Here is a 60,948-nt window from a genome sequence, read left to right as displayed (position 1 = left end):
GAAACATTCAATTGAGGCACTCAAACACCCTTAACTCTGCCCTTTAGTGACGCGGGGAGGGGAATGTGAGCGAAAAACAAATATGCTCCATCTAATCTGGGACCACAAACTCTAAAATGCATTAATCATTATTACATAAACATAAAAAATAGCCATTCTAGTTCAATCGTCCAATTAGCCCAGCTTCCTGTCTCTGACAGGTGCTAGTGTCAGATGCTTTAGAGGGAATGAACAGAGCAGGACAATTTCATATGATCCATCCCCTGTTGTCCAGTCCCAGCTTCTGGCATTTGGACATTTAGGGACACCCAAAGCATGGGGTTACATCCCTGACTATCTTGACTGATAGTCATTGATGGACCTATCCTCCATGAATATAGCTCATTCTTTTTTGAACCCAGTTATAATGGCATCACTTGTAGGGCACAGTTAAGGTTGATTGGGCACTTTAACTATATTAACATTTTTTAATTTCATTTAAGTTTCACCTTAACTCTGAATTTCCTAGGTTTATAATGCTTACTTTTGGAATAATTACAAAATATCAGTAATGTCTGTACTCTAAATTACTGGTATTTATTCTCAGTCCTATCTCCATGTTAATGTAGTTTTTATCTGGGTGTGTTTGTGTGTGGTTTTATGTATCAATGCCTTTTTAACCCCAAATTATGACGAAATTAAAGAAAAAGTTAAGTAACCAAGGGTAAATTTTTTAAAATGGTGATTTTTTTTCTGGCTTTTTTCCCCCCAGGAAGAATTTGAGCAGGCACTCTTGCAAATGGCATAGAAAATTGTCACCTGAAGACGTCACATATTAAATTATGAGTCCAAAATGCATTTTGTAATTGTAAAATAGTAGGATGACCCTCCTGCAGTAAGTGCCCTTCTCAGTGCAAACTTAATTTTAGAGTTGCCACTGACACTTCTGTGATATATATTTGAATGACTGTGTCCATAACCGAAGTGTGGCTGCCCCTTGATTGATTGCTGCAACTATTTAACAGTGCAAAGCAATATTTTACCACGGTTTAAGATGTATAGAGCCTGATTTCTTATTTACACTAAGGTCCTTTTACTCCACTCTGGCAGTATGAAGATGACTTAAAAAGTCAGTGTAAACAGAGTTAGGCTCAAAATGGATATTACTGTATCTAGCTGAAACAAGAGATGTAACAGAAATATGAAGAATATAATTAAGCAAGCTGGAATTTGGACAGGACACCAAGGCTAATATTCCTCTTGTAAAAAATATTGGATTTTTTTAATTGACCAAAAGTGATTATAATTTCAATTTTACAGCTCTGACAAAACACAGTACCTTCTGTAGTACTCCAGTTGTGCTGGATGGCACTGTGACTGTGCTACTGGAGTATTAGTCTAACACAGAAGAATGGGGACAAGCAGCAATTCAGCTACTGAACCTGTCCAATGCTACTTAGTAGGATATCTGACAAGATCACAGTTTGGGGTATTGTGAATGCAGACACTTTTGTTTGTTTTCTCTATTACAATATACATAGACATGAGATATGCTAATACACATGGTTGACAGAAGTGTTTTAAATGAACAACAATAACTGTGTGGAAGATAGATGAAATAATTTTTCAGTGTGTAACTGTCATAGATCTGTCAAATGATTTTCTACTATGCCTGTGGACCGAATGCTAATGAATTTTGCAAATGAAAAGTAATCTTAACTACAAAAGATTCAGTTATTTTCCATTAGTTTTAAAGTACAATTGAATATAAACTTGTTTTCTGTACAAGTTATGATTGCCAGATATTGTACAAAAAAGAAAAAGAAAAATCTCTCTTGTATAATAATTTGTATTTCTCTCATGCCGTCTAAGGATCTCAAAGTACTTTGCAAACATTAATGGATTAAGCCTGAACAACCCTGTGGGGTAGGTATGTACTATGATCCCCATTTTACATCTTGAGAAATTGAAGCACAGAACAATTAAGTAATTTGCCTAAGAGCCAGGAACAGAATAGAAATCTCTTGATTTTGAATAGACACCCTTTATGTGCTTTACCAAGTCACCATGTTTCTTCTCTTGCCCAGTGTGGCATTTCTCTGATTTTCAAATAATGATGGTAAAAATTGTACCGTAACAACATTACATAAAGTTTGTCTTCTCTCTTATAGAATATGGGGTGCAGGAATCTTGCCTGTTTCACTCAAGGGTGGCAGTGATCCTAGAAAGGGCAGCGACTGTGTTAAAACATAAGAAATACAATTTGCCCAAACCAAAAAAGTACAGCAAACTCTTCTCTACAAAGCTGGTATAAGCAGCACTGGCCATCATGAAACTATCAAATTTGCTGTGTCTGGCTCCGAGTGAGCCCACATTATTATGAGGTAATGCAATATCCTCCACTTTGACAACTTTTAAAAAGCAAGTACAAGATGAGAGGGTGAGTGAAGTGAGATTACATGACACTACAGACAGAGGCAATCAACTGAAAGAATTAGAGAACTACAGATAGGGAAACATTACACCTATATATGGGTATATACTTGTTCTCAATATGTCAGACATACATTCATATAACCTTTTATTCACCAGATAAGGAATGCTCCCACTAAGAGTTAGATTGACACTAACTTCTACCTGATGTGAAGGTGACAAGTTTGAGGAGAAAAAGAGTAGCAATAAAGATGATCTACAGACCACAAAACACAAACACCACTGGTGCTAATTGAACCTTTTGTCAGATTTTGTGAAGATACCAAAGTATCAGGAGACACGGAAGCATAACTAACTTCTCACCCTGTGAGGTGATGAAGATCATTGTCAAGGCTCATTGAAAGAACAGCATGATGGAACATATAGTGTTTGTTGCTTTTGCTGTACCATTTCTGTCGAGAGCTGGAGAACCTCTGTTTTCCAAGGATAGCATGCTGGCACTCTTGACTATGAGAGTGATGGCTGAGCAGTGTATCCCACCCAGACAGAAGAGCTCTATTGATTTCTTTGACCTATTCCCTAGATAGATAGATTGTAAGACAAGGTAAAACATTTCCCTGCCTACACAGCCTTTCTGTATTAAAGTTGGGACTTTTCCAAAGGGTAGCAGGAGAGAAAGGAGGTTGGAGTGGAGGTATGTCATTCACATCTATGACATATCCATTCTGTATCTAGGTACCCTACTAAATTTCTGGACATCATGTACCGTCTAGATTCACTGAGATTTCAACCATACCCCATCAGTAAGCCAAGGAAATCTTTCCAATTTCCCCACTTTAAGAGTGATTAACAGTGCCAACATTCTCACTGCGGCACCTGCAGATAATGAAGAGATGTATTCATAACAGAAAGCAATTTCACAGCATGTACACTCAGAGGCATTATTTATTACTAATGCTCTAGCTAAAAATTCTGGGGCTGCATAAGATCTCATCACCCATCCATAATCTACATTTTTCTTAGATACCAAGCGGGTTGGCTAATTGGGAATTCCTTTGGTTTGGAACTTAAATAATTTTTCTGGGATGAATTCAATATTAATATGATATTGTGTGCTTACACTTATTGGAGTGGATAGCATTTTTTAACTTCTCACTCCTAGTTTCAAATATTTGCATATCAGCATAAAGGATTAGTTCATCTAGTTCAGTATACTTTCGCCAGCAGTGACCAATAGCTAGGCTTTGGGGGAAGGCAACATGCAATCCTGGTAATGCTGCTAACCAATGATGCAACGTTATATTTATGGGTGGTGGCACATGGAGTGAAGGGATATTCCTCTCTGATCAATGCAGGTGATCAGTTTTGCAATGAAACAAATGGCAAGGCTCTCTTTTTTTTAACCTTTACGTTAGCATATACAACTACAAATGCTATGTGTACCTTTAAAAAATCCCCATAGCGCAGACAGCAGGGAAAGAGACATGAAGGCTATACCTGAAGATTGATCATTTGACACTATCTTCCACTCTTTCCCCAAGCTACTTTTACTGGATGTCTTCTTCCAGTGATGCTCAGACAGGTTCCTTTTTTTTCTTTTTTGTTCATAACTCAATGAAGAGTTGGCTTTTTAATAAGGGGAACAGAAATGTAAGTCTGAGACAAAGCTGCTGGTTGAAGAAATCCTTGTGAGCGTGAAATACAATCCAAAACACAGCTGCAGACTCTCAGCTGATGTTAGGGAGACTGCATCTCCAAGGCTAATACCAAATGGGGAGTTGAACTAATGTCGTCTCCCCTTGAGGCTGACTTGCTTGGTGGAGAGTGTCCATAAGCAGTGACAGAAATATCTGAAATAATCTAGAGAGACAAGGTGAGTAAGATAATATCCTTTACTGGACCAACTTCTGTTGATGAGAAAGACAAGCTTTTGAGCTTACACAGAGCTCTTCTCCAGGTCTGCGTAAGTTCTGTGTAAATATGAAAGTGTGTCTCTCTCACCAACAGAATTTGGTCCAATAAAAGATATTACCTCACTCACCTTGCCTGTCTAGTATCTTGGGATCAACACGGCTGCAACAACACTGCATACTGAAATACTTCATAATGCATAACTAAGAGGATTTTATGATCCTAGAAGTTACAAGCAAATTTAAGAAACACAATTAAAAAATCTATACAATTTTTGTTATCTCCAGATATTGTATCACAGAATAAGTATATGTAATCCAAATACCAAACACTTATAAAAATATGATCTGGCACAATTCCTCAAGATTTGGCACTCTCTTCACAGGCAAAGTCTAGGAGAGAGATAGTAAGGTGACACCTGCTCAGGCCTAATATACAGAGAAAGAAATGTTTGTCCACATGCCCGTACCATATGTATCCCTCACTTTCCTTTGCATCACTCACCCAGATATAGAAAAAAAAATAAAAGTAATACTATAACTGTAGACTGTAGAATGAAAACTCAAAGATATCCTCCAGTTACCTTGGAGGCATGAAAATGTTCTCCTAATTAGTTCTATGAAATCGATACATGTGTGGTTGAGTTCTCGAGTGTCGATCTAGCAATACCTAAGGGCTTTGCAGTCAGAAACAGGCCTGTTCCATAACTCTTGTTCTTTTGACAAGATCTCTTCTTAGCCATCCAGATCACCCCAGGAGGCTGTGCTCAGGACCCTCTGCACCAGCAGTTGAGTTTCTTGCAGGAAAAATATTCGGTTCACCTTATATTTTTTGGTGATATTTTATCGCTTGCAATAAATATACACAAAACAAAAGGGCCACTGGGACAGGTTCTACATAAAGTTAACTAATCCTGAAAATAGACTGAGACGGAAATATATATTGAACAAGGATCAAGATAGCTATCACTGTCTCTCACAATAAGGAAATAAAAATAGCTAGACCTTGAATGCAGATGAACTGACAAATCTTGGAAATTGTGCCCTGTTGTCACACTGACAATTTATATTGAGCCTGGTGTTGGGAGCAGTGTGGAGACTGCAGCACTCAGTCAGAACTTTGTGGGATGTAATCCTGGCTCCATTAAAGTCAATGGCAAAACTCCTATTGATGTAAATCATGCCAGGATTTCACTCACTCTCTATCCTGGGACACAAGGACTGCACTTGTGACTGATTCCCAGGAGTGGGTGCAAGGTGAACATGGAAGGCAAGGAAGGTTGTGCCTCTCGCCTTGTGCACTTTCACAAGGGCTGGTCACAAGTTAGCCTGATATTTGAAAGTTTTAGAGCCAGCCTCATTGGGAAAAATCCTGCAAATCATAGATAAAGGTAGTATAAATGAAGATATGGGGCTTAACTTAGCCCCATGCTAAATTGGCTTCTGCCTGAATAATCCATTTCACAGGACTTCCAGAGCAGAAAGACTCTAGAGATAGGGACTGTAGCGATGCATGATACCTGCATCCCTCAGTTCACTTGGAGAATACAATCCAGTACACTTCTGAAAGTGGATGGTGCTAGCAAAGGATTGGATGCACCCAGGAATCACAAGTACATTTCCTGTCAGTCTCCTTCTGAAGGGCTCTTTTGGAGCTCAAATTGGAAGATTGAGCCATGTTAACTTCTGTTTATGTAATGAAAAATCAGGCTGCAGTAAATAAATGTCTGTAAAAATATTATTCCTTGCAGTTACTGGGTCTGCAGGTAGTGCATTTAACAAATACCAATCAACCAGATGTGTTGGGGTTAGATATGTAATGTAGGATCCTGCTGTGACCCCTCATCTTATGCCACTTTCTGGCCCAGTGGGATTCAAATCCAGCAGTCATTCCAGGACCTTACAGCACACATCTGCCTCCTCAAGCAAATCTGGCTGATTGGTATTTTTAAATGTATCATATGCACTGGGGAGAACAAGATGCAATGTTTGTGGAAGCACCCACAGTACGATGATGAAGAGATACCTGTGTAAGAGGAGAAAAGTTAGAGGTGTTTACTCACCTTTTAGTTTTTTAAATCTTAATCAGCAAAGTTTAATTCTTTTCATTGAAAAAAAGAATTTATTGAAAAATGAGAATACTGTTTGTAAATCAACACAGGCCTAAGATACATAGATACTATCTAACACAAGTCACAATAACAAAAACGGAGTGCCCTCTTGTGGATATCAAAACTACTACCTAGCCTAGGATATTTGTTGTCATGGGGATGTTTTGCAGTTAGAATCACATACAAAGAAAGTGATTTCTGTTTAGAGTTCATTTTCAAAAAAGAATTATATGAATTATTTCTGTAAACACAATAGACAATTTGATTTTAAACATCTACTTCAAACACATTTTTCTTTTCGTTCAGGCGCTATAGTATTGTGTGTTATTTTCCATTAGTTTTAGAGTTGTATTTCAGTACTGGTAGTAGTATTAATGCTGTTAATCTTCTCTGGTTGCATACCATTACAATCTTTATAAAATTTTCATTTAAAAAATCTTAATAGCATAGGTATAGTTTTGCCGACAGCTGCTTATAGCAATAGAAAATTGTTAAGTAACATGTTTCAAAGAAGTGTAAATCAGCATTAATAAATGTTGTTAATTTACAAAAACACTTCAGTGTTTCCTTTTACCATTTCTTGTATCTTTTCCTTTTTTTTTTCATTTTCATAAAAGCATGTATGAGATGTTTAAATTCACAGCTGAAAATGCTGTAATCTATGGAGCTGACAAAAGCAAGATTATATGCAAAAACGATATGATGAATGTACATAAAAAGATTATATATTATCACCTTCTCAATTTAATAAAACATCAGTTTCATGAATACATGTTTTAATTATAGCATTAGAAAAAAATCCTATCTGGAGAATAAATATAAAGCAAGTATGGGCAAAGATCCTTAAATAACTGAGTTTCTGTTTTTTTCTTCTTTAAATTCCAAGCTGCTGAATTAACATTATAAATTTATATCAGAAAATAAATGTTACAAAATTATCACATTGTTTATACTTGCCAGCACCTTAATGATGATTTGGGATGTTTCCAGTATTTATGTTTTTATGATTAATTTTGTATTTCTGAAGGCACAGACCTTCAGCACAGAGCTTGTTTCTAAGCAGAATTCTGCAACACTTGCTATATCCAGGCCATAAAATAATATAAAGAAATCAAGCTACATGATATCTTTTATTTTTCCATTCTTTTGTCATTTAAAAAGGACTCTAAAATAGAAAATGTATCTTTCTCTACCACAAAACAGAACAGAACAATTACTTCTAGGGATAGGTAAACTGTATGCAACTCTAAAGATGCAAACTAAGTTATTTATTCAAGTTTCTTAAACAATCGAGGGTTTATTTTTTGTTTTTTTTTAAATTTATATCCATTCTGGCATTAACATTTCAACAACAATGTAAAGGAAAACATGTATTTATTCTACAGGAAATGTTTTATGCAGATTAATAATTTTCAGTGTTGGTATCATAAATCAGCTAACATATGAAACAACTTTAAAGGGTGAAGATGCTTTTTTTAACTCAGCCTACAAACTAAAGAGAGACTAAAAAAAGGAAAAAGGCTGAACAAACTGTGAGATGTACTCACCCTTCCATGAATCACTGCTCAAAAATTGCAATGAAATTTACTGTTTTATCAAGGCTCACTGGAACTTATTTGAAAGATATACCAGCAAACCAGGCCATCAATTTTTCCATGTCATACAAAGACAACACAGGAGCTAAAAGCGGCACTCAGCTGTTTTGCTTTTTCCTGAGCCTGAGAGGAGTAGGTAATCATCAATATACAAAACAGTTTTTGTTACTAGTTGGGTTCTGCAACATTTACACTATAGCTCATATCAATTATTCTACATATTGTTTAAATATATTATTTCACATTATATTAATTAATGCATAAGATACACACACACATATATACGGAAAGAAGTCACCTCACTTAGCATCTCAAGGTATGTACTTACCCAATCAGTATTATGTGCATGGATGTATAAACACAATATATCAAGGCATTTGTGTTCAGCCTTTTGTTATTTTATACATTCTATATCCAAATAGCATACATTTATTTTCATTTTTGCAAGAGTTGCTTTGTTTTTTGTTACTGATGTTTAGAAAAACTGAAGCTGTTAAGATTTGGTGGCCAAAGGCTTTAATATGCATGAAGGAATATGTGCAGCATTTTTGATCAACAGAGGGCACTCTATGGTTTTCAAAGGTGTTTAGCAGCAGTTTTTATGGGTTGAGTGTGTGTTTCACAGAATAAGGTTTTAGAAGAGCATACTCCAACAACAGACAGAAGCTCTTAGGACTGGTCAGTGTATAATTTATTGAAAATGTTACTGATCTCTACAATAGCATACAATACACGAATTAAAGAGAAACCCATGATTTGAGAGAGTCAGATATTAGAGATTGTTAAATCTGTGGAGTACACAGTGTTAGTTGGTAGCTATCCTTTAAACACTGTAAAGTGGAACATACTTTTAATTCAAAGTTCACATATACAGCAAAGAGAAGTTGTCTGTTTGTTTGCTGCCTTAACATTATAACACAAAATGCTTTACAACTGGACAATTCAGTGCAAAAAACCTGCTCAATATAGAATTCAAAAAATGCAAAATATTGCCTAAGCTGGTGTTTCCTTCAGATACAATTTAACATGCTAGTTTACAGAACATTTCAGTTCCACTGTTATTAGTTCTTGTCAAATCAAAATTACAAAATTCAAATCTAAAATTTGAAGAAAAAAGAGCAAATTAGATGTTTCTGGATTATTTGTACAGGATAGACTGAAATGCAATTTATTGTGTGGAATAATCTAACTATGTATTCATAGGATTAGCTTTACTTGTTACAGTGTAAAACTTTACAGTATACCAGCACACACTTATCTGTGAGAAATTCAAACAGATGCCAGATTTCACATACTTGACAGAACTATATATATCATCATCATCCATTATTTTAAATGAATGTGTTCTGTGTAAAGTAGAATGTACCACAAATAACACAGTAAATGAAAATGACCAAGCAAGACAGCATAATGGCTCTGATTCAGCAAAGCATTTAAGCATGTGCTTAATTTTAAGCACATAATTAAATCCATCTCTGTTCAGCAAAATATATAAGCATGCAGTTAGCTTTAAACAGAGTTTTAAGTGCTTTGCTGAAACATGACCAAAATGGATTACTTCAACTATGAAATTAAACGGAAAGAGTTAAGGCAGAGAAATGTATAGTAAATCCTCATTTAATAAAATATTCTCTCAATCCCACAGGAAATTGCTGTTATATATGTTCATATTTACAGACAATATCAAGGATGATGAAACAACTATTCAAAGATTTGGGACCAAAGTCTGATATCGCTTACACTCCCACAAATTCAGAGTAAATAGACTGATTTCAGAAAAGTTGCTTTGAATTTACAGTGGTGTAGATAAGCTCAGAATCTGGCCCTAAGGTATTAAATAAGGAAGAGTAGTTTATTGCTAACTTGACTAATAGGTGTGAAAAGCTGTTTTCCTTGCTTTTGCACATACATTTGCCAACAGCTGTTTCAACATTTATAAACACTATTCCCAGTGATTGCCAAATAACCATAAATTCATTTATGCATATTTTTGAGTTGGAGGCATAAAAATAATTACATGTCTGATTAAACCCATTTATGCCTTCATGTCTATAATAGATATGAATTGTTGCAATGTATTACATCTACAGGCATAAATATTACAACAAGTGCAATACAGGTTATCGTTAGCAGTTGTGAAGCAATAACTTACTCAGATGCAGTTGGGCTATTATATTTCAAATAGTTTCTTTTCAATTATGTACAGAATGTCTTCCACATAATGGTATAACTCTGAGTACCATGCTAAAAGAGCCTTGGGGCTGGCTATTTCTCCATTTTCCTATAAGTGAATTATTGTAAAGCTGTAGATTGGAGGCACACAATAAACTGCAACAACAAAAAGAGACCGAGAGAGCTTTAATATGAGATTCCAGTGCAGGCAAACCTATTTATAAACTGCTTCTTCATCTGGACCCTGATAATTAAAATGCTGACAGTGTTCTTAAAGGGCTGTAACACAGTACATTTGTTTAAAGTTAAAACCTGTGAGGCCAGCACACATCTTGCTTGATTCCACTTTTAAATCTGTGCCATAGAGACTGAATTTTGCTTTCTTCTTACTGAGATTCTTAGCTTACAGTGTTTTTACTTACATAATAATTAACCATATGCGTCATATCACAAACATTGGTAATTCTTCATTTTAAGTGTTCCAGCATTATTAATTCATTTGGCATTCATTGTAATAACATTGATCAGAATGAACTCATTTTGCATTCTTATAAATGTCATAAGTACTTACATTGGAAATCTACTGCAATTCAGGATTAATTAACGTACCACCTAATTTTCTTAGCAAACAAGAATGTGTGATCTGTGTCATGAATAAACATTCTTAACATCTCATAATTGTCCAAATATTGTGTTGGTGGTGTGTGTGTTTGTACGCACACCCACCCCGATATATGTTTCCATAATGCAAATACAGAATTATGACTAAAATATACCAACACATCTCTCTATATAATATGTCCTTAAGCAGATTATCACAAAGACTGCATTGGACCTAATATTGACAGTTATGTTTCATTCTACTTTTAGAAACATCTTAAGCGTATTTCTAATGTATAAAAGCAAAGAGATATAGAATGCATCTTGAAAAACCTAATAAGGCAAGAATTTAACTAGATACAGATGTTTGCTTTAAGATTTTAAAACTATTTTAAAAAACATTTTAACATACTATCGCTTACGTAACCTTTTGTACATTTTGTACATTTGTCATTTTTGCACACATAAATTTAAGTTTAAGTACCGTGTGATGTGATGTGATGTCATTAATGGGTTAGTAAAAAACAAACAAACCCAAACCAATTATTTGTATAAACAAAAGTGTTTTTTTTAAAGTGTCTTGTTCTTGAAAATGAGTAAGATCTTAAAGATAAATAGATATTCATTGTATAACAGCTTCATGAAGTGCTGGAACAGCTAAATGGTGTCAGTGTGTCCATCAAACTCATTTCTTCAGGAATTCATAACTTTGTCTGGAAAATTTATTTCTGGCAGAAAATGGACAGACAAGGTCTCAGCCTGCAAGCTAATTTTTGTACCAAAGTTTTTTTTAAAAGCCATTTTCGCTCAGTTTGAAGTGAGATGTGTGATTATTTCTCTAAAGATAAATATACATTTATGGATGTGTGCTTACCCAACACACCTTACCAGGTCAAAATGTCGTTTGCTGTTTGTATTGTGCTATATAAAGAAATCCTACATTTTAAAATGGAAATTTGGCAACTTAAAGTGGCAGCACATGATTTGGTCTGTTACCTAAAAATATATCTTAATCACATTATATAAACTATCAATCAGAAAGTCCATGAAGGATTTGTGGCATTCAGTTGTGTCTGGTCCCATACATTGCTATGGGAGAATTTGTCTTGGTCTTTACTTTTTATTTGAAAATAAAAGTAAAGTAATGTAATAAATATCTTCAAATAATAGTTTCATTTACAGTCAGAAGTCTTTGGTGAAATCCTGTCCCCACTGAAGTCATTGGCAACACTCTTTAGTGGGGCCAGGATTTCACCCAGGAAATTTAAGGTTAAGACTAGCCCTACATTTTTAACCCACTGCATTGTAGAAATTGCAGAACATAAAGGGGTCTACTCTCCTCTTCAAGAGCATTCCTAACTTCCATTAACATTAACTGCAGTTACATACCACAGGAAAGAAGAGTCCAAGTATATAGCAATATTAACTGGCCAGAGACATCTGAGACACTTAGAACAGGAACAGGTTGACTATTACGTTTTCTTTGAACTTCTTGGTCTTTGTTGATTTCAGTATGCAAGGCAGATCTTTCACAGTTGTCTATGGACAAAAAATAAAATAATAAAGTGTGATTCTACTCTGAAAAAAATCTATATAAAATTAGTACCATCTCAGTCGGCAGACTGGTTGCAGCAAGTAGTGTAGTCGAGGAACCCATTTCTCATTTGGGGAATATGCAATTTAATTTAGGTTAGTTTACCCACTTCTTTTTTTGCCACTACACCACTGGTTACCACAATATATTCACAGATGGATCAGCTTACTTTTAGGGACCAAGGGCCTGTTCTTAAAGGTATCTAGTTGCTTAAAGATGCAGATAGGCCCTTAGAAGGATTTTTTACCAAAAGAGCCTTAGTGCCTAACTCCCACAATGGAATTTAGGTGTTTAAGCACTTTTGAAAATCCCATTGCAACCTATCTGCATCTCTAGGTACCTAAATATCTTTAAAAATATGGACCAAAGGTAAGGTCCCAAATCCTACAAACTGATCAGAATGGACAGATCTTTAGTCCTGTGGTTTTCCCTCATGGAGCCACTTGCAGGATTGACACTTATGGCTTCTACTGATGAGCACTTAAGTGTAAGCCTAAAAAGCTTATTGAATTGCAGCCTAAAATCCCACCCCCTTTTCTTTTTGCTCATTTATCGCCTGTAGTAAATAAGCAACTTGACTTTCATATGTGAAGCTGAGGTTGAGAAGCTGGTTGTTAGGATAACCATCTTTTGGCTTGTCAACTGATTATCATCTCCCTGTAACATCCAGATTCAAACTAAGTATGAAACCTCTCAATACCATTTGACAGAGTCACTTCAGAGAGTAGAACAGCACTTTAAAGTTATTTCAGGCTAATTTTTTTACATGTAATGAGAAATGGAACCTGAATTATGAATCTCAGATCTCTATGGAAATTGGATCTGGATCTCACAGGTTTGAATCCAGTGGCCTATTTTGGGACCATCTCTAGATACAATATATATATACACAATGTATACAACAGTTACTTGGGGTGCACTGATCAGGAGGCTACACTAATGGCAAGAGGTGACCTAAATGTAGGATGCAATTGGATATCATTAGAAAACAATGAGTTAGATTGTCATATAAGATAGATAGATATATATACACACACACACACACATGCTTCGGGGTGTACTCATATTTACTGAGCTACTTAAAAATTAGGATTTTTTCATCTCAACACTGATATACTTTTAGTGAGCTAACTCATTCCTCATCCCCTTCTAAGTCCCCCTTATTCAGTAAAAATGTTTTGTCGATGAAGACGAGATAGTTTTCAAATAGTTTAATTGTAGAAAGATATCCAAATACTGCTTCTCTAAGTGTTTGCATAATGCAGCCATACTTCAAGGAGCAATGGGCCATTATAAAACCCTATTTTTTTTCTTTGAGCTGCCTTTAATGTAATGTAGGAAGTTGTTTCACTTGTTTTACAAAGCTTTATGGTAGACAAGTTTCTTTCAACCTCAACAGACATTAACGAATGTGGGCCATTTGTAAATGATATGGTGCCAGCAACATCATGAAATATCACAGTCTGTTGCTTATAGGTAGAAGAGAGCTGAGTTTTAACAAGAATAAGTTAGACAATACATATAAAACAATACCTATTGAGGAAAACATAGTAGATGATTTGTGCCATTAGCAGCTATTAGCCATTAAAAGCAGCAGTTAGTTGGGACACAAAATTGAATATCCTTATATATAATATGATGGACATAGTAAGTAGAACTGAAGAAAATACCTTCTCTCACTCTAAAATAAATTAATAATTTGAGGCATACAATAGCTGTACAGTTTCAAATCTGAGAGCAGTAGAAATTGTCTCCAAACAGGTGTGCATACTACAATGAGTTAGTCCCATATTAAAAGAAACTTTAATTATAATACTTTTAATCCCAATAGTATAATTATAGAATCTCTCAAATTAAAAATAAATATGAATAATACTATAATATATATTTTGACTGCATTTCAGTTGTGTTTAATTTTATTTCATTTGGTGCACAAAACTTCTTGTTTCTCGTCACAACAAATATAATTATTTTTATTATTTATATCATAGCCAAAGGAATTTGTCAAAGTTCTGAGCAATGAGAAAGAATGAGGGTAAAATGGAAACTGGAACTTATCCTTAGCTATATCATGAACTATCCACAACCACTGTTGTATAGCATGACTATGAACAAGATGCAGTAAAACAAGGCAACATATAGTAGTAAAACAAAAACCCCAAACCAAAAAACAGTACAGTTAAAAGGCAAACGGGGCCTGATTCTCTTCTTGCTTACATTGACTTCACAACAGTGTTATTGCATGGACATCAGCAACATCCTCCTGGGTTATTACAATATTGTGAGAAGACAGTCAAAGTGGAGGGGTGGACACTATTGCTAGCAGGTAGCCTTTGTAATAAAAAATCATTTTTACAAGTGACATGGAAGTTGCTTGGGGTGCACTGATCAGGAGGCCACACTAATTGCAAGAGGTGACCTAAATGTAGGATGCAATTGGATATCATCAGAAAACAATGAATTAGATTGTCTATAATAAATGTAGCTCCAAACATAAAAAATGTTCATATTATATTCATTCCATATCTAATCAAGCATATCACATTGTTTTTAAAGGTGAATTGATTTAAAAAAAATTAATTACAATACTGAGGAGCCCAAATCAGTAACAGAATTGCAAGTATTTCTGTCTATCAGCACTTCCTGGAGACTATCGGTTCTTCTTTCACTTAACTACCCAAGACCTGAGTTCAGGGTACTGTGTTGCTTCCTCATTAGCAGACATATATATTAACATCTGTGCTGCTTTCGCTTCGATTTAGTATCTGATCTCATCATCTGTTGCAGGTGAAGTAGAACCCTGAACTCAGGTCTGGGCAGGTCTAAAAGATTTTCAAATCACCTTTGGGCTCCTAATGTTTAAGTATTAATGCCACTGTGTGTGCATAAGCTACGGCTGTGAATTCAGATTCCATAGGAACCCAAATAAATCCAAATACTTTGATATTTGTATTTGTACTTGTTTCATTAACTTTTCTTGGCCCCAGGGAAATATTTGTGAGCTGAAATAACACAGTATCTCTCTTCTCATAATATTTGCACCTTCTAGGAATTGAAATAATGAAAAATGATTAGATCTTGCATTATTTTGCCTCCATAAATGAATTCCTTAAGCTTTACAAAGCCCATGGAAAAAACAGACACATGATACACATGATATACATATGCATCTGATGAAGTGGGTTTTAGCCCACGAAAGCTTATGCCCAAATAAATTTGTTAGTCTCTATGGTGCCACAAGTACTCCTGTTCTTTTTGATGATACACAAACTGTATCATATATACATATAAACTTTATAAAACTGTTGCAGTACAGTCAGGTAAATAAAGCACAGGACTGGGAGTCAGGATATACCTGGTCCTATTATCATCTCTGCTAAATTACTGTGTCTCCTTGTACTGTGAATCCAAATGATTCTGAATGCTTGGGATTGGCAATACTGTGACAGTCACTTTCTGGTTATACTGCCATTGTTGTTGTGTGTGGCAGAGTTTGTCCATATGTAGAGCAGAAAACTCTGTTACCCACATAAGAGTCTGTGTGACTCACTGAAGCAAAGTTTCAAGAGGTAAAAGAAAAACACTCAGCTTCTTTTTTCTCACAGAGAGGTAAGCAACCGCCATTAAAAAAACAAATGTTGGACATTTTCTGAAGAGAAAATCGCCAAATCCCAGTTCATTTATCATGACTTTAGAACAATGAGTTATTGACTAGTTTAATAAATGGGGGTATTAACCCTGGTTACTAAATCATCACAGTACCTTTATTGCATTGTGAAATACAGAGTATTTCATTAAAGAAAAACACTCAGATTAGTGCGTAAAATGGATTCCTGAAGTAGGATATGGCGTCCTGGCTCAAATCTGAATCAGAATGGGATGTTAGATGGGGTGAGATCTAAGTTACTACAGAGAATTCTTTCCTGGGTACTGGCTGGTGAGTCTTGCTCACATGCTCAGGGTTTAACTGATCACCATATTTGGGGTCGGGAAGGAATTTTCCCCCAGGGAAGATTGGCAGAGGCCCTGGAGGTTTTTCGCCTTCCTCTGCAGCATGAGCATGGGTCACTTGCTGGAGGATTCTCTGCACCTTGAAGTCTTTAAACCACGATTTAAGGACTTCAATAACTCAGACATAGGTTAGGGGGTTGTTACAGGAGTGGGTGGGTGAGATTCTGTGGCCTGCATTGTGCAGGAGATCAGACTAGATGACCATAATGGCCCCTTCTGGCCGTAAGTCTATGAATCTATGAATCTATGAATTGTACCACCTGTAGGGAAATGGGTGCTGATAGCACCAGTCTTTGAATAACAGAGATGTAATGCTCTTGATCTTTGGGAAACTTACACTAGCTACTCCACCAACAGAGAGTGAGGGTTTGGCGAACATGAGAGCTTCTCCCCCTCTACAAGGGACTGGCCATTGAAATAATTTTACAGGAAGTGTTATAAATAGCCCCACACAAATGCTGCATTCTGCTTTTGAATCTCTGATCAGGCCAAAGCTGAGAATGGGCTATTACCTCCTTCATTTCACATGTGCAATTCCCACTGACATTAATGGAAGCTGTGTATACAGAGCAATGGGAGACTATTCCCTATCACTGCTAATGTACACTTTCAAAATGGGTCCAACACTGTTTAAGAAAGCCAATGGTACATGAATAATTGAAATATTTGGCTAAATCCATGGTCTCTCTTGTGAACTCACCAGATGACATGTGGATAATCACATATTTGGGGAACGGCAGTATGCTGGCATATCATACATTAAGCGCAGAGGTTGCTATTACCTCTCAATCCCATCACTTATTAAGAATTTTGGAGATATGGAGTGTGGCTCTGTGGGCACAATTTGCACTTTATAGATGTTCATAAGTGTTTTTGAAAGTCAGTTGGCTACAGAGATGTGGTCTAAGTGCACCTCTCTTTGGCCAAGAAGTTGGGTGAGGGAGAGATTCCTACACAGTTTGAATCCATTATTGCTCTCACAGTTTTACCTAAAAAGGGCATGTCTACACTAACCGGTAGTTTGGCACTGCTGCAAATGATGCAGCGAGTGTCGATTTAGTGGGTCTGGTGAAGACATGCTAAATTGATGGTAGAGAACTCTCCCATTGATTTGTGTACTCCACCTCTCTGAGAAGTGTAAGGGAAGTCGACGGGAGATGCTCTTCCATTGACACAATGCAGTGTAGCCACCACGATAAGTGGAACTAACTATGTTGACTTCAGTTATGTGAATAACGTAACTGAAGTTGCGTAAGTTAGATCCATTTACCCCGGTAGTGTAGACCAGCCCTAGTCAAAGTCTCCATCAGTATTGACCTTGGTCTTGCAAACACGTAATTGTGTGCTTAACTTGTGAGCACTCCCACTGGCTTGCATGGGACTGCTTGCATGAGTAAAGTTAATCACATGCATAAGTGTTTGCAGGATCAGGACCATTAGTGTTAACATGGAGAAGAAAGTTTAATGACAATTTTGTGAACACCTTAGTATAGCCTGAAAAACTATAGTAAGCTCTGTGAATTTGCTATTGTATCTGAAACAACTTTATCTATTAGATGGAAAAACAACAGAATACATTTTATGTCATAGATTTCAAAATAGGAACTTGCACATGTGGTAATAACTAGTGATACAGAGCATGGGCATCATGTAGTTGAACTCAGGGCTGGTTTATGCTCGAGATATATCTCCACTGCAAATAAAAAAAGTGTGTTCTTAACATGAGTTAGCTAACAGCTAACTTGGGTTAAAATAGCAGTGAATTCATGGCAAGTTGGCTTTTAACTCAGGTTAGTGGCTTGAGTTAAAACTTATAGGGGAGCCTTCGGTTGAATTTAAGCTACTAACCTGAGTTAAAAGAAGAGTTGGGAGAGTTTGGGTCAAGGATACATGCAGGAACCGTTACTAAAACTCTTTCCATTTTACTGGTATCTCAGGCAGATGTTAAAAAGCAGCTACTAAAGTTAGACATTTTAAAATCAGCAGGTCCACATAACTTGTAGCCAAGAGTTTTAAAAGAGCTGGCTGAGGAGATCACTAGACTAATAATGTTGCTTTTCAATAAGTCTTGGAACACTGGGGAAGTTCCAGAAGACTGGAAGAATGCTAATGTTGTGCCAATATTTTAAAAAAGTAAATGGGATGACCTGGCTAATTATAGGATTGTCAAACATCAATCCTGGGCAAGATCGTGGAGCAACTGATATGGGACTAGATTTATAAAGAATTAAAGGAGGGCATATAATTAATACCACTAAACCTTGGTCCATGGAAATTAGATCCTGTCAAACTAACTTGATTTTTTTTTATGAGAATACAAGTTTGGCTGATAAGGGACAACTCAAGACTTGCCGATGCATGCTGGAAAAGAGAACTCTGACAGTAAGCTGCTCAATGAAGAAAGTGGCCCTTGGAAGCATGTGACTATAAGAACAAGACAGAGGAAAAGATCAGCTAGGGAAGGAGAAACAGAGCTGAGGAACAGGTTCACTGGGTTGGAAAACTAAAGGAAAAAGGCAGAGAATATCAGAAGATGGGAGAGCAAAGCTAGCCTTAGAAGAAGATGGAAAGAGACAATTGAGATAGCTAAAGTTCAGAGCTCCAGAAAAATAGAGGACGACTCACAGAAGACTGCAGGTGAAACAGAAGCCTAGAAGATTTACAGCCAGAAAAAACAGGAAGGGGAATGTCTGAGAGTCTCATCAAATACCAGAAAGAGGCAGGTCTATATGACTGGAGATTTCCTGCTAAGAACAGAGAGGTTTGTCACCAGAGCTGATCTGGAGAACAGAAGGGTGTGTTGTCTGGCAGGAGCTAAGATACTGGATGTGGACCTGAGGCTGCAGAGAATCCTAATAGGAGTGGTAAAGAATCCACTGATTGTCTTTCATGCGAGAACAAATTATAATGTAAGATTCTCTCTGGGATGCATCACGGAAGACTATGCGAGGCTGGGGAAGACACTTAAAGAAATGGAGGTTCAGGTGATTTTCAGTGGGATTGTACCTCTCACTAGAGGAGCAGAGCAAAGACAAGACAAGATTATACTGATCAACAGATGGCTTAGACAGTGGTACTCTACCAAGTGCTTTGGGATGTTCAACCACTAAGAGGCATTCATGGACACAGGATGTTCTCATGGGATGGAGTCCACCAGAGTAGGGAGGGTAATAAGACTTCTGGGATGGAGACTGACACGAGTGATTTAAAAAGCTTTAAACTAGGAATTTGGGGGAGACTAATATTAAGCAGGTGGAAAATAAGGTTAAAGAGTATACAGAAATGGACAAAGGAAAATGGACTAGAACTACTGATCCAGGAAGTGAAACCAGATATAGGGATAATGGAAACCTGGTGGAATAGTAGTCATGACTGAAATACAGGTATTGAAGAGTATGTGCTGTTCAGGAAAGGCAGAAATAAAGGTAAAGGTGGTGGAGTAGCATTGCTTTTTAATGATGAGGTAGAGGATACAGAAATTAGAAGTAATGGAATGGATAATAAAACAGAATCTGTTTGGGTCAAAATCACTTTGCAGAAGAAAGGTAACAGAGACTCCACTGGGATAGTGAATAATTTGGATATGGAGAGACACTTTAATATTTTTAATGAAATAAATACAACTGGGAATTGTGTGATTATGGGAGACTTTAATTTCCCAGATACAGATTGGAGGACAAATGCTACTAAAAATGGTAAGCACTTAAAATTTCTGGTTGTGATAGCTGAGAGATTTCTTCACCATATAGTCACCAAAACAACAAGAGGTGATGCCATTTTAGATTTAATATTGGTAAGTAACAAGGACCTTATAGAAGAACTGGCTGTACAAGACAACTTGTTTTGAGTGATCATGAGTTTAAATTAAATGGAAGGATAAACAAAAATAGGTCTGCAGCTAGGGATTTCAAAAGGAAAATTAAGGGAATTAGTTAAGGAAGATGACTGGACTGAAGAACTCAAGGATTTGAATGTGAAGGAGTCTTGAAATTAATTGGTCTGCCAGAGTTAGGGCAGGTTACTCAGAAGACTGCTGAGAATGCCTAATTTTTAGAGGTGACTCCTGCTTAGGATCCACCAGCTGGGGCAGTTTGTGTGCGAGAGGGTGTTTGCTCTTCCCAATCTAGCCTATGGCACTAAGTGGCAAATTTCCAAAGGTATTTACAAAAAAAACAGGAGTACTTGTGGCACCTTAGAGACTAACAAATTTATTTCAGCATGAGCTTTCGTGAGCTAAAGCTCACTTCTTCGGATGCATCCGAAGAAGTGAGCTTTAGCTCACGAAAGCTCATGCTGAAATAAATTTGTTAGTCTCTAAGGTGCCACAAGTACTCCTGTTTTTTTTGCGGATACAGACTAACACGGCTGCTACTCTGAAACCTGTCAAAGGTATTTAGGCATCTAGGATACAGATAGGTGTTTAATGGGATTTATAAAAACACCTAAGTGAGTTAGATGCCAATTTACAACTAAAATTAAGGTATGTAACCTGCTTAAGGTGCTTTTGAAAATCCACTAAGTGCCTATCTGCCCCTTTAGGCACCTAAATACCTTTAACAATCTGGCCCCAAGTGTCTAGCACTGGTCCTGACTATTGCATAGTGTCCCTTTAACATTATCTTGAAAAATGTGGCATTAAAGAGTGAATGGCCTTTTCATTAGTAATCTTTCAGTTCAAAGAATTATATTCTATGAATGTTCAATTCATATATTCCATCATTTCAAAGACTGAACATAGACTATGATGTGCTCTTTTATCTTTTTTTTCAAATAGATGAAATGGATAAGTTATATTATATTTCTGTTCAATTGACTATCTCCTTTATAACTGTGAAAGAATGGCTTGCAATACACATCAATAAGAAAACAGTATAAAAAAAGATAGTTCAGTACAATGTAGCAGTAACAATGACTAGCATATGCAGTAGTAGAGGATTACATTAAATTGTACAATGCTTCAGAAAAGCAAGCATTTAAATCAGTTACACGGAGTTGGGGAATGGGTTTATGCTTCTAAGGAGGTGGAGAAAGAAAAGAAAGAAAGAAAGAAAGAAAGAAAGATGCATTGAAGGGAGAATGGCTCAGTGGAGTAGATGAGCTGGTAGGCTGATTAAAGGAGTATGAAATTCTCCCATCATGGTAAGTACCACAGAAGAAACACAACACAGCAGGACTGCTGTGATTTTCCTCCAAAATCAGGAAGGTGGCTGTGGAGTGAGTGTGCAGGCCACAAAGGAGGACATTTTCTGTATTTAGTTGAGATCTTTCCACATAGAACACCATTGAGGCCGGAGAATAAGCAGGGCCACTGGGTCTGTGATTTTGCAGACACAGCGACCATAAACCCCTGCCTAGGGGAAACACAGAGGTCACAATCTACTTTAGCCCAGGAGATTGAGTAGTGGCTACGAAGCTGTCCTACACCCCACCTGCAGCTTGACAAGTTGTGGATTTTATTTCCCCCCACCCCAGGCTCTAGAGCCACTCCCACATGCAGAACCTATTTACTCAGGCTTTGTGCACAGGGCCATGACAGTGGGTTAATGCTGTGGATGTGGATGTGTGTTTGTGAATCATCAGGATTGGAAAGAACAGAATTCCCAATACTTGAATTTCTCTGTAGTATTCTGCACAACTCCAATTAACACACTTCTAAACAAACTGAACTTTACCATGCACAGGCTTGAGAGGGGAAAGCAGAATGTCAGGACGATGTTCTCTAAACCTAGTCTCATCTCAAACTCTGGACCACCCACTCCTCCTCCTCAGCCTTCCTTGTAAATTTACCTCCCATACAATTCCCAATTCTTTTCTGACTGAAGGGGAGATCCATGGCTGAGACTGAAGTTTTCTTCAAATAACTAAATCACTCACCAAAAACTGACTTTCTAAAAATAAGTCCATTCATTTTAGCTTTCCTGATCTAAGTGACTGTGCCTTTCCGTGCCAGCCTGTGTAAATGTCACACTTGCAGATGAGTAACCCTGAGAGAAGCTGGTCTTTGACAAGCACGATTAGTTTTAGCTCAGCTTTTCTTGTGATGGGCTTAATTTAACCTCTGCTCCGTGCAGGGATTGGTGCAGAGCCACATTGTTCCAGGTGGAGCTTCAGGCGGGATCATGCTTCCAGGAGGCACAATCCTTCCTTTCAGGATCTCCTCAATATGCAAGGGTGGGGGGGAAGGCACGTCTGCTGCCCCATGCCTTAGAATGGTACAGTCTGCATTCAGCCAACTCTGACAGCCAGAAGGAAGGGGGATGTCCAGGTCTTGACCTGCCCCTCTCCCCTCTTTCCGTTTGTGGATGCCTGTGCACCCCTAGCACTAAGAGGTAACACAGTGGTGCAAAGGCTTTTGTGTGTCCCCTCATCCTTGCAAAGCCACATACAGATGTTAATTTACTATGTAATTAACAATTCCACAGAAAGGTTTGGAGATAGTTTAATGTGATATGGCAGCTTAGTGCTTACCTGGAACTGGTGCTCTTTTATTGCAGCTATACCTGTAACAGGTACTGGGGTAAAATAGGCTTCACAAAGTGTTCTTTGATTTCCTTGAGATGCAGATGGATGCATGCTCAGTAAAGTTCTAAAGCGTCTCTTTGCAAGGTAAAATAAAGGAATCTTTGTAGCCATCATTAAATACCTTCACTGTAAGATTTACTGCTGTAATCATGACAAAGCAAATGGGATGCTTTTGGCAGCAAAAACAGTCTTAAAAAGACACTAGGTATTGTTATTGTTTTCCTTGCAAAGTATAAAATACCTCAGAAATTACATGGTGTCACACAGCCTGCCATGGCCTATAAAAATGATGCACTGACTTTAGTTTTATAAAGAAAATTACACTGTGTTCCTCTTTGTGTTTCTGAGATATGGTACGGTTCCCCTAAACTTTCCTGGTAGAACAATGTTTGGTTGGAAGTTTTATTTGGCAATGAAATGATTATTTTGGGAATCAAAATATGAAGAAGACCATACAAAAATCTATGGCCAAAATATTCCAACCTTCGTGCCTAAAGTTAGGCTTGTAAATCCATATTTAGACACCTCATTATATGTGACTTCAATTTCAAAGATCTTGGGCACCTGCAGCTCCCTTCAACTTCAACAGGATTTGTAGATGTTTTGCACTTATCATAGAATCATAGAATCATAGAATCTCAGGGTTGGAATTCTAAAATTTGCTTGTATTTAGGTGCCTAAATATGGCTTTAGAAGCCTAATTTTAAGGACCCAAGTTTGAAAACTTTGGCCTATATTGTTTTTCTTTCCACCATTATGTTTTGTATGTCACAAAATAATACTTTTCAGAATGGTAGTCGTGTTAATCTGTATCAGCAAAAAGAACAAGGAGTACTTGTGGCAACTTAGAGACTAACAAATTTATTTGGGCATAAGGCTTTAGCCCACAAAAGCTTATGCCCAAATAAATTTGTTAGTCTCTATGGTGCCACAAGTACTCCTCATTCTTTTTGATAATAATACTTAGCTCACATAATAATACTTAGCTCTTAATACTTAACAGAATTCAGGTCTTATGAATCCCAGTCCAGCACTCTAGCCACTAGGCCACTTGGCACCTGATTGGGCATCTCTCAAATAATCTGGGCACCAAATTCTCTTGAGGTATGGTGCCTATGAGTGGGATCCTGGCTGTAGCTAGCCAGCTGAGACTTGCCCAGCAAGTGTAAAGCCTGCAGAGTAGGCTATTGCATCAACCTCCTAAACCCCCTATCAATGCAGGCTAGGGCTGTGTGTCAGATTGGAGCTCTGCTGAGCCTCAGCTGGCTTATGGCTCCCAAGGGACCATATGCAAGGCTTGGGACAGGTGCAGACAAACCCACAGAATCAGGGATCCATAACCAGCTCACCGACTGTTCCCTCCCATCCTCTTGCACTAAACAGAATACAGAAGCAGTATAGAATCTGCCGCAGTATGTGATGGGCTATGCTACAAATATTGAACTAGTTTTATAATATTTTAAATACAGTTTACTTATTGCAAAACATTGCCTTAATTCTGCATGAGGTACGTTTACACAGATCTCTGTGGCCCTTTAAAAGCAATGGGACTCTGTACAGGCAAAGGAGTCCGTTCTAGTGGATCCTAGTGCAAGACTGAGGTGTAAATTTTAAAATATTTTGAATATGTCTTTAGGACATAGGAAATTATATATTATTTTTCAGACTAGGCTAAGTGTGCCAAACCTACAGTTATATAGGTGAGTGAACTGGTTCTGTCATTCAAATGTACAAAACTGGGTATGGTTACTGCATGACATTTTTACTTCCCTTGATCAGGGGCTTCCTCTTGAATGCTTATACATCAATGACATCTAACATGCAAGCTTTTAGCACCTTTTCCCATAACAATATGTTGCATGCGGATCACTTAAGACAAAGATTTGGGTTTCTCATGTCTACACTATGAGTGCTATAGTGGCATAGCTACAGTGCTGTAGTTTTGCTGGTGTAACTCTGTAGTGTAGACACCGCCTACAGTGATAGAAGGGATTTTTCCTTCAATGAAGAAGCTCCACCTTCCCAAGTGACAATAGCTAGGGTGATGGAAGCATTCTTCCATCGACCTACCTGCGTCTACACCATGGGTGAGATCAACATAGCTATGGTGTGGGTGGATTTTTCATACCCCTGAGCACTGTAGCTATGTCAACCTACATTTTAAGTGTGGAGAAGACCCTAGATTAGTATTTACTTCCATTGTATTTCCTAGAAAGTTTACACTGTGTATTCTTGGTGTTGTACCATAGCTTTCTATTTAACAAATAACTTATCTTAGGACAAAAACAAAAAAAACCCAAAGACTATTATACTTGGAAAAAACACTATTTTAAACATACTTCATATATATATTTTTGGTTTGGGAAGTTTCTTACCTTTAATGTTACCAGTAGTTAGAAACACCTAGGTAATTCTAACATTAATAAAATAATGTGTTATTGTGACTCCAGTGGTATTTCAAAGATATTATTCTGTTTTGTAAAGACACTCCCCTATGGGAAATTATGGTAAGTGAGAATTTTAATACCTTCTGTTTGTTCTAAAATACTTGCTTTTCACAGCATATTTTTAATATTAGAAGCCAATATTTATGTTTCTGACACTATTGGTCAGAAATAATATTGACCTTACAGTTAATAATAGCAATTCTAGAGTGATAAATTAATCAGAAATACAAATGGAACAGACCCTGACTTTTCCACTTAAGTTACAGTAAATAATCCTACAATTTTTATCTCTCTTTCCCCCCATTTTTGTGTTTATGATCTCATCAGTTTTTATTCTCTTTATGTGAAGGCTTTGTTCTCTTCTACAATCCTGTTTGGAGGGATATTTTTATCCCTCACTGTGAGATATATATAGCTATTGATATCTTCTTCTTCCTCTTATTCACTCCCAGTGGAGCATAAGGCGTCAACCATTCTCCTCCATTCATTTCGTTCTTGAGCGAGCAGCAAATTTCATCCCACTTCATTCCCATGCCTTTCATTTCCTCTTCAATGGTCCTTCGTCATGTCCCCAATGGTCTACCTCTCCTCCTTCTTCCTTGTGGTGTCCATCGTAGGGCAATATGAGGGTGTCTATCAGCACCCATTCTCAACACATGCCCCAACCATCTCCATCTTCGTTGTTTGGCTTCATCCACTATGTTGATAATGCCCGTTAATCGGCTCACTTCAACATTGGTGATACGCTGCGGCCAATGTATGTTAATAATTCGCCTAAAACACCTTCCTTCAAAACCCCGAAGCCGACTTTCTATCTTCTTGTTGGTCCTCCATGTTTCCGCCGCATAAAGCAACACAGAGCGGACGTTCAACCTGTAGATCTCTACCTTGGTTTTCATTTGCAAGATGGCCAACCTCCAAATGTTCTGAAGTCTATAGAATGCAGTTGCTGCAAGACCGATTCTGGTAGATATCTCCTTCTGAATATTACCATCAGCCGATATGTAACTACCAAGATATTTAAAATCGTTCACCTCCTCCAATTCTACATCACATACTACTGTTGTCGTCGAGCTGGCTGTTTTTACTTTCATTGTTTTGCTCTTACCGGTGTGGATATTAAGTCCCACGCACCTTGCTGCTCTACCTACTCTATCAGTCTTCTCTTGGAGGTCCATCTGAGAGCTTGAAATCAGGGCGATGTCATCCGCAAAGTCACAATCTTCAATATGACCAGAGAGTCCCCATGCAATCCCTCTTGGCCTATCTTCGGTGGCTTTCTGCATCACCCAGTCTATAACCACAAGAAATAGGATGGGCGAAATAACACATCCTTGTCTATCTCCCATTCTCACATGGAACCACTCGCTCCGCTGTCCTTCATGGCGAACACAACACTTATTATCGGCATACATATCTTTGAGGATGTTAATAACTTTCGGAGGGAATCCATATGTTTTTAGGATATTCCAGAGAGATGGATGGTGGACGCTATCAAATGCCTTCTCGAAATCAAGGTAGTTAATGAACAGTGGCGAGTTCCATTCAAGGGATTGTTCCATTATCACACCTAATACAAAGATCTGATCAACGCATCCTCTCCCACTCCTAAATCCTGTTTGTTCTTCCCTCAGGACCTCTTCTACTGCTTGTCTTATTCTCTGTAACAGGACTCTGCAGAAAACCTTCCCGAGCACTGATAACAGCTATTGATATATAGATATAAAATGAGGAATACAATTATATATAATTCCGGTCTTAACACTGTTCAAAACTCCTACTTTAGGGCCTGGCTTGTCATCCAAGGACCCCATTTTCCTAAGGACAGCCTTCCTTTCATGGACATAATTTGTGCACATACTTTTGAACCTGCAGTCGAATCACAGGCCCATATGTAAAGGCTTGCATCTCTTATACTTGTGCAAATCAGTCAGAAGTGCAAACACTCAGAATTCTGCAGTCCTGTCCCCCAGACCCTCTCAATTCAGGCCACCCTCAGTTCAGTTCCTCATCATCCCCACTGCATTAGTTCAACCCCACACTGCATTGACTCCCACCACCCTCAGTTCACTCTCCCAGCACTCACCCCATCTGCTCAGAACCCACCATCAATACAGCCTCCCCACCCCATCAGCCCCCACCCTCTCATTTCAGCCCCCTTGAAGCCCCCAGGCCATAGTTCAACCTTCCTGGCCTCACCTCTGCTCTTCTTAGGGTTCTTCACCATCCTCAGGCTTGGGGGCAGGGGCTGCAATGGAATCTCCTCTCCCACTTCCCAGGCTGGCAGGGGAGCAGCCACCCAGGGCTGAGAATGGGAGCCCTAGCCCCCAGCTACAGCTGAAAAAAATCCCTGACCTTTGAGACATCTATCGCAAGATCATGAGCGGGCCTTAATTTTACTTACACATCATGTCTCTCGTGATAGTAATGTCTGCTCACTGTGAGTGTCCAGTGACAGTGACAGGATACTGCAGAGGGACGCTCTTCCAGGGGTTTGCATACTAGAGACATCCTGAGTTACCTGCAAAGTAAGGAAAGGACGGGCAGAGTTCTGTGAGTTTGTTGGATTAGCTAACAGACTGGACTGTCAAAGAGTTGACACACACTATCTCTTGCTGAGGCAGAAAAGTAACAAGATGGCTTAAAGCTCTGGATACCCTGAGAAAGTATCACAGGACCAGACTCAGGAACCAGGAGCCAGAACCAAAGGTCAGAGCCAGCCAGAGCTAGGAACCAAGCATCTCCAAGGGGAGCAGGGCTGGAGTGGACTGGGCAGGACAGGAGCAAGGCTCTGAACAAGGCTGGTTCGGAGCTGGAGCAAGGCAGACAGAGGAGAGATTGCAGCTGCAGGCGTGTGCATTGAGTATCCCGTGCTTAAGTGTAGGCTGGCTTGCTTCTTCAGCCAATCAGATGGCCCAGCTTTGACTCAGTTATGTGCATTAGCTGCCCAGAGGCTGAACAGGGGAAACTGCAAGTTTTCATTCCTGACAAGAACCAGCCACACCAGCTTTGTGTCACTGTGACAGGGGGAATCCTTAGCTGCGCCTTTAGAGCAACCAGAACAGGGTCCAAGGAATCAGCCCATGGCATAGACCAAAGAAATTTAAAAAGAGATCTTGGCCTATGTCTGAATTGCACACTGATTGTGTTTAACAGCAGTGCACTTATAGAAAGTCTGCTTGCGGCCAGATCAAATGAAAATAAAAGGGCAGGATGTAAGATTCAGAAAACCATCACAGTAATTACATGCACAACTGTCCAAAAGGAGAGAGAGAGAGGATAGGTTCTTATTGCTTTAGTCACTTTATGTCCAAGTTTGACTTCTGTTCTCTCTCCATTTCAGAGCCACGTGATCTAAGATCATCATACAGCAATCAGTGTCACTTGTTGCACCAAATGCCTCAGAGGCAACACTGCGATTGCTCCTCCCCAACCTCTGTACTTGACAATCCAGTACAAAAATGAAAGCACCACTACAAACTGCTGCATAAAAGCAGCATCAACTATGTTACTTGTTTAAATACATTTCCAACTTCAGGAACAATAGCCACCCCCTTCCCCCCAAAAAAGACCAAAAGCAGGAACATTTCTGAAAAGGGACAGCACATACTCAGCAAGAGAAATAGTGGAGATGTTTTAGCTAGGAAATCATTTTCAAACTAAGTAGAATTGCTAGATTAGTAATCCAGATTTAAATTGTGCTTCTTAAAACCCAGCCTTTTAATGAGAGGCAATGTGAGACTGGAGAGAAATGAAGGGCTCTTTAACTGGAAAAACTAGGATGCCTTTGAAAAGTGAAGATGCTGGAAAGGAATGCATGTTGCTAGGTGTCATGTACATTCTATGTGTCGCTGGAACATTAACATCACTGTTATTTATAGAAAGGACAAAATTCACATGATTGGAATGAATCAGAAGATGACATGGAGTGACACGGGAGTAGAACCAGACAGCACCACTTCCCCCTCCTTTGTCTGTAGCAGAAACAAAGTACCTCAAAGAAAACCCAGTCCTGGGATTTAGGTTCCCAAGAAAACAAATACCACCCCACCCACCCCCCAAGAAATCCAGCCCATTGAGGTGTCCATGGGGAGAAGAATGCCTGCTGGAGCAATCTTTTTGGAGAAGCAGTAGGATACAGTCCAGTGCCCTATAGAGAATGGCAAGTCACCTTCACTATGCTTTGATTTTTTTTAAATCTGTTTTTAAAGGATCTGTGTAGACAACCTAGCGACTGAAGACTGCTTGGGAGAACAATTTTAAACCTGCATTTTTTATTATATGTTTTTGTCAAAAGATATATCTTACAAAGGAGATGGTGAGTTTTTGTTAGAAATGGCAGTTTATTGATATTAATTATAAAATGTCAATTAATTCCAACACCTTTTGTGCAATGAATATTACATTCTTGGCATAACAAAGGAGAACATTATGAGTGATCAAATATACTTGTTTGCGGTAGTCCGAGGATTCTGTATTGTAAAAAGGTCTATTCATGTTAGCATAGTGCTGAAAGACAACAAGTGAATTACAGCTTGGAAAGTGATGGGATAGACATAAAATCCAAGGGTCCAGAGGCCAACTAACTACAGGGACTCAGCTGAAGGCAGAAAATATATGGTATGTATGTTTTCAATGGATTCTTTCATTCATCCTGCTAAGAAGTACTGAGTCCTCAAGTCAAATGTGGGTTAGGCTAGAATTTTAATATTGGAAGTCACTCCATTGCAGCAATTGGGTATTTGAAGAAGCTCCTAACTGAGTGTCATGCTGTGTGTTCAACTATGAATAGGGGGTGAATACACAGAAGTGGTGACAGAAAACAGTAACTGTGGCACCAGATATAGAACTACAGTAATAATACTGAGCTACTATTACTATCCATAGCTTAGATGTAAAATGTACTGAAACTGAAAAACTAAGGAACATGTACCAGGAGTAGTTCTGTGGCTGCTTTGATAAGCTTGAAGGGGCACATTGACATTAAAACCCATTTACACCAGTCTGGCAGTGTATAGAGCCCTTCAAGTGGGAGTAAGTTACACTGTCAGAGCGGTGTGTGTAGATGAGAATCTGGACCTTTAACAACAAGGCCATAAAGAGAAAACAATGATATAATCTGATTGTTTTAGAGCAAAGGACAATCAATAGTACTTTTTGTAGCTGTTTTTTGCACAAAACATAATAACTTATTGAAACAAGGTTTGTAAAGAACTATATATATAAGTAACATATATTTTATACACAAATCCTAGATGTGATTTGTGGATACTGTTAGCCAAAAGGGCTCGTTTCCCCCCGGAGCTTACCTAATTACACCAAGGAGGCACGGAGACAGGAAGACGAGTACCATTCCCTTTATTGATCGGTCAGCTGAGCGGGTGCTCTGATCGGCTAGTGCCAGAAGAGAGACACACCCCACAAGCCCGAACGGGCCTTTTTATAATCAGTAACAAACAACTTAGCCTACGTTTGTCTACGTCATTTGGTTGACCTGTAGAACCTGTACATGCATCTATTAGGGGATAATTGGATACGCAGGATACATATATCATTTTGTGGGGGCTACAAGATACATCTGTTGAGGATACATTTATCATTCTAAAGGAGACACAAGATACATCCGTTGACCCTTTGTACTAAATACTTTGGAGACTTACATGGGAACACAGCTGCATACACTTGGGGAGCCAACATATACTTGGCCCCCGGAGCCAAACAAGATAAGCAAAATAGCTGACATAGGTGAATACACATCCGTTGTTCTACCAAGTTCCTTAAGCTTTCCAACAATACTTATTAACTGCTTTTAAGATTGATGAAGCCTAAGGTGGACTTCAAAAGGAAAGGGACGGAGGCCACTTTATCTGTGTAAGAAGCTAAACTGAACCAGTATATCTGTAGACTGCCAAGTGGTTTTAATCAAAGATGTACTGAAAATCTTGAGTGGACATGTGTTTAGTTTCTGTACTAGAGGGGAACAATCCTGTTGTAATATTAGATAAAAGGAGGGAAGGATGAATAGTTCATACATGTGCTCGAAGATTAAAAGGAGAAGAAAAGCTCTTGAAAAAGGAATGGGGACAGACTGATTGCATGCTCACAAGGTCTGAAATTCAGCCCACTGCCAGGACCTGCAGGAAGGCCCTATGTACCACTTCACCCCAACTTAAGATCTTAACATAAAATTTAAGTGGGGCATAGGCCCTCTGCAGTGGATTGAAATTCACCCCTGATAATATTGTAAGGAATTGCTTTCTAAAGCCAAAGGGACTAAAAGGCCCAAGTTTGCTTGAAGAAATCTTTCTTGCTACAATGTTTTGCAAATCTGTGAAAGCCATGGAAAAAAGCAGATTGTTCAAAACAAATATGGGTCAGATCTTTTTTGTTGAATTGGGACAGACGTTTTATACAAAAACAATGCTGTGAAATCTTTCATATACAGTAGTTTCCCCTACAAATTTTTTTTTTAAAAATTGACCATAGGAAAAAAGTCTAGATTTTTCCATCAAAACAGCCATCTGCCTTAGTCTTCTGTCAACTGCAAGTCAAGTATATTGTTCAGCCACTCTCCTTTGCTGGCACATTAAACTTCCATAGAAGAGAACAGTAAGCTTCTGTCTACCTGAGAAACTATCAGATTTCATCTCTGGGATTGGTATTAGATCCTTTGGGAGATGCAAATAGAATTTTAATTTTCTCAGAGTTTCATGCACCATTTGTTGTTTATTCCTTCATAATAGTATTATTTTCATGATGATAATAGGATTATATTTGTCAGAACATGTGTTGTCTTCCACAGCGTAACCTCACATTTTCCCCCAGGAAAACAAGGTAGGCACTTGCTAAAGAAAGAATGTGAAAACTTTAGCTAACTGTAGCAGGTTACAGGTGTAATATAGCCCTGTAACCATAAAGTTTTAATTCTTGAAAGTAATGGTAATTATCATTGTAGTGAAATGGAATTTAAAATGTATAAGTAAAGATGGGATTAATACATTGCTACACAATTTATATGTGTAATGTTACCCACACTAAATCTAATAAGTGTCTTGAGTTTCATTTCAACTGCAAGTATCAGAGAGGTAGCTGTGTTAGTCTGGTTCTGTAAAAGCAGCAAAGAATCCTGTGGCACCTTATAGACTAACAGACATTTTGCAGCATGAGCTTTCGTGGGTGAATACCCTCTTCGTCGGATGCAAGAGTCACTTCAACTGCAGTCACTTTTTAAGCTTATATTGGTTATGTAATTGTTCTAGTTGAAGTAGATGTTCAGCCACAAGATATTTTAGCAAAGTTAACTTCTCAATGTGGAGCATTCAATAAATGTTTTAAAAAACATAAGATGGATTCTGATATGTCTTACACCAGTGTAACTCTACTAATTTCAATGAAGTAACTCCTGATTTACGCTGCTATAAGAGGGGAGGAGAATCAAGCCTGACATGTTTACTCATTTTGTGATTTAAACTAAAGGGGCAGTTTTCAAAGGCACATAACTCTTTTGTACCTTCAAAAATACCCTCCTAAATACGTGTTTGCAAGGTATCATGTGATGACATTTATTCTTCTTGTTCACAAATTGGTGTCTTCTCCAAAATTTAATTTAAATTTATTTATTTATTTATTAAGAAAGAAAGATTAAATTATTTTTATTACTACTACTATTCTGATGGCAATTTTTTCTGGATTTTATTTAATCTTTTCTTAAATTACAGTTTGACATTCACAAGTCTTTGTGATCTTGGTGGGAAAATATGGTTCCTATTCACTGTGGTGAACGAACTACCCAAGAAACAACATATGTACGTTAATATAACATGCATAAAAATATGTGCATCTTTTCAGTTTCTGTTTTGAATGCAGTCAAAACTATTCTGCATACTGGGGTAATTGTATGACTCTTTGAAAAGATTTATAATGCTAATGTTGTTTGGATAGAGAAAAAAACATGAGTGCAAATACCAGCCTAATTTCAGCAGTACAGGTGTGTAATAAGACCATATAATTAAGCCAAAGATACATAATGATTTGTTGTTGGTTATGCATTTACAACAGCTGATGAGGTTCTTCATGTGTGGTTCATGAGTTAAGAAAATTCCCTATGATTCCACTGTTAACGAGGAAGATTCCTTGTGGACTTGAATACAAAAACATTCTGCACCTTTTATAAAGTGAAATCTCAGTACCGCCTGTTATTTAACTTCCATGTTACAGCAGCTTTACCTAAAGATGATTAAAAACATGTACATTCATGAAAAGGGTCGTTTTTGTCCCTATAAAAATAGAAAGGGAAATATATCAAAATGCCTGGCTTCTAGCAGTGTGCTTAGTGTGATATACCAGTGTGTTTAATCACCAGGTTACACAGAAAGTATGTTTTACTGCTAGGCTCTTTATATCACAAAATTATTTGTAAACAGCGAACTAAAATTCTTTAGAGAAGAATAAAACAGGCATAAACCTGGGATACTTAAAAACCATTAATCAGACAGCAGTCTGAATATCATGGGTTTAGTTACTTCAGATTCTACGCTATATGCCTGATCCTTCACTGCTAGGGTGACCAGATGTCCTGATTTTATAGGGACAGTCCCAATATTTGGGGCTTTGTCTTATATAGGCGCCTATTACCCCCTACCCCTTGTCCCAATTTTTCACACTTGCTGTCTGGTCACCCTATTTACTGCACTTCACATGGTCATTTACACCTATGTAACGGGAATCTAAAATGCAACCATGGTGTGAGCAGAGAATACTTATTTGGTAACATTTCACACAAATGCACATGTATTTACATCACTGAGCCTGATTCTCCATTATATTGCTCCTTGTTGTCACGTACACCTGTGCAAAGTGGGTATAGAATGTTATCAAATCAATATTCTTCCATTTGCTCACACAAACATGGTGTTTTATACCCACTTGGCACTGACTTTGCACATATGTAAATGACCACACAAGATGATGAGTCAGGCTCTTTGAGCTTGATTCTAACCTCACATCGATTTTACACTTGTGTAAATGCATTGATTTCAACAGAGCTACTCCTGATTTATACCAGTGTGATATGAGACTCTGGTTCTTTGACTTCATCAAAACATGCATTTGTGTGTGCCCAAAGTTTAAAAAGCAGTTCTATACAAAATAATCTTGAAGTCTAAGCAGAGTCCAATATTACAATGAATACCTGCAGAATATTTGGTTCATTTCCTGATTTTTACATACCAAAAATATTCTAGAGCAGTTTTTTTCCTGATAAACATCTGAACTGTTTATGGCAAAAGTTGAATTTCTTGGTAATACTGCAAGTTTAGAGGATTTTTTGTTCAAGTAAACAAAATATGGACAAATAGGCTAAAAAAGTAAAGGCTGTAACAGACATTTCATATCAAACCAATACTCCTGGAAGATAGATCAATAACATAGGCTTGTTTTTTCAAAGAGCTAATACACTGATTAAAATTATATTGCACTACAGTGAGTACTACAGTAGTAACAGATGTGATATTATCAGGGTTCGATAGCATTTTCACATAAATTATTGCATAAGCGCTGTTAATCATCATGTACAGGTGGTATGCCACCTGTTTAATTCAGTCTCAAGCTGATTTACACAATGTTGAGGCTAAAAAACAACAACAACCACTGAAACTCTCCAAACCTGCACAAAATTAGACTTATACTTACATATCAATTGAGTACATACAATTATTATTCCATTCAGTTTCAGGGAGTGAAAATAGCCCCTCACTGTCAGGTATTTCTTTAATCAGTAACTTGTAATGCAGTGCAGTGGTACTGGTGATAACAGATGGTGTCCAACGTGAATTTTTTCCTGCTGTATAAATAGGGATGAGTTAATCATTTGTGTTCTGGAGTTCCAATTGTAAAAGATCAGAGGGGTAGCCGTGTTAGTCTGGATCTGTAAAAGCAGCAAAGAGTCTTGTGGCACCTTATAGACTAACAGACATTTTGGAGCATGAGCTTTCGTGGGTGAATACCCACTTCGTCGGATGCATGTCCACGAAAGCTCATGCTCCAAAACGTCTGTTAGTCTATAAGGTGCCACAAGACTCTTTGCTAATTGTAAAAGATGCATTTCTCCACCTTGAGCTACAGTGCATGTAAAAAGTCCACCTCCTTTTACATGCTAATAAGCTACTAGTGGAGGTGTTATTTAGACCCATTAGTAATGGTCATAGAAAGCGGTAGGTATTGGAAATGGATGCAAAATATGGAGTGTGGGGGCAGAACATCACCACTTTTTTATGGAGAAATCTGCTTCTCAATACATTTGTTTCTAAATAGGTCCATTGGAAATAGGCAATGTGTCAATTGGGACACATACCCAGGGAGAAGGAAATGGGGCAAAGGCATAGACTGCAAAAATATGGAACCCTAATTCTCAGGTCTTCTCTGGTGGTGAAAAGCAGCCAGAAACCTGGTCTAAAGGTCCTCCTGAAAGGGAATAATCCCTGGTGGCACAAAGCCACCACAGTAGCAGTTCACCACCCACTCAGGCTTCCCGGGCAGGAGCCTCTCGGGGTTCTGAGCCACAGTGTGACTGCAGTGGCCACCATCTACGGTATTAGCCATAACTTTGCCATGGCTAATCAGACACGACAAGACACAATGTGTGGATGTATATGAGTGCAAACAGCATGGATACAATTTTTAAATGTGGGTGCCTAACATTCATTTCCTAAATCCATACTTAGGCACTGAGGTTTGAAAATGTTGCAATAAATGGGTGCAAATGATCATGTCAAAAATTATTTTGAAAATGTGGGCCTTATCCACTCTTTTCTTCAGTTTCTAGGACAGCTGTGAAACTAAATGTCATTAGTGTTGGTAAAACTTCTGAGATGCTCAGATAACAGATACCATGTAAGTACAAATTATTATTATTATTATTACGGTACAGTATACATTAACAACTTTGAAAAACATTCTCTCCCTTTTTTTGTTTATATGCTTTAAGAAAAATGCACATCCTGTTGGAATTGTTAGAATGGAACATTCCATCCGGAGAAATTATTTTTTTTTCCCCACTTCGGTTCATCAGCCAATCAGGATTCTTCCATTGCACAACAAGAAACTCCTAGCAAAAGAAGAAAAGGGTGGCTCAGAGCATAGGGGAACTGAGAACACTGGTTGGCTTGAGAAGATGTGAATTATTTACAATAATGTACAAAACTTTGAGTCAAAAAAGGATAACCTTTTAATGGCACATTTTCTGCTTTTTATTAACTTTTTAAAATACTGCTATAAAAAGATTAAAAAAATGAAAGGAGTTAAAGCAATAAATCTCTTTCAACTGATAAAAAGTTTAAAGACATTTTCACACTTGAAAAAACGGGAACATTTTCTATGAAAAGCAGCTTGCCTGTAATTTCATCTTTTTCCTTTGAAATGGTTTCAGATATTTGTGTCTGATGTAAATGCTTTTTCCTCACAATGCACCTTCTCTGGCAGTTGGATTCTGTGGTGATGTCACCTTAATCCCCATGGTTGGTAAACATCACACTTTGTTGCCATGGAGTGAATGTGATGTCATAAATTCAGTGTAATGATTTCATTACAGGATCAAGTACGAAGAGAAAATGGGCTGGGAAGATGAAAACTCAGGTTTAAACACAATTATCTGTGATGATTTGCAAATATGGCATTTTAAAACTCAGATGAAAAGGTAAAAGACATCTGTTTTCCATCTGATACATCTGAAAGTTTCCTCTTCTTGAAACCTAGGATATACAGATTTAAGGATAAAACTCCAGTACTGCCAACTCTTGTGATTTTATTATGTGTCTCACAATATTTGTTGTTTTTTTTCCAAAGCACCAGCTCCTGAAGTCATTTGATTACAAGACAATCTCAGCTTTCACTGCAAACAAAAAATATACAGTTACTTGGTAGTAGAGAAAATCTTGAAAACTTGAATCCTAAAGACTCAAAGACCAGAAGACAAAGAACAAGACACCAAAATAGGTTATTTTTAAAAAATCTCATGATTTTTTTGAATGTTTGGGGCTGGCAATACTGCAACTCCTTCCTCTACCTGTTAGCTTGTCCCTAAATATTTCAAGGATTTTCCCGCAGTGGTGCTCATACTTTCCATGCAGTATAAAGTAGCTAGGCAGAGAGGAGACTATTCTCTTATCTCTCCCACCCCTCATTTACATGTCTATATTTTATTAAAGACTGACAGAGGATAAAATAGAATGGAGCACAGCAGAACTCCACTTGACTCCTACCTTACATCAGGAGCACATTTCTCCCTGTCTTTTCACCTCTCATTTACTTTAAAGTTTCCCCAGACTCTGCTATTTCCAGCTCAGAATGGGGGGGTCCAATCACAAAGCTGCTTCTCCACACTTCACCCACAGTGCCAGCCTGCTCCTCTTCCCCTCAGTCCCAGCTCTGAAAAACAACATTCCCAAGCCCCTGCCTGACCTCTCTGAAATGTGTCCATAGCAGTGAGAAGAGTGCTGAGTTAGGGTCACTGTTCATTTTGTGCTCCATGTTTGCTTACAGGAAGGGCAGAAGGCCTTAAAAGGCAGGGCCCTGGTCATGGAATGTAACATAATTCTATAGAAATGACTCTAGAATCCTATTACACACAAACATACTGTGTTAAAAGAATATTATTTAGATTGGTAAATCAAGCAGTCCAAAGTTAGGAAAAGTCAGTAATCTGCCTTAACTCTGCCCCCTCCCCATGCACCCATCCAGTGTACTGAATGAGGCAGGGGTCCTCTGGAAAAAACATAGAATATGATCATGTAATTCATGATTGTATTATAATACATCCACTCAAGGGAGCCGAATCAAAGTTGCACAACAACTGTAAATCTGGAATTTCCTAAATTTAGCATGCTGATTTCCTAACCTTAATAACGTTCTTTCAACAAAAAAATTGTGTGTGTAATTTCCTAGAGATGGGGGGGGGGGGGAATTGGTTTGTTTTGGTTTGGTTTGGTTTTGTTTTTTTTATGGAAAAAGGTAAACAAAATTCTATTATGTATAATCATAACAACCATCCATCACCATCCATGTTTGAACGCTGAACCTTCAGCACTGCAACACAGACTGCTACCACTGGAGCTACAGGACTAACTACATTAGCAGGCACCAGGCTGAGTGGGGAATATGTAGCTGGGGGTGGTTAGGAGAAGTTCAGCCTGGCTTTCTTTCTCCCACTCCAAGAGTTGGTTGGAGTTCCTGCTCCGTGTGGTACCCCAAAATGGGCTGCTTGGATATGTGCTGGGTCTATGGAGTCACTAGGCAAGGCCTGGCACATCTCTCCTCCACCCTAGCTTCAGCTGCTCTGCCAGCTCCCAGGCATTCCCCTTGCAGAATCTGCTGCTGCTGCTTTATCAGCTGGATGGGTTCAGCCTTCGAATGTTCCTGTTCTGTCATTTTTTTTTGGCATGCTGACAAAATTTTCCTGAGGCATGCACATGACAGAAGAGGAAAGCTGATTTTCTATATTTATCTCAGCAAATCCTGAATTAAATTTAGCGGGATCAAGAAAAGGCACTTTTCTAGCTGGAGGGCTTTGCCCCGGCAGAATTTCAAAGACATACTGCAAACAACAGAGGTGTTAGAGCGTCTCAGAAAAGGTCACAAGTATCTTTTATAATGTAAATTGTTAGGTGACTTACACAGGAGGCACTACAAGTGCCCCTGTAACAATCACAACATGGAATAGAAATCTGTATTCTTACTCTAGAATTTCAGAGCCATCCTGTATAATTTCCATATAGACTATTTAATAGATATTTACCATAGAAATCAAGAAGTTAGTTTAAAATGTCTATAGGAAGATCATTCTCTATTAAATTCTTTAGGATTTTCCCATATGGGAAAAGTGTCAGAACAGGCCCATAGGGAATGTTGCTATTCAGAGTAAGTAAGATTCCTGACCTGTCTCACCACATTGTTCCCCAGACGTGCTCTTCCTCTGCTGGCAGTTCCTAACCTGACAGTGTGGTTGGGAACCTGCTGTGGGAGGCAGGTACATTTCATTAGTGGGGAGAGAACTGGCCAAGTGGGTGGCAGTAGGGAGGTGTGTGGAATTATATAATGGAGGAGAGGAAGTGAACTAGCAGGTTGTATGGAGGATGATCAGGGTACCTGGCTCAGCCCCTAGGAGGGATGGGGGGTGGAGGATGAGGATAGAGGCTCTTGATGGGGGGGGAAGAGTGAACTGAAGCTGAGACAAGTACACTTGTCTTCTGCTTCCTACTGCAATTTACTGAGTGCTCTCTAAGGTCAAGGCTGCACAGTAGTTTCAGACTTAACTTACTGTTCTTGTCTTTATGCATCTGAATCAGACACTGGGCATTGCACAGATTTTTGTGGTTAGTACTCAGTAAAGAGGCACTGGAACTGGATAATTCATTATAATAAGAGTGAACATCTCTGAGCTTTTATTTGTTAAAAAAAAAGAGCAAACGATATTAAACAGATTTTTCTAGTTAGAATTGTGTGTAGACACAGTAGTAGTCCTGTATCAGTAACATAGGTGGCCTATTTTTATTACATGCTGTTAGCCCTGCTGAGTGGGTGCAAGATGTGATTGATTGTACATGACTGTCATGTAGGTGTGTTGTTTACCTTACTCTCCATGACTGCTTCTTGTCCCAACATCAGCAGATGTATTTACATGATTTTTCATAAAGGCCCAGAGAAAGCATTCCTGGGAGTGGTCACTTACTGTGGGGACTTGTTTAATTGAAAGCCTGAATCTGACTAAGTTCCCACTCTGATGTGATCTGACAAAAATGATCATAAGATAAAATTGCCTCTTGCTGATCCCCACCTATGTTACATCTCAACTTGCTGCAAGATTGAGGCAAACTACACCAATTTACTGCTCCCAACTGCCTGATAATGGACACTTTGCTGTGCACTCTCCCTTCATTACAGCACAGGTCAGGGCTGTTAACAGGGGCTCTTGCCACTTTTGACAGATAGTCACTACCAAGATGAATGGCACTAGCCACATGACCACTTAGTACTATGCTTTTCCTTTCTAGCACCTTCAGAGCACTTATATTTTTAAAAAACTCACTTCATCCTTTAACTCTTTATTAACTAGAAGAATCAATAGAAATCTGTTGAAACTGACCTCATGCAATTCTTTAAATTTAATGTACACATAGCTATGAATAAATATTCCTCATTTGCTGTAAGCCTATTTCAAGGGATTCATTTAAATGCTGATGTTAAAAACAATAAATTTAAAATTCCCTTAGGACTTTCAGCTGTTTTACCCAGCTTATCTGTATCTCTCAATGCCACTTTCTAGCATGAAGAAATATATAGTGTCACAACACTAATCATCATATTTTGCCTTTCCAATGGCCATCGTTAGTTCTTGATTGATGGCCTATTGAAATGTGAAGTATTTTACCCTTTCCAATTTTTCCCCTGCTCACTTTCCGCTTTAAATAATTCTTATTCTACTTATAAAATAAACATATAGTGGAATAAAATAACAACATGCAACCCCCCGACCCATCATTACAAAGCGGCTTAAGTGCAGACAGTTAAACATTACAAAATAGAAAATCAACATTTTTCATTCTGAAAATGTCAAAATGTGATTTTTTGACATTATCAGAACTTTTTTAAAATGTTTTTTTCCAAAACAAAATTTCAGCAAAATCAACACAATTTTGCGAAACATTTTGACTTCAGTGGAACAGCATTGTCTGATGGAAAACGGTTCCATCTAAGTTTTTCTGACCAGCTCTAGTATTCAATCACTGCTCTTATGCGCATTGTTTCTATAGTAGCAGGCAAGACGCTGGCCCCCAACATGACATTGCACTTACCATTGGCATCTTTGAGGAGGTAGTATTCACCTCTTCCATCTCCCACTTGTGCTTTGTGGCATGAGGAGTCAGAAGGGTCACCTGGAAGCATGCAAGGGGTTACTCTCCATAGGGATCTCCTTTCCATCCCCCATGTCTATTCATCTTTTTTTACCTCACCCAGCCTATATCTGTGCCTCTCTCCCACTTCATCTCCCCTCCCCATATTTGACCTTCTTGTACTTCCTTGCACAAAAGTAGCAGAGAAGAACTGACCCCAAAGGAAAACACCAAAGACCACATGCAGCAAGGTGGCAGTGGGCACCAGAGAGGGCCATGTTCAGGACTCCTTTCTCATCTTCTCTTCAACCTTTGAGAAAAGCAGCTGGAGCCCTGCATCCCTTTTCCCTCTACTCCTACCCCCAGAAACAGGAGGCAGATATTGCTGTGGTTTACCTCCCCCAGAGCAGTTATGTAGAGGCAGCTGTCAGTGTAGACTCCCCTGCACTGGCAGCAGCCTTGCAGGTAGTGCTGTCCTGAAGAAAGGAGAGAACAAAAGGTAGGGGGTGGAGCAAACTTGGGGTATAAAGGGGAGCAGGCAAGAGTAATCAGAAATGGTGTGTCAGTAGTAGGAAACACTCGAGAAGACACTTCCAATCTGGACCTGGACATTGATATCTTGTTTGGATCTAGAACTGCAGGTTGATGTCCAGTTCCTGTTACTTCCAGAGTTCAGGGTGTTTAAATTCAGGGTACTAATTAGGCTCAACTCTAAAATTAACTAACGTGAAGTATAGGAAAAGGGAAGATGAGAGTAGTAGGGCCATACCACAAGCTTGGTGTTCAACTTGCTTTGATTACACTCCACAGAATTTTAACTATAAAAACCATCTAAGAATGTGCTGATTCTGTTATAAGTGGTAGTGGGAAGGAAAGCACTTTGGGCCTTTCATACCATTTCTTTAGATTATTTTAGTAATTACATCACCAACACTAAGACTGAAGCCCTGTAATCCTATTGGTCATTATGGTGTCCATAAGATGGGAGGAAAAGATCAGTACTCTAAACAGAGCCCTGTATCCATGGCAACATGTACTTCAATGTATATATATTTTAACATACACAAAGGTAATCCCTTTATTTTTCTTAGTGTGTTATTGTTACTGTGTGGTGTATGATACAAACCTAGTAAATGCTGTGATCTTGTTTTCTGTGCACTGCACCTTAACATTTCTAGTAGCCGTCTGTCTGCAGCTACCATATTGTGAGGCAGTGATGCAGTATGTTACAAAGGAGATGCACATTTCACTCTCTTGTGTGCCTTTACTTTTGTTCTTTCCTGTTTTGTTGCTCCTCTTAATCTGAAATAATTCAGACTGAAAGTAGATGCCTGCTCTTTGTGTATGGAAAAACATAACAATTATCATGATTTAGAATAATATCAACAATGACCTCTGGGTCGGGCATTTCCCGAACGTTAATGACCAACCAGGTTAAGGACCCTCTGCTCTGCTTCGGGTCCTCAACTCCTCCAGCTGGTCATTAACAACCAGGAAATGCCTGATCTGGGGGTCATTATTGTTTAATTAATGCAGACTATAAAACAATTTTCACATAGTTTCATGCACTCTGTAAAGTCTCTAGCAACTGAAAATTACCTCTAAATTGAAAGTGCAGGAAAGTTATGTTATGTTATTTATTAATTTGTCCAATTAATGTGAATACATAATTTAAAAAATAGTAGGACAATTTTTTAAAGAAGACTGAATAGAAATAATTACACTGAACTCACAGCCTTTTAGGGTTACATGGGACTGTCACTCAGTTTACACACAATTAATGTTTTTCTCTCTGTTTCATTCTTGATCATTTCACTAAGCTTTGCTCTTGACAGTCAAATTATGTGGTCACAACTGTTATTAGATTTACATTGCATTGTCTAATTCGCTTTGCCTCAGGAAATTAGATGAATTATTAAACACATAATCTGTTATTCCCCATTAAAATTAATTGATTTTCATGTCAGTTTAAAACTAATGAATCATCTAGGGATATTCTCATAAACCCTATCATGGAGCAGGAAGACTGTTTTATTTCTCATCATTTCTGGTAATGAACTTGTACAGTATATTGCTTTGGATGCTTTTGCATGGTAGCAAAAATATAATTATTCTAATATAGCTTTTTTGACTGGTTTACCACAATACTTGCAAAGTCCTGGATGTGTTAAAAAAATTAAATTTGTGAACAAAAGCCACAACATGACAGTTACAGATCAGTGAAGTTACTTTGGATTTACATCAGTGTAAATGAGACCATAATCTGCCCTCTGTACTACGAAACATCATGTATCCTCTGAAGATGCTTTGTTAGCAACTTTCAAGAAAGTAAATTAAAAGAATGGAGCAAAATTGGATAATTTTATACCTATATTGTAGGTAGTGTAATGAACAGTGATGCAATTTGCTGCTCAAATTAAAATAATACCTTGTAGATTATCTTTAATAATTAAAAAAGCCAATAGAATATTGTATGTAAGAGGAGAAGCTATGGATTTGTAAATTATTTTTAGAGACAACTTTACTCTGTTATTCTTCACAATATTAACAATTAAGTATTCAGTAAGATGTCCGGCATCGTACATTGAAATATTTAATACTTCATTCTCTTTATTCAGATTCCACCTCCCACCCCCAGTGTTTTACTTGTGTTGGTGGCTTTTATGCTGCTGAATTCAGCTACATCATTTGGCATGTATAATATTGTTATACTACGATAAATGTTTCTAAAATACGGTCCTCATTCAGTTTCTTTGTTTGTAAGAAGCGCCATTGTTTCATGCAACACAATTCAAAAACTCACTTTTAATATTCTTGATTGCAGTGCTCATCTAAACCAGTGGCACTGGAATCAAACAGTGGTCTCCAGAGTGTAGCATTGACACAATAGCTTCCTAGGGTTTTGAAAAAGCTGCTAATTTCACCTTTCAGTTGAGATAAAGAGCTTACAAATCTGAAGCTGCCCAACAGTGTTCCACAACACTAAAGTTCCTGGGATTTCACATGAATAGACTTTTATTTAATTATTTTCCATAGTTTGTTCCCATTTTATACATGATTGCTATTTACCAGAAAACAAATCATATTTATACTTTGCATTTTAAAATTGGGAAGAGTAATATATTCTCTGACTTCTTTGTGGCTTTGACTTCTAATGTATTCTTTGACTTTTTTCTTTCTTTCAACTCACAAGGATATTAATTCAAACTAGCCCATCATACGGCACCTCAACTTGTCCCCGTGTTCCAGCCAGCTCAATCAAGAAAATGCATTGGCAGTATGAAAATTAAAAATGTTTGAAAGGAAAAAATAGTATTTCACTATTGTTTTCAAAGATTTATAAGATATAAACCTCTAAAGGTATGCAATATTTATAGTCTCATTGTAAAGGCTTTTACAGTACCTCTCTCACTTTTAGGCTATACTTAAGTCATGTGAAGTGTCCTGAATTTCTAGGAAAATTCTTTCAGAAGGGAGGAGCCACCACCCTCTCAGAGCTGTCTGGGTGCATTTACAAACAGCAGCACCACCGCAGCCTGCACTGGGCCATGAAAATGTCTGGTATTTAATTTGCATATTCATTTCCAAAGAAAACAGAGGGCTTTTTGCTTGTTTGGTTTTTTTTTTACCTTCCATGTCTTCAGGAACTCAACTGCAAGTCTGTGCAAGCCCTGTGATATCTTCAGGGATCAGCTATCTATTTTCCTTAGGGTTTAATGCCCATCACAGGAGTATCTAAGCACTTTCCAGATGAAGTGGATTGTTGGTATTTTGAGCTGCATTGTCCCAAAGAAGCACAGCTGTCTTGGCAAGTCAAGAACAGAAATGTGGTCACTGATGTAGCTCGGTAGTGCCTGATGATGGCTTTGAAGATCAGGCTCAAGACATTGAAATGACGGAACACAGGGCTCTTGGTAGCTCATCCAGCTGAGGAAGCAGGCTGCTATATTTTGCATAAACTGAAGACTGCTTTCCCCTTCAACCTGTAGTTAATGGCATTAATCCAGTCTGGAAGTGGCAAATGCTCATAGCTGTGTGGCCAAATCCTTGTAAGTAGACTTTCCTAGCAAGCTGGAGGTGGAAGAAGGCATTGTTCCGCTCAGGCTTAGTGTTGAATTTTCCTTTTGATATACTGAAAAGGTAACTAAAAATATACCCCCTTCCTAAATTCCTTGCATGCTCAAAACTCCCAACAACTTTAAGCAGGAGTTTTGTGTAAATGAGGCATGCAGGACCAGGGCCTTGATGAAAGCATACAAGATTATAATAATTATAATAAATAAAATAATTTTAAAAGCAAAGGTTAGAGGTCTTCATCTCCAGAGTCCTAGTTCTGGTCCATCTCTATTATATACACTGTATAAAATGTTTTGGAATTTTTTTGGCTGTAAGGCGCATGTGCTGTTATTATGATAGCGTCAATGAATATTGACAGGAGCTGTGCAAGGGCACCAATTTATTGTATTGTGAGTTTTTTCTATGAAACTCAAATTGGAAATTGAATTTGTTCATTGTGACCAAAGGGATTCTCTGCTTTGTTAGTAAGGAGCTAAATATCACTCCACCTATCTCTGTACAGTGTAACCAGTTTATCAGGAAGAAGTGTCATGGCGACATATAAAATTTTATGTTAGGCAACTTGGACTGAAAATTGTCTAGCAGTGAATATTCAAGTACTAAACAATGAAGAGGCAGGGGAAATGCTGGCTTCTGTGCCAATAATAAACAATATATAGAGGAAAACAAATATAAAACTTTAAAGCCTCACAGATGTAAAGTGTCATACCCAATTGCCAAAAAAATAGCCATACACACCCAAATGCATAAGCTTGGAGGAAGAACAAAGACTGCTATAAATATTCTAAGAAGCCAATAAAAAAAACCTAGGAGTGGTTAGTTCTTCAGTGTAATGGGCTGCTATAAAAGCTTTTATTGTTAAGGGAGTTAGCTTACTAAGAGCTGTATGAAGAAAACTGAATGAATGTGAAAAATTGCATGCAATAACCTAAGCTGAAAGATGATTATCAGCCTCGGAGTTCTGTGTTTTTGAGTGGGTGCTGCTGTTAAAAGATTGCTGTTGTAGTTAAAAAAAGCTTGCTTTGTACTACTATCCCTCCCTCCTCCAGGTGAACAGTCAGTGCTTGCTTCTCCTGTGCCTTTGTACACTGATATGGATTGTTGCTTTAAAAGGGAAGAACCTGCAGTTCTACCTTCAGTGTTCACTTCTCCTTTACCTTGGTACATTTATATTGAAATTTAAGGGCCGCATCCTACAGATTTTAGAGGAGAAGTGATCATGATCTGCTGTGACCACTACATTCCACTGGAACAAGGAAACTGTCAGCCTACAGGGAGAGACTTGTGAGCGCAGCACTGGACCTAAAGTATGGAACTCCCTCCCACAAGTGATACCAATGGCTGCAGAATTCACTGTTGGAATTAAAGACAAAACTCTTTGCTTTGACTTTGCTTTCCCTCAGTGAATTACTTCCACACACGCCACACTTACTCACACTCACCAATATAAAAAGCAAGCAACCATAATGTTATCAAGCTATTTCTCTTAATGCTGGGAAGGAAGGAAGAGAATGAGACTGTTGTTATTATTTATACATTCAAATATGTGGGAGGTTCTCACATATGATACTAATTGGGACTTTTAAAGTACCTAAACAGATGGGTAGATATCGCAAACATTCCTACTGACTTCAACGGAAGTTCCAAATTCTGAAAGATTAAATTATCAAGGTCTTAAATACTATCAGTTTATTCAATGTATTTTCTCCTTTGATTCTCTAAGCATTTTTTTTTCTCCTCAGCGCTTGAGAATGAACACGCTGTGATTGGAGAATGGTTGCAAATCAATGAGCACCACTATTGGCTACTTCTGCTAAGAGATCCTCACAGAAAATGCCAATCAGATATGGTGGCTCTCTGTTTCATCCTTTAATGCAGTGTTTTTCAAAGTTTGGGTTGCGACCCAGTACTGGGTTGCGGCATGTAAGGCACTGGGTCGCTCTGGTCAGCACCGCCGACTGGGATGTTAAAAGTCCCGCTGACGGTGCTGCCCAGCTAAGGCAGGCTAGTGCCTAACTGTTCCAACACTGCTGCACCCTGGAAGCAGCCAGCAGCGGGTCCGGCTTCTAGACAGTGGGGCCACAGGGCTCCACGTGCTGCCCCCGCCCCCAGCACCGACTCCACACTCCCATTGGCTGGTTCCTGGCCAATGGGAGCGGGGCGGGGGCAGTGCCTGCGGGTGAGAGCTGCATGGAGCTGCTTGTGTGCCTCCACCTAGGAGCCGGACCTGATACTGGCCACTTCCAGGGTGCAGTGCGGTCTGCGGTGCCAGGACAGGCAGGAAGCCTGCCTCTGCACCCCAGCTGTGCCGCTGACCAGGAGCCACCGGAGGTAAGTCCGCACCCCAACCCCACGCCCCAATCCCCTGCCCCAGCCCTGAGCCCCACCCAAACCCAGAATCCCTTCCTGCACCCCAAATCCCTCATCCCAAGCCCCATCCTAGAACCTGCACCCCCAGTCCAGAGCCCTGACCCCCTCCCACACCCTAACCCCCTGCCCCAGCCCTGAGCCCCCTCCCACACCCTGAACCTCTCATTCCTGGTCCCACCACACAGCCCTTACCCCCACACCCCAACCCTCTGCCCAAGCCCTGAGACTCTCCCACATGCCAAACCCCTCATCCCCAGCTCCGTTGGGTCATGGACATCAACAATTTTCTTCAACTGGATCCCCAGAAAAAAAGTTTGAAAATCACTTACGCTTTAATGCACTCTCAAGAGATGTTCCATTGTTCTGCCTTGGCATCTTGTAAGAATAAGTAAAAGAAAGGCACTAGTATCAAATACACCCTTTCCCTTTCTGTTCTATTTTTAATCAGTAAAGGTGTTTTTTGAACAATGTTTGGAGGTGGGAAAGAGATTCTGTTCATTCCTGTACAAAGTTTGCACAATGAAAACTGAAAGCACAAGAATTTCACCAGCTTTTGTGCTTTATTACAAATTACCAACAGACAGATCAGCCAAAGATTTGCTAAGATTTTTGACCCTTTTTCAGTAAACCTGAAGAAAGCTGTAGCGTGTGCACACCCTGGTAATTTTAAGTGATGTTAATATTTATTATTTCTATGTATAATAAAAAAAGGTGACCATTTAAAGTTCTGAGAGCCTGGCCAGTTTTTAAAAATTACAAAACCGAATGCATCTCACCTTTTTTTTTTTTTTTAAACCAAACAGCTGCTCTTCATACAAATAACATTTCCCCTACATATTGGCCAGTACACTAATCTCCTCAAGAGCCCGTTGAAACAAATGGGCCCCTCAGAGTATTCTAAATGTAAAAAACAAAAACAAATAAAACCTCAAGCTACTTCAGATTAAGCGAGGGAGAGTATTCCAGAGCACTGAGACCCTTACAAAGGATGCCTTGCTAGCAGCCATCTCTCCATAACATTGAGGGTGGCTCTAGCATATGCATTTCACTGACTCCAGCTGTAGAAGTATATCATGGGGAAAGAGGAAGTCTCTCAGGTAGGCTATTCCCAGATCACTGGATAGGAATATTTCAGATCTCTAGGCCTCACAAGGTTACAGGGCAGGTAAGCAGCTACAAGGTCCATTGAGGTCTAGCTCTTCCCCAAACAACTTCCCTGCCCAACACGCGTCTCCCCTTACTTGTAGCTGTCTTCTTCAGAGGAGGCCTCGTGTACTGCAGTCTCTCTCCCTACACCACTCTGGCATCTTCAGGGGGTAGGACCATCTTTTTGTTCTGTATTTGTATAGTGCCTATCACAATGGGATCTTGGTCCATGGCTGTAGATCCTAGGCATTACAGTCATACAAATCAAATAAAATCAATCAATCAATAAATAATATTAGCAATAGGCCCATTCCCTCAGTATATTTGAGGAGCATGTCCTACTCCTCTCCTACAGGGGAAGCCCAGCAGGCTTCTCCGCTGTTTGTTTCTTTCCTTAGACCTGGGAAGGTTTGAAATGTCACCTTTCATGTCAAAATGTGCCCTTTTGCGACCGAGTATGTGCAAGCTTCTCTGAACATATCTAGTGAGCCTGTGCAGGATATATGCACGTGTGCGTTGGGGGAACTGAAGTCTGAGTGAGGCCCTTGCTCTCTCCTGCCCTTTGCCCTGTTTCAGTACTTTGCCTCAAGTACACTGAATCAATGCAGGGACCCTGCAATGACACATGAAATTAGAGCTGTGGTAGATGGGGAATGAAACCCCCAGGGAGACAGTCTCCTCTATATTCTAGACTCTTTCGTCCACACCATGGAATGCAGACATTATCTGGACATCCAGTGTATGGCATGGAGGAAAAGAGAAAAGGGGAGAGTTATAACAAGAGATCGGGTCTATAGAAGGGTTCCTTTTGACAGGTATGGCGAGCCCATCAAAATGTGTCCATGCCCCAGTTTTCTCTACAAGTCTCATGGAAGGCACATTTGACATGTAAGGTGAAGGGCATCAAAATGAGGCCTGGGCAGGTGCAAATCTGGGGGTGGGCATAGTTTGAGGGGCTTCCATACCCATCAGGACCAGAGTTGAAAACTGTGGGGCGGTTGGGCACATTTTGATGATTACATTGCTAGAAGTTAAAATGGCGGCCAGGCACACTTTAATGAAGAGGATATTTTGACATGACACATCCATTCTTTATTAGCTCTCAGGACCCCACCAAAGCTGCCTTTTCTGCCTATACAACATCCCCACTAAGTACCTCACTCAGTCCCAGAAGGCACAGAACTTGTTTTAAAAGTTTTTGGCTGAAACTAAGTTCTATTTCTCTTGCTCTCTTTTTTCCTTGCTGAAATATTAGGTTATTTGGGACTGTTTGAAAAAACCTGGGATGATCCCAGGTGAACCAGGGCTATTTGCAACTATGGCAAAAACAGAAAGGGCTGCAGTTGTGGAGCAATTCTGCAGCATTTGGGGGAAGGATTCAGACTTTAGCGTTTCTCTGGCAGTATATTAAGAAAATTAAAAGGCAGATGTAATAAAGACTCTATGAACATTTGGAAATGATGTTCTATAAATAGCATCACTACTAAGAGTGTGTTGACAGTTTTATTGTGTTAGCTAGTGTCTCCTTAGGATGCCAGAACTGCTCGGTTTTGCTCCATGGTTTACACAGCCTTAGAGTATAGAGTATATCAGCTCACCCATTTAAATCATTCTATTCCCAAGCCTTACTTCTCAGTAATCTATCACTCAAAGTGCTTGCAAGACAACAGTCTTATCCGAGGAGATGCTCAACTCCTTTTGTTCCACAGGAAAATAAATCACCACCACTACCACCAAGATGAAAAGTCAAATACAAGAACCAATGAGAGAATAATTAGAGCTAAAGAAAGTGTCTAAAGGACATTGCCCCAGTGAGCCCAGTGCTGAAGTCCTCACTCAGGCAAAACTCCCACTGTAGTTAATGGGAAATTTGCCTTTGAAAGGACTGCAAGGACTTATGGCCCCACAACTGAGAAAGAATGCTTTATCATGTTGGGCTACATAGGGTCACTTGTTGAGCAACAGTAGAATATTTCATAATGAGAGCTTATTGAGTTTGGTTGCCGTAAGTTTTCAGCTTCTAATTATGGTGTTTAGAAGACAATGGAGATGGCTTAAAATAATAAGAATGCTGCTAAAACTGCTCAAGCTGCTGCGGTATTACAAAGACAAACGTTGGCTCCTTGTGTATAGTATACATTTAACCTGTCACCAAACACAGAGCATTTTACAGGTAAAATGTAAAAGGATGTATTTAGTAACAATCAAATGAATGAGTTTTTTGTTTTAGCTTTTAAAAGTAACTACTTATGTTAAAATGAAACTTTATTAAATTATAAATTAAAGTATGCCACATCAAAAATGTCTGCAACTTGCTTCTGTTACAACATGAGTCATTATGATGCAAAGTTAAATGTTTCTAGAACATAATGAAATTCAAACTTGCATTCTTAGTGCAGTTGCCATGGCCAATTCAGCTGAAAATGAGAATTATAGTGAGAGCATTTCCTGGTCTTTGACCCTTCCTGTAGGGTTTTAAAAGGCAGGTTTTATACAGAGCACTAACCTCATTCTGAAGCAATTCAATTATAATAATATGAATAATATGAGTGGTGTTAAAACACTTTAATAAATTGAAAAGTATTTAAACATCTTTATTCTAAGTTTCAAAATACTGGGCATTTACCTTCCAGGCTTTCTGTATATATAATGCAAAAGGCTTTGGCAATGAAACTGATAATATTAATATACATTCTCTGGTTTATATAAATATTTTTCAGACATGTGTCTTAGGTAGGTAGGTAGGTAGGTTTAATAAATTAAATTTACATATACATTATTTGCATATATTTTACATATTATTGAACACAGTACACAAAGAGTTGTTGGTTCTAGACAGTGATATGGGGAACTTCAGTGGTTTGTACAATATTCCGTGAAAACATTCCTAAAAAGTCAGTAATTTTTTAAAAAAACTGTATAGCACATATTGATTGGTCCTGCGTTAAACTACACTATATATTTTAAATCTGTTAAAAGGCTAAATTTTATTTTTATTTTTTGCCTTCAAATGCTAAAGTTAAACACTTTGGCTAAATTCTACCCTCGATTTTTTGATGTCACCAGGAGTTTCTTGTATATCTGAAGGTAGAATCTGAACATTAGTCAATATTGTGAATATTGGTATAAAGAATAAAGAACGGGTGTGTTTGACTGCCACAAACTAAAAACGAGTGCTATCATTTAGTTCCAAATTGTTACTTTGCCTCAAAGGTACAAGTGAATCCACTGCAAATGCTATATTATTAAATACATATGGCTAAATGGAGTGGTACACACTTAAACCAGGTCTGATTTGGGCCCATATAACCTTTATTTGCCATTTCTGAGTTTTGTCTGCTGATTTATTTTTAAGCTTTGTAAAACCGCTCAAGTTTCCTAATGTGGCAGCAATAGGTTGTGTATGTCTCACAACCATATAGAACTGCCCAACAGACATTTAGCTTAATGCTTGTTTTAGTGCCCCTATCATTCCATAGGTGGTGTGACAGCATTCCAAATGCAGAGCTGGCCTTGGCTATGTGAAGAATAATCTCCTAAATTGTAGTATTCTGTGACAGTCTTCTTAGCGTATGCGCAACGTGCCTGAGGTGGCATGTGACCAGGATTCATCACTGAATTTGGTTCACTGGTTGGATCATTAGCTTCCTGGCTTGGGCCGGGTACTGACAGGGAGTGCAATGTGAACACTGATCCATGCCCTCTTCTGTGACAGTACACACCCTAGGCCACAAAACTTCTCCACAGTCTCGAGAGGGGAATTGTTAATCAAAATAATTGGGTAGACATGTGCCTTGACTGGCACAGGTTGTTATAGTACTTCCGTTTTCTTTAGGCTGATTGTGAAACCAAAGCGTTCGACTGCATGAGCACAATGATCAGTTCTAAACTCAATGTCTTCAACTGAGTGAGCAACCAGTGTGAAGTGGGGCAATGGACAACCACTTTCCCAGTCCAATGACACAACCTCAACTGCACATGCTCAGTTTGGGGAAATCAACACAGACACTTGGAACCAGCTCCTCTCAAAAGAAGGAAGTATGATTACAAAGCTGCTGGCAAGGATGGGCAGCTCACAAAAGCATGCCACATGGTTAGGCAAGGGGCTAAGTTGGCCCAGAGAAAGGGCTGTCACAAAGGCATCAGAAGAACTACTTCTAACTGTACAAAGCAGATGATTCGTAAAACGCACATACTGAGCACGAGTTGTCACTGGAGGTCTGAAAGCACTTTTTTACAAGAAAAGGGGTGTTAGCCCTGATGGCCTGGTCAAATTCTAGCAGAGGAAATTACATGTTACTTATATATTCCCCTGAAAATTTTAACTGAATATTGTATTCTTCATTTCCTATAATAAAGTCCTGTGTAGGGCTGCATGTATTGTTAAATAGCTACCACTTTCCATCCAAGATGTTGCCACACGTCATTGGTGGGTAAAGCATTACCTACACAGTAAAATACTGAGCGCCTTTAGAACACATACATATATATACTATTATGAGCTTCATGATGTCAGAGGATGAGGACATCAGGAGTGACCTGGGTTAGCACAGGACGACAAATATTTTAAAATGTGCATTTTTGACATGCCTGTATCTTTTAGGAAAAGATATCTTAATTGACACACTCCTTAGCAAGCAATGTCTGCATCCTTTTCAAGTCCTCACACATTGCCGAGGACAAAATGAAGTGCAGCCCAAGATGTAAAATATCAATGTTGCATTATTCAAACGAGAGCTTTGGTATGTGTCTCTTTTGTTTAATCATGCTAAAAGCAGAAATGCATGTAGCATAAATGATAGATCAATGAGGTTTTTCTGTATTTAGATGAAATCGGATTCACAATGCCAGAGTAGAAATTAAAATGCCTCTTACCCTGACATTTCCTAAAAACATCAGAGAGACAAGAACAAGGGTTATTAACAGGATTCTATTTTTTATTAACAGTGGTATTATCTGTGGTGTGGTTAGTTGTCTATGTATGTATATACATACACACAAAATATATATTACATACAAAAAACTACGTTAAAGGAATATTAATGTTGCAAAGTCCACCACTCAAAAGCTAGGAAATACCAGAAGTAAGGTTGCCTGCACAACCTTAATTCGGCCCCCTTTTGCATATACATTATGATACAGTCATTAATTACATTAGCACATATTTTTTTCCACGAGACCCCTGCCTTATTCAGAGCACAAGATGGATGGTGCTCCTTTGAGCAGTTATTCAACATGTTGTTTGCCACACATTTAATGATGAGGATAATGTACCTTATTTACTGTACACCATTCAAATCCTGATCTGAGGATTATTTTCTCATGGGTTTTTCTATGGTACTCATCACTGTAAAACATGAGTACTTCACAAACATTAATGAACTTATTGACCCAACACCCTTCTGAAGTGAGGTGGTATTATTATCCCCATTTTACTGATAGGGAACTGAGGCACAGATACATTAATGTCAAAAATGTCCATCAATTTTGGGTGCCAGTCTGAGGTGCCTATTGACTGATTTCTCAGAGAATTTATCACTGTCTATGTTTGCATTTTCTATATATGTATTTTCATATATAATTTCCTAAATTTTGAGTGATTTTGCAACCTTGCCCTTTTATAAGTTTTTTTTTTAGTAGGCAATTTCCTAGATGCTTAAGAAAACAAACTTGAAAAAAACCTAGAAATTTCATCATATGTCATATTGCCACGCACGTGGTTCGTCAGCAAGGTTTGAACCTTTAGATGCACTGCACGGACCTCTTCCACTTGAGCTAATGGAAGAACTGATATCAATAGTAGGTTGTCATCCTCTGTGTGGACCAGCACTAGAGGAGGATGATACACACTTTGACAGTGGGTTTCACAGTTATTTGCTGACAGCAGAGGAATGGTGAGACTCAGGAATCTTGGGTTCCATTCCAGGAATGTGTTCTAGTGTTTACAGACCCTTTTGTCTATTCCCCCAAGTTTGACCTCTGCTTCCCTTGGCCCTTCCAGTTTGTCCTTATTTCAGTCCCACTCTCCACCTTCCCACCCCCATCTCATTGTGCCAGCTCCTTCCCACCTCAGCTCTTCATCCCACATACACCCCTCAGCAAACTGTCCCCGTTCCCTATCCACTATCCTACTCTTTTGGCTCCTTGTCCAGGTCCCTCCTCCATTTCCCATTACTTTGTCCCAGTCTCCCCCTAGCCCAGTTCCTTACTCCTCTGCATTCCAGTCATGCTGTTTCTTTCTTGTGCTGTGCGTCAGTAGCAAAAGCATTGAGAGTACAGGAGAGACAATCTCCCTGTTCTGGTCTGATGCCCAGTGACCCTTGACATTTGGGAGGAGCAATTTCAGGGAAAGTCCTGCTCAGCCCCTGCTTCCCTGACTGGTTGTTCTTTGGGTTGTCACGTGTGCAGTCTGGTCAGCAAGTAGCACTGTGGGGGAAGGGAGCACACTCACTGTGTTCAGAATCTCCAGAGAACTTAGCTGCCAAACTCAAACACACCTGTATTGAGCATTGCAAACTGAGATTTCCAGCAGTTCGTAATTTGGCCAAATATGGGCAGATTTTCACAAGGACAGCAAAAAACACATGACACCAGCACAACCCCCTCCCAACTTTCAAGACCCTGCTCCAATCATTGGGAAGCTACAGTTTCTCAACAAAAATGGTTGCAGGAATATTTTAATGTTTCACTGTACACAATTTTCCCTGCTACTGTTGGGGAGCATCCTGAGAGTCAGCTGGTTGCTGCCTTCCACCTGAGCAGCCACCGCAGTTCAGTGGTGCTGTGTGTCTTTAATTTCCAAAATACTTCAGAATGAAAAGTGCTACAGAAAGGTAAAATATTATATATACTCTACTTCTCTGGTACATGCTGAATCATGGTGAGTGCTTTACTGGGATATCCCCCAGGAAAGAGATTTAACCTTAATGATAGCGACTGGAAATGACTGCAGTTTAAGTAGGATAATGTTAGCATAAAGTCCATTTAGAATCATAGAAGATTAGGGCTGGAAGAGACCTCAGGAGGTCATCTAGTCCACCCCCCTGCTCAATGCAGGACCAATCCCAACTAAATCATCCCATCCAGGGCTTTGTCAAGATGGGCCTTAAAAACCTTTAAGGATGGAGATTCCACCACCTCCCTAGGTAACCCATTCTAGTGCTTCACCACCCTCCTAGTGAAATAGTTTTTCCTAATATACAACATAGACCTCCCCCACTGCAACTTGAGATCATTGCTCCTTGTTCTGTCATCTACCACCACTTTGAACAGCCTAGCTCCATCCTCTTTGGAACCCCTCTTCAGGTAGTTGAAAGCAGCTATCAAATCCCCCCTCACTCTTCTCTTCGGCAGACTAAATAAACCCAGTTCCCTCTGCCTCTCCTCATGAGTCATGTGTCCCAGCCCCCTAATAATTTTCTTTGCCCTCCACTGGACTCTCTCAAATTTGTCCACATTCTTTCTGTAGCGGGGGGCCCCAAACTGGATGCAATACTCCAGATGTGGCCTCACCAGTGCTGAAGAGGGGAATAATCACTTCCCTCGATCTGCTGGCAACGCTTCTACTAATACAGCACAATATGCCATTAGCCTTCTTGGCAACAAGGGCTCACTGTTGACTCATATCCAGCTTCTCGTCCACTGTAATCCCAGGTCCTTTTCTGCAGAACTGCCGCTTAACCAGTCGGTCCCCACCCTGTAGTGGTGCATGGGATTCTTCCGTCCTAAGTGCAGGACTCTGCACTTGTCCTTGTTGAACCTCATCAGATTTCTTTTGGCCCAATCCTCCTATTTGTCTAGGTCACTCCGGACCCTATCCCTACTCTTCAGCATATCTATCTCTCCCCCAGCTTAGTGTCATCCATGAACATGCTGAGGGTGCAATCCATCCCATAATCCAGATCATTAATGAAGATGTTGAACAAAACCGGCCCCTAGGATGGCCCCCTAGGACATTCCGCTTGATACCAGCTGCCGACTAGACATTGAGCTGTTGATCACTACCCGTTGAGCCTGACAACCTAGCCAGCTTTCTATCTACCTTATAGTTCATCCATCCAATCCATACTTTTTTAACTTGCTGGCAAGAATACTGTGGGAGACCGTATCAAAAGCTTTGCTAAAGTCAAGATATATCACATCCACCGCTTTCCCCATATCCACAGAGCAAGTTATCTCATCATAGAAGGCAATCAGATTGGTCAGGCATGACTTGCCCTTGGGGAATCCATGTTGACTGTTCCTGATCACCTTCCTCTCCTCCAAGTGCTTCAGAAAGGATTCCTTGAGGACCTACTCCATGATTTTTCCAGGGACTGAGGTGAGGCTGACCAGTCTGTAGTTCCCTGGATTCTCCTTCTTCCCTTTTTTAAAGATGGGCACTATATTTGCCTTTTTCCAATCATCCTCTCCCGATAGCCACTTTCAAAGATAATGGCCAATGCTCTGCAATCACATCAACCAATTCCCTCAGCACCCTTAGATGCATTAAATCGGGGCCCCATGGACTTGTGCATGTCCAGTTTTTCTAAACAGCCCTTAACCTGTTCTTTCACCACTGTGGGCTGCTCACCTCCTCCCCATACTGTGCTGCCCTGTGCAGCAATCTGGGAGCTGACCTTGTCTGTGAAGACCAAGACAAAAAAAGCATGAGCACTTCAGCTTTTTCCACTAGGTTGCCTCCCCCATTCAGTAAGGATCCCACACTTTCCCTGACCTTCTTCTTGTTGCTAACATACCTGTAGAAACTCTTCTTGTCACCCTTCACATTCCTTGCTAGCTGCAACTCCAATTGTGCTTTGGCCTTTCTGATTACACCACTGCATACTCAAGCAATATTTTTATACTCCTCCCTAGTCATCTGTCCAAGTTTCCACTTCTTGTAAGCTTCCTTTTTGTGTTTAAGCTCACCAAAGATTTCTCTGTTAAGCGAAGCTGGTTGCCTGCATATTTGCTATTCTTTCTGCACATTGGGATGGTTTGTTCCTGCATGCTCAGTAAGGCTTTTTTAAAATACAGCCAGCTCTCCTGGACTCCTTTCCCCCTCATATTAGCCTCCCAGGGGATCCTGCCCACATGCCCATCAGTTACCTTAGGGAGTCAAAGTCTGCTTTTCTGAAGTCCAGGGTCCATATTCTGCTGCTCTCCTTCCTTCCTTGTGTCAGGATCCTGAACTTGACCATCTCATGGTCACGGCTGCCCAGGTTGCCACCCACTTCTACGTCCCCTACCAATTCTTCCCTGTGTGTGAGCAGCAGGTCTAGAGGACCACGGCTCCACTTAGTGGTGTAGGGCTACAAGCCTGTCTCCCCCAGCCCAGAAAGATTTAACATCACATCCAAAGTCTCTTCGGGCACTTCTTTCAGGTACAGTTTTCTTCTTTAAACAGAGGACTCCCAGCATAATACCAAATGCCCATAATACCCTTGACCAAAGCAGGGTACAGGAGCTCAGAGGCCTTTCTCTGGGCATCTCTTATCTCCCCCGCCCCACACACACACATACACCACGCGAAGCCTAGCCACAGGAGCCACCTTGCTTCCTGTAGCTCTTCCTCAGCTATGCTCTTTCAGCCCTTTATAGGAATCTAGTTCCCTCCATTCCCAACCACCTGCTTGTAAAAGGAACTCTGGCACTGAAGAGAGGTGACTGACCCCTGGCCTTCTGGCCTGCAAATGGAACACATTCAGCTCACACTAAGGACTTAAGTGATGTTTAACTGGGTGGGTTAAATAGGTATGAAATTCTAAGCTCCAGTTCTTTACAATTAGAGTTGATAAATATAAACTGAGGCCATGTCTACATTTAAACCGCTACAGTGGCACAGCTTCCGTCTACCTAGCACTGTTTACACTGGGAATTAGATCAATTTCACTATGTCACTCAGGGGTGTGGATTTTTCACACCCTTGAGAGAGAGAGTTGGGTTGACCTAACTTTTTAGTGTATGCCTGCCCTAAGTATTTTCATGTGCATTAAGGTGGCTCAATCCAAGGGAGATGGACAGTACCAGATGATGGAATTTACAGGTTCCAAAGCAAGCAAGCAATCAACAAACAACTCCAATATAAAATAAGGATATTTTCTGAAAAAAAAGGCATTAATTGCAATGTTAACATTGAAAAAACAAGTAATTAAAAGTCATAAAATGTATAGTTAACTATAGCTCTTTATCTGGACCCCTATTCTGTTCCTGTGTCTTACTTTAAATAATCTCTCTTTATATAATACATTATTTTTCAAATAATACAGTATATAATGCAAACTGGAATTTCTTATACAACCTCACTTACAGTAAATATAGTGCAGTACACACAAGACAAAATTTTAAACTTGTGTGCCAAAGATAGGCATATAAGTAAAATAGGCCAAGATAGGCATTTAATTGCGTCAAAGATAGGCCTCTATAGGTGCCTAAATATGAATATAGTTACCTAACTTCAGGCACTTACGTTTGAAAACATTGGGCTAAGCCTTTATATTTGGTTTGATTTTTTAGTCTCAGAAGAGATTTGCAGAACAAACCAAGTTTGACTCAGAGTAGACCAAAAGAACATAAATTCTATTTGTCCACAGGAGGATACAGATGCTGCCAGCACTTATCTTTGGTGAAAACACAAATGTTAAAATGACACATTAATAGTATATAAATATACAATATAAAACTGACAACAATTTTACTTAGATGTTTTATCTTTCATATGGGGGTTACATAAACATTTTACTAGAGGAAAAAGCATTCTATGACAATCAAAATAAGCAGAAATTGAAAAGATGGGAAAAAAAGCTGTGATACTCAAAAGAAATCTCACCTAGGCAAAAATCAGAGGTGACGATACCTCAGAATGGATCACTCTCTGAATAATTTATCCAAGTAGGTCCTATGGCATCTCAAACACCTCCACTCATGTAGATACTTGAATATATCACAAATTACTCAGATGTTTATAGATTCTGCCTGAGCAAAAATATCCTTAGAAACACTAAAAATATATGAAAGAGACACAAAGCACAGAAATTGCTAATTCCCTGGCAGGTCAGCAACTGGGAAGCATGTCAAACTTAAAACTGTTGGACACCATTCTTGTAATGCTCATATGCTTCAGATAGATTTTGGTGACGGGGAAAAGATGGGGCAATCTTTTGTGAATACTATGAACTCAGTCTTTCCTTGGTAACTTCTACAAACTTACTTTGAAGTGCACAACCTTTTTCCAATTGGATCTTCTTCAGTATTCCACTTCATTTCTTTGGGGGAGGTCCAGCAATCTGTGAAAATGAAGCTCAGTGACAATTCTGAGTGCTAAAAATGACTCATATAATAGAAGGAGGGGTAGAATTGCACCAAATGTCAAGGGATGGCACATCTGCATGGCTGAGATAGCAGCCTATGAAATGAACTCTAGATTCTGTATATAAATTGAATTGTTTTGGATTTTAGAGCTACATGGGTGGAGATTACGTCTTCTGGAAGAGAAGACAGATTCCAGGTCAGTGGGAATAAATCTGACCAAGAGTAGGCAATGAATTAATTCTGGGGAGGGGAACTGGGCGGGTTGGGATGAGTAAGGAGCTTGACCTTGACCTCATTCTTTTTTATCTTTCTCTTCCTTTCTTCTCTTCTTTCCTTTAGTATGAATGAATGTATTGCCGTGTTGTCAGTGAACTGGGAGGTGTGTGAGTCCTCTTTGTGTTGTGGTTAAGTACTACTTGACACCTACATCCACAGTGTACTCAAACATGTAGAAAGTACTTACTTTTCAGCCCTGAACCTACCACAGGAGGACAGCCAGCTAGTAAAGGTTGATAAAAATACTCCTTGTCCAAAGGATGTATGTATTCCTAATTCTTTAATGCCTGGTTCAAGTTCTTGAACTTCCATTCACTGGTAAGCAGAGTTTTAGCAGAGATTTTAAAGATGGAATTGTATTAGTCTGTTATCAAGGGTCAGCACCACCATGTTGCGCGACAGACACTTGACAAAATTACTGGATTTAGTGACAGACATTGGCGGGGGGTTATGTCATTCAGGCCTGGTCTACACTAATGCAGTAAATCGAGCTAACTTAAGCAACTTCAGTTAACTGAATAACGTAACT

At 39.1% G+C, this 60,948-nt stretch overlaps 3 long non-coding RNA genes across 3 annotated transcripts; 1 reads left to right on the top strand and 2 right to left on the bottom strand.

Annotated features, from left to right (window-relative positions):
• Positions 1-9,586: 9,586 nt before the first annotated feature.
• On the bottom strand, positions 9,587-35,209 carry LOC120396968. Its single transcript, XR_005593590.1, has 3 exons — positions 35,065-35,209; positions 12,190-12,339; positions 9,587-10,356 (listed from the first exon to the last, which is right to left on the bottom strand). It is a non-coding gene; the product is annotated as an uncharacterized LOC120396968 (long non-coding RNA).
• Positions 35,210-36,929: 1,720 nt separating this feature from the next.
• On the top strand, positions 36,930-44,568 carry LOC120396963. The gene is made up of 3 exons (XR_005593579.1): positions 36,930-37,066; positions 37,216-37,365; positions 44,452-44,568. It is a non-coding gene; the product is annotated as an uncharacterized LOC120396963 (long non-coding RNA).
• On the bottom strand, positions 37,155-37,983 carry LOC120396965. The gene is made up of 2 exons (XR_005593585.1): positions 37,831-37,983; positions 37,155-37,261 (listed from the first exon to the last, which is right to left on the bottom strand). It is a non-coding gene; the product is annotated as an uncharacterized LOC120396965 (long non-coding RNA).
• Positions 44,569-60,948: the final 16,380 nt, after the last annotated feature.

The sequence above is a fragment of the Mauremys reevesii genome, linkage group 2 (assembly GCF_016161935.1).
Source record: "Mauremys reevesii isolate NIE-2019 linkage group 2, ASM1616193v1, whole genome shotgun sequence".
Lineage (NCBI taxonomy): Eukaryota > Metazoa > Chordata > Testudines > Geoemydidae > Mauremys > Mauremys reevesii.
This window is presented reverse-complemented; position numbering and strand designations above follow the sequence as displayed.